Source organism: Schistocerca americana, chromosome 5 (assembly GCF_021461395.2).
Source record: "Schistocerca americana isolate TAMUIC-IGC-003095 chromosome 5, iqSchAmer2.1, whole genome shotgun sequence".
Lineage (NCBI taxonomy): Eukaryota > Metazoa > Arthropoda > Insecta > Orthoptera > Acrididae > Schistocerca > Schistocerca americana.
Genome location: NC_060123.1, coordinates 666,920,336 through 666,992,424, shown reverse-complemented (window position 1 = coordinate 666,992,424; position 72,089 = coordinate 666,920,336). Strand labels below are relative to the sequence as shown.

The window sequence follows — 72,089 nt, the reverse complement described above, 5'->3', positions numbered from 1 at the left end:
CCATCAAACAACTCAGTGCTCAACTTGACATCTCTGTTGGTAGTGCTGTCACAATTGTTCACCAGTTGGGATATTCAAAGGTTTGTTCCCGCTGGGTCCCTCGTTGTCTAACCGAACACCATAAAGAGCAAAGGAGAGCCATCTGTGCGGAATTGCTTGCTCGTCATGTGGCTGAGGGTGACAATTTCTTGTCAAAGATTGTTACAGGCGATGAAACACGGGTTCATCACTTCGAACCTGAAACAAAACGGCAATCAATGGAGTGGCGCCACACCCACTCCCCTACCAAGGAAAAGTTTAAAGCCATACCCTCAGCCGGTAAAGTCATGGTTACAGTCTTCTGGGACGCTGAAGGGGTTATTCTGTTCGATGTCCTTCCCCATGGTCAAACGATCAACTCTGAAGTGTATTGTGCTACTCTTCAGAAATTGAAGAAACGACTTCAGCGTGTTCGTAGGCACAAAAATCTGAACGAACTTCTCCTTCTTCATGACAACGCAAGACCTCACACAAGTCTTCGCACCCGAGAGGAGCTCACAAAACTTCAGTGGACTGTTCTTCCTCATGCACCCTACAGCCCCGATCTCGCACCGTCGGATTTCCATATGTTTGGCCCAATGAAGGACGCAATCCGTGGGAGGCACTACGCGGATGATGAAGAAGTTATTGATGCAGTACGACGTTGGCTCCGACATCGACCAGTGGAATGGTACCGTGCAGGCATACAGGCCCTCATTTCAAGGTGGCGTAAGGCCGTAGCATTTAATGGAGATTACGTTGAAAAATAGTGTTGTGTAGCTAAAAGATTGGGGAATAACCTGGTGTATTTCAATGCTGAATAAAACAACCCCTGTTTCAGAAAAAAAAAAATGTGTTGCATTACTTATTGAACTGCCCTCGTAATTATACCCTTCGGGGTGTTATCATGCTTGTTTCATTCAACAGTCATACTCTGTACATTCTGACACTCATCTTTTGCGTATACTCAATTTTATTATGACAACCCACCAGTGTGGTTTGTCTCTTAACGTGGACAACTTCCCGAAAGCTAGGACTCCGTAATTGTTTATCTACAGTATGAAAATGTAACCATTACAAACCTCAGGTTGTGAAAAAAACAGGTTATACAGCTATGCGTCTTTTGAAAATACCTGATCATTTTTGCTGGAATTTTTAGGATAATTTGAACGGTTATTGAGTGTTGAGTGTTGTTATAATTATTCATGCAGCTGTCGTTGAGTTTCTTTAGGTGGAAAACCACAGCGTCGGTAGATATTCATAGGCGGGTGCAGAATGTCTACGGAGACTTGGCAGTGAACAAAAGCGCGTAGAGTCGTTGGGCGAAGCGTCCGTCGTCATCGCAGTAAGGTCGCGCAAACCTGTCCGATCTACAGCGTGCCGGCCCGCCGCTCACAGCTGTGACTCCAGCAATGCTGGAACTTGCGTACACTCTCATTCGAGGTGATCGAACAACCTCGCTGCTGAACTAGGTGTCTGTTGGTAGCGCCAAGACACTCGTCCACCAGTTGGGTTACTGAAAGGAGTGTTCCTGCTGGGTTCCTATCCCTTCTTCTAGTCAAGTTGTGCCACAAATTTCTCTACTCGCAATTCTATTCAATACCTACTCATTAGTTATGTGATCTACCCATCTAATCTTCAGCATTCTTCTGTAGCACCACATTTCGAAAGCTTCTGTTCTCTTCTTGTCTAAACTATTTATCGTCCACGTTTCACTTCCATTCATGGCTATACTCTATAAATACTTTCACAAACGACTTCCTTACACTTAAATCTACACTCGATGTTAACAAATTTCTCTTCTTCAGAAACGCTTTCCTTGCCATTGCCGGTCTACATTTTATATCCTCTCTACTTCGACTATCATTAGTTATTTTGCTCCCCAAATACCAAAACTCCTTTACTACTTTAAGTGTCTCATTTCCTAATGTAATTCCCTCAGCATCACCCGATTTAATTCGACTACATTCCATTATCTTCGTTTTGCTTTTGTTGATGATCATCTTATATCTTGCTTTCAAGACACTGTCCATTCCGTTCAACTACTCTTCCAAGTCCTTTGCTGTCTCTGACAGAATTACAATGTCATCGGCGAACATCAAAGTTTTTATTTCTTGTCCATGGATTTTAACACCTACTCCGAATTTTTCTTTTGTTACCTTTACTGCTTGCTCAATTTACACATTGAGTAACATCGGGGATAGGCTACGGCCCTGTCTCACTCCCTTCCCAACCACTGCTTCCTTTTCATGCCCCTCGACTCTAACAGGAGACCATAACTTCCACCTGATTGGCCCCATGGAGGATGCATTCCGCGGGAAGCAGCATGCGAATGATAAGAAGATTACTGATGCAGCAAGGTGTTGGTCCGGACGTTCTTCATTTGAGTAGTTCCACGCAGGCATACAGAACCTCCTCGTAAGGCGGTGTAAGGCCGTCGCATTGAACGGAGACTGTAAATTTTGTAGCGAAAAGAGAGGGGAAGAATATGGTGTATTTGAATCCTGAATAAAATCAACCTGCTTTCACAAAAAAAGAAGAGAAAAAAGAATTGTCTTGCATTACGTATTGAATGCCCCTTGTACCTTCTTAGTATCTCATTCAAACGATTCACTAAATTGCTGGAATGCCACACCTCCGCTTCAAAAACTCGGCACGATAGTTGTACGAGAAACCTTCGCACATCAGGAATGTGAAAATTCATGCTCTTGGCCACAAGGTTCACCTGCACCAGACAACTACACTACTGGCCATTAAAATTGCTACACCACGAAGATGACGTGCTACAGACGCGAAATTTAACGGACAGGAAGAAGATGCTGCGATATGCAAATGATTAGCTTTTCAGAGCATTCACACAAGGTAGGCGCCGGTGGTGAAACCTACAACGTGCTGACATGAGGAAAGTTTCCAACCTATAGCGATTGTGGTTTATCGTATCGCGACATTGCTGCTCGCGATGGTCGAGATCCAATGACTGTTAGCAGAATATGAAATCGGTGGGTTCAGGAGGGTAATACGTAACCCGTGCTGAATCCCAACGGCCTCGTATCACTAGCAGTCGAGATGACAGGCATCTTATCCGCATGGCTGTAACGGATCGTGCAGCCACGTCTCGATGCCTGAGTCAACAGATGGGGACGTTTGCAAGACAACAACCATCTGCACGAACAGTTCGACCACGTCTGCAGCAGCATGGACTATCAGCTCGGAGATCATGGATGCGGTTACTCTTGACGCTGCATCGGAGACAGGAGCGCCTGCGATGTTGTACTCAACGACGAACCTGGGTGCACGAATGGCAAAACGTCATTTTTTCGGATGAATCCAGGTTCTGTTTACAGCATCATGATGGTCGCATCCGTGTTTGGCGACATCGCGGTGAACGCACATTGGAAGCGTGTATTCGTCATCGCCATACTGGCGTATCACCCGGTGTGATGGTATGGGGTGCCATTGGTTACACGTCTCGGTCACCTCTTGTTCGCATTGACGGCACTTTGAACAGTGGACGTTACATTTCAGATGTGTTACGACCCGTGGCTCTACCCTTCATTCGATCCCTGCGAAACGCTACATTTCAACAGGATAATGCACGACCGCGTGTTGCAGGTCCTGTACGGGCCTTTCTGGATACAGAAAATGTTCGACTGCTGCCCTGGGCAGCACAATCTCCAGATCTCTCACCAACTGAAAACGTCTGGTCAATGGTGGCAGAGCAACTGGCTCGTCACAATACGCCAGTCACTACTCTTGATGAACTGTGGTATCGTGTTGAAGCTGCATGTGCAGCTGTACCTGTACACGCCATCCGAGCTCTGTTTGACTCAATGCCCAGGCGTATCAAGGCCGTTATTACGGCCAGACGTGGTTGTTCTGGGTACTGATTTCTCAGGATCTATGAACCCAAACTGCGGAAAATGTAAGCACATGTCAGTTCTAGTATAATATATTTGTCCAATGAATACCCGTTTATCATCTGCATTCCTTCTTGGTGTAGCAATTTTAATGGCCAGTAGTGTAAATAGCCCGACCAGTTGCGCACGAAGAACGTGATTGCTCCTCCTCACGATTACGAAATGACGATGACAGCGAGTAACAAGACGTAATGCCCAGCTCATCCGTTACGCCTAATGTCCCGCTGTTATTGCTATGGTTGGACGAATAGTCATCAGCGGTAGGAGCGACACGTGGGGGCCCTCACAGTCGGTTGATCTACTGGTCTACAGAGCACATCTGGGATACCATCACACGAATTGTAGCCAACTCCGGTCAGTACACGCGAAATGACGGTGACGATTCGGCCATCACTGGTATGGATGGCTTCTCACCACTTTCAGTGTCTGGTGGAAACCCATGTTTCCATCAACATGCTGAAGCAATGTTAGCAATTGATTGTGAGCGTGAACGTCGATTTGCTCGCGACCTTGTGGAAATCTTTCTATTGGGCAACCAGTTTATCAACTTGCAGTCAGTTTTGCAACGTGTTTAACGTGTTTACTCGAGAAGCTCTTGTCATTCGCCGGAAGCTGAAGGGATCCAGCCCTTCTGTTATGATGACGAGGCCACGTGACTGAAAACGATAGTAGTCTATAAAGCGGTGCTAACTTTAAAGTAAATTCGTGTTGCTTGATTGGCTGGGAGTTCCCCCAGAGAGATGTTCTGCCTCCCGTTTGCAAGTTCTTTCAGTCGGAGGGCCACTTCGGTGAGTTGACGCACCCTCAGCCGCAGCAGTAATACCGCGGAAAGTAAATCTACAGGTTAACGTGGAATAGTAACACCTATGTTAAAAAATATATCGGCTGTACCACTTGTTTATAGTGTAAAACACTAAGATTGACGCGTTTCGGAAGTCAAGCTTCCATCATCAGAATAATAAAAAGTAAAAGAACCTGTTAAAACTCGCTAAAATGGAACATGCACCAGGCACAATAAAATTGATAATAAAATTAAAACATCGTGGCTACTTCCCTTGTTGCCGCCGTGTCTCCCAAGGTGCATCTCCACGTAGTCGTCAAAATACAAAAAACTCTAAAATGGTGTCGCCTATGGTGTTCAACATCTAACCACATGGCTCTCTCCTCTATCGTCGTAAACCGCCCGTGCGTCTTCGTTGATACCGCACACCACGTAACCAAACACCACACTGAAACGCGAGTTAGCTCACGCGCAAGTAAACAAGGAAGTCACAGAGATGTCTGTACAAACAGATAACGTATACATATTCCAAGGACCTCATGAAATGATTGTATCCTGCTAATTGCTAAAAATGTAGTTACTAAAAGCAACCAGTGAAATGTTTGAAAAAGTTATTTGTATCACCAGTTAGCTGTTCATTCAGTGTGTTCTGATTATCCACGCTATGTATCGTAATCACCAGCTGTTCTAGTAGATCCAGCTTTTTGCCTTTGTCCTGGCTATGTAAAATAACGAGGTCCTGATCTATTCCCTACATGGGGTGTCCTGTTTCCCAAATATGCGTGGCTACAGCTGACTCTTCGAAATTATTAAGCCGGAAAGCATCGCTATGTTCTTTGTAACGTACTTTAAAGGACCTACCAGTTTGGCCTACATAGCTTGCCTTGCACGTGTTACACTGAATTTTATAGACCCCAGCTCTCTCATTTTTATCGCTTTCCTGCTGTAAATTATTTCTTAGTTTAAACCGCAGCGTATTATTGGTCTGAAAAGCGGTATCAACTTTAAAAGGTTTGAAAATGTTAGCCACGTTTTGCGTAATATCACCGAAGTGTGGTATTGTGACTCTCGTAATATTATTTGCGGTATTCTTCCTTCAATTCGCGCGCTGTTTCCGTCGTATTAATTTATTGACAACATTTTGGTGATATCCGTTAGCTCTGGCTAGTTGTTTCACGATGTTCAGCTCAGTCATTCTGTCTTCTTCATTCAACTATGTCTCGTTCCCAGCATATGTTGACATCGTTAAGAGGTCAAGGCTGACATAAACGCAGACTGAAAAATTCTGAGCCGGCCGCTGTGGCCGAGCGATTCTAGGCGCTCCAGTCTGGAGCCGCGCTGCTGCTACGGTCGCAGGTTCGAATCCTTCTTCGGGCCTGGTTGTGTGTGATGTCCTTAGGTTAGTTAGGTTTAAGTAATTCTAAGTTCTAGGGGACTGATGACCTCAGATGTTAAGTCCCATAGTGCTCAGAGCAATTTGAACCATTTTTTGAAAACTCCCGATGTCTGAGCCGGATTCCACGTGGCAACCTTACAGTCTTCAAGCTCGCATTTTCCAATTATAACACGTTGCACGATTTTATCATCAGTGAAGGGTTGCAGCAGAACCAGTTGAAATGTCACGGCAATTCTTTCGCCATACGTATTGTAACTAGTTGCATGACACGACACAAAAATGGCGATGAGGATCTCAAACTCTGCAATATTGTTCACTGAAGTGTCAAAAGCCAAGGGATACCTTCTAATAACGTGTCGGACTTTTGCATGAGGTAGCGCAGCGACTCGAAGTGGCATGTACTAAACAAGTCTTTGGAAGCCCCTGCAGAAATGCTGCCTCTATAGCCGTCCATAACTGCGAAAGTGTTGCCGATGCAGGGTTTTATACACGAACTGACCTCTCGATTATGTCCCACACATGTTCGATGGCATTCATGTATGGCGATCTGGATGACCAAATCGTTCCCTCGCAATGCCCAGAATGTCCTTCAAACCAATCGCGAACAGTTGTCGCCCAGTAACATGGCGCATCGTTGTTTGAAAACACAAAGTCCACGAATGGCTGAAGTTGGTCTCCAAGTAGCCGAACATAACCATTTCCAGTCAATGATAGGTTCAAAAAATGGTTCAAATGGCTCTGAGCACTATGGGACTCAACTGCTGAGGTCATTAGTCCCCTAGAACTTAGAACTACTTAAACCTAACTAACCTAAGGACATCACAAACGTCCATGCCCGAGGCAGGATTCTAGGAGGAGGAGGAGATTACTGTTTAACGTCCCGTCGACAACGAGGTCATTAGAGACGGATCACAAGCTCGGATTAGGGAAGGATGGGGAAGGAAATCGGCTGTGCCCTTTCTAAGGAACCATCCCGGCATTTGCCTGAAGCGATTTAGGGAAATCACGGAAAACCTAAATCAGGATGGCCGGACGCGGGATTGAACCGTCGTCCTCCCGAATGCGAGTCCAGTGTGCTAACCACTGCGCCACCTCGCTCGGTGCAGGATTCTAACCTGCGACCGTAGCGGTCGTGCGGTTCCAGACTGCAGCGCCTTTAACCGCACGGCCACTTCGGCCGGCAATGATAGGTTCAATTGGACTCAGATCATCCCGTGTAAACAAAGGTCACACCACTATGGAGATACCGCCAGCTTGCACAGTGCCTTGTGCATTTGGGTCCATACCTCCGTGAGATTTGCGCCACACCGGAGCCCTACACCAGCTCTTAGCAATTGAAGTCTGGACTCATGTGACAAGGCACGATTTTCCAGTTACCTGGGGTCCAACTGACGTGGTGACGAACTCAGCAGAGGAGCTCCAGGCGATGTCGTGTTGATAGCAAGGACCCATTAACGAGAAATTTCACCGCACTGTCCTAACGAATACGTTCGTCGAACGTCCTGCATTGATTTCTGCATTTATTTCACGCAGTGTTACTTGTCTGTTATCACTGATAACTCTACATAAAAGCCGCTACTCTTGGTCATTAGGTGCAGGCCGTTGGTCACTTAGTTATCCGTGGTGAGAGGTAACGCTTGAAATTTTGTATGCTCCGCACAGTCTTGATAAGGTGGATCTCGGAATATTGAAGTCCCTAATGATTCCCGAAGTGGAATGTCTCATCCCTTTAGCTCTAATTACCATTCCGCGTTCATAGTCTGTTGATTCCCGTCGCGCGGCCGTAATTACATCGCCGGCCGCGGTGGCCGAGCGGTTCTAGGCGCTACAGTCTGGAACCGCGCGACCGCTACGGTCGCAGGTTCGAATCCTGCCTCAGGCATGGATGTCTGTGATGTCTTTAGGTTAGTTAGGTTTAAGTAGTTCTAAGTTCTAGGGGACTGATGACCTCAGAAGTTGAGTCCCATAGTGCTCAGAGCCATAATTACATCGGAAACCTTTTCACATGACTCACCTGAGTGCAAATGATAGCTCCGCCAACGCACTGCCCTTTTAAACCTTGTGTGCGCTACATCACCGCCATCTTGTGTATACGCATCTGTGTCTCTGATTTTTTGTCACATCAGTGTAATATAATGGATTGTCGCAGCAGCAATAGCGAGATACCACACCATTGAAAGACGCTGGGCCCTGGATCACAGAAAGGGGCTACGAAGTAATGAAGACATGAGGGAAGTTTTCTGTAAACTACCAGCTACATGTCGCCACAGAATTCTCGGATAAGAGGGTCGCTCTGAAAGTTTTTAACTGCTAATGAAAATCCCTGTTGGTCCATTACGGCCAGGGGACATCGACTGGTACGTACGTATCAATGTCAACAAACTTTATCAACAGCTGTACACTTTAAGATATTTTAAAATGGCTCTGAGCGCTATGCGACTTAACTTCTGAGGTCATCAGTCGCCTAGAACTTAGAACTAATTAAACCTAACCAACCTAAGGACATCACACACATCCATGCCAGAGGCAGGATTCGAACCTGCGACCGTAGCTGTCTAAGATATTTTATTTTATTCTGAAAGCAACCAGTTTCGGCAATTCATTTTGCCATCTTCAGGCCCCATACGCTTTTTTCAGATCAACGAACTTATCGTATAGCGCCACAGAACTGGATATCGTGAATTCCGATCGTTGTGTAGCTACTTCAGACGAAAGCGTGACAGCAATCGTAAGAAGCAGCTGCACAACGATCGGAATTCACAATATCCAGTTCTATGGCGCTACACGATAAGTTCGTTGATCTGAAAAAAGCGTATGGGGCCTGTAGATGGCAAAATGAATTGCCGAAACTGGTTGCTTTCAGAATAAAATAAAATATCTTGAAGTGTACGTCTGTTGGTAAAGTTTATTGACATTGAAAACTAATTAAAGTTGTTGATTTTTCGATAACTTCCCTTTAAATGCTCACGGAGTACTATCCAGGTTGTACTTATCGGTATTTTAGGATCGCCAGACGGACACTTTCAGGCCCACACTTCTAAACACGAGAATACGTTGAAATTTTCCTCCCCAGTATCTGCAATTAACAAATCATCTAATATTAAATAAAAACCCATCTTATTTTTGCTTGGTACTTATGTTTCACTGCAATTGCGAAAAGCTCTGTTGGGAACCAACATGTCATTATTATACAACTCACCGAAAAAATATTACTTATCTTTTAAAAATAGATCATGTTGACCTGCCCACCGGTGTTTTAACCGATGAGACAGATCTTTTATTTTCAAGTTTCTTGTGGTGACCATTTTCGCAGTAGCTGTAAATAAACTACACTAGTTCTTCTGACCTGTTGTAACTTTTATTTTCACATTCATGGCTTGTCTGATAACATCCGGCCAGTCATCACAATGCTAAAGATCAAATCCAGGCGTGGCCAAAATCAGAACGAGACACCGGGACACTGAATCTGAGCCCTATGATCACAGCCAAGATAAAGTTTGAAAGTTTTTAACAAATATTCCATTTTGTTATGATTTCGGTTACAATTAATTTTATTGTATTCAGTCTTCAAGCGTAAATTATTTAATATTGTCCTCTAAAATCGTTAACATTATAACATTTTTATTAAGTTTCGTTTTTGATTCAAACGTATAATCCATTTCATAAAACTCACATGTAATATTTTTTTAATGAAATTTCGTACACATATATTGTGTTTTGTTAAATTTGCATATATATTCGGTAATTATTCATCAAAGATATTTGTACACAGTTCTCTTTTTTAATACTCACATCTTTTTTCTATCAAAAGCGCGGTTTAATGTCTCTTAAGAATCAGCACTTACGTATTTTTGTTATAATTATTGACTTTTGAAATTACATAAAACAATTTCAAATTAAAGTGAAGAGCTCCCTACTCGAAGCCATATGACACTGCCAAAATACCAGAAAGACATAAGTCTAAAAGCGCGCATGTAACGGCTGCTTCATTAAACAGAGTATCGAACACTTCAGCAGTTTCCCTCTGAGGCAGCTACGTTTCAACATAAAACTCTTTGATCAGCAGTCACCAATGAACCGGTAGCCGACGAATCATTAAACTCCAATCTGGCTTCCTTCTTTGTAATGCCAGATGTACGATGGTAAAATAAGGTCTTCCAAAAAGACCATGCTAGTTAAATATAATCGTCAAATTGACACAATTCTCTGAAATAAATGTAGGCGAATGCCAAAAGAACTAGAATATGGACATTTCCCCTTACCTCCTATTCCAGTTGATCTTTCGTACTATTTAGAATGGCTTAGCGGCCGACAGAAAGTGAAACTTTGAGCGTTGTACTATTTACATTGCATAAATGTTCTTTCTTCGTCTTCAAGAAAAGTGCAGTATTTCATTGCAATGCTTTGAATACAAAATCATTGCTCTGCGTCTCTACTCTACACAATATTTTAGTACTGTAAGTCACATATTTTCATACAGAAGTACATCTTTCATAGGACGCGGCAGTTGGCAATAGGATAGTATCACATCATCATAGGCTATCTAGTAGTAGATCTGTATGACCATAGTGCTTGACATATTATGGTACAGCACCAAAATCAGAGAATACGCGTGTACTTATCCCACTGTGTTTTGATTAGCAACCAATGCCTTGTGTAGTAGTGCTGTAGTCACTCAGCAGATGGCAATGCAATACGCGCTGCAACCGTACGTTACTCAGTGAGTTACGTTTTAGACCGGCAGATGGCACAGCAAACGCCAATATAATGCGAAGTTTCCGGCAGTTCCTGGACATTTTTGACTCTATACTGCAGTACTATTACATCCGATAAATCATTTTTGTTGCTACTATGGACTATCAGTTAATTACATTGACTTTATTTATAGGGACAGCCTGAAGTTAATAATGAAAATTACAACCGATACAGGTTGTAAATATTCCAAGAACATTCGGTACGTAACGCCTCTGTACATTCTCTCGATGTCTCGACAGTAATTCTGAATTACCGGTAGTAACCAAGAGCTGATCCAGAATCTGTGCTAGCTTGGGAAGGGGGCGGGGGGTCGTATTAGCCGCAAGAAACGGGGAACATGGAACAACAGGCTGACTCTATTAATAAATAAAACCGAAAACCAGTGAAAAATTGCTTTTAATAAACATTTCAAATAGTATCAGAATGCACTTACTGAAAAACAAATTTTTATAATTTAGTATTAATTTTCTTGGATTTGCCGCAAATTTGTCAATTACTTTCTTTTTTAACATCTAGCAGTTTTTTTTTTTTTTTTTTTTTTTTTTTTTTTTTAATTTCGATGTAGCTCATCACGTGCACTGAAGCAACGTTCCACAGTTACCGTTGTGCATGGAATAGTGCTGAAAATTCGTATTGCTTTTCTCATACTGAGAGTGGGGGGCGGGGGAGGGGAATATACTGGTTTCGTTAAACAAGTGAACGACTTCTACGTCCCTTAATTTAGCCTCGGGTATTTCTTTTTCTTCTGTAAATTATACCAGGGGTCCAGTCATCCAGCAATATCATCCAAACCATAATTTTTCAAACGGGTTTGCATTTTTATGAAATTCTGTTAAACTAATTTTGCTCATATTCAAGAGATGTAGCTTATTTAGAGAAAAATCTGCAATATTTTCTGATGAAAATCAAATATTTAATGATGACACGAATCATTCGATGTATGACATTACCAGCGAACATCGCTAGTAGTCGGTGTCACTTTCCGATAGCAGATTGCTTCTGACTTTTTGTTTAGAAGCAAAATTTGGAGCGGTAATTTCTATTTCCAGTTCTTCTACAGTGGCTGGTGCTTTTCCAAGTAATTCTTTAGTTGTTCTGTTTGCATCCTTTCGTTCATTATTGAGACCTCAAGGAGTCTCACTACACGCACGTATACAGACTTAGATTGCTGGAGATTAGTTACTGGTTCCAAAGCTGCCTAGTAACTCGGCTACTGCTCGTAAAGATCAGGAATACTGCTTTTGTAATGGCTGAATGCAACTGATATGCAGATTCTGTCTTTGCAAAATTTCCCTCCGTAGCCTGCTTTTCTAGAGTTCTCACAATCTCTGGGGAATGTTGAGAAAATAGTCTCATGGATTTATATTTTATGGACCATCTCGTCTACACATTCGTGATAAACTGGGAGCTTATTTCCAACGTAAAGTCGATTCTCTAAAAAAAGTTTGTAGTGCCTTTTACATACGCAACAGTGTTCCTAATTTCCAGGACTGCATTTGCATCGTTCACCACAAGGCTGACTTTGTGACCTGAGCAATGAACTTATCAGCCTCGATAATACTTCTGCCTTAAAATGCCCTATACATCGCTCTCTCTGTATGCCATTGTAGAATAACTATCGAATCCGAATCCCACACAATCATCTGCTGGATGCCTGTTACTGATCAAGAAACTGTCAATTGCTTCTGCGATAATGTCACATTTTGTCTCTACAAAACCTACAAATTCATACCGGATTTCCACTTTGCTTTTTTCAGCCAAGACTGCGTAAAACATTGCATTTTTGATGTCAACAGCTGTATTCTCCTGATAACATAACCACACAAATTTATCCATACGTTTTGTATTTTCGGCGATGTGTAAACAGCACTGCGGCGACAATTTTCCAGATGACGCCTTAACTTCTCGTCGTCAGAATCGATTCGTCTTGTTGTGTTCTTCAGCCCGAGGATTGGTTTTATGCAGCTCTCCATGCTACTCTATCCTGTGCAAATCTCTTAATCCCAGAGTAACTACTGCAGATTACATCCTTCTGAATCTGCTTACTGTATGCAACTCTCGATCTCTTGGTCTCCCTCTGCGATTTTTACCCCATACGCTTCCCTCCTGTAATAAACTGGTAAATCTTTGATGTCTCAGAATATGTCTTACCAACCTATCCCTTCTTCTAGTCAGGCTGTGCTACAGATTTCTTTTCTCCCCCAGTTCTATTTAGTACCTCCTGATTAGTTACGCGATCTGCCTATTTAATCTTCAGCATTCTTCTGTAGCACCACGTTTCAAAAGCTTCTATTCTATTCTTGTCTAAACTATTTATCGTTCATATCTCACTTCCATACATGGCTACACTCCAGACAAATCTTCTCCGAAAAAACTTCCTGACACTTAAGTCTATTTCGATGTTAATAAATTTCTCTCTTTCAGAAAGGATTTTCTTGCCTTCGCCAGTCTACATTTTATATCCTCTCTATTTCGACCATCAGTAGTTAATTTGCTGCCCACTTAGCAAAACTCATCTACTACTTTAAGTGTCTCATTTCCTAATCTAATTTCCCCAGCATCACCTGATTTTATTCGACTGTATTCCATTATCCTCGTTTTGTTTTTGTTCATGTTCATCTTATATCCTCTTTTCAAGACACTTTCCATTCCGTTCAACTGCTCTTCTAAGTCCTCTGCTGTCTCTGACAGCATTACAATGTTATCGGCAAACCTCAAGGTTTTTATTTCTTCTGCCTGTATTTTAATTCCTACTCCAATTTTTCCTTTTGTTTCCTTTATTGCTTGTTCAGTGTACAGACTGAATAACATCGGGGGTAATATACAACACTGTCTTATGGCCTTCTCAACCGCTGGTTCCCTTTCATGTCCCTCGACTCTTGTAAGTGCCATCTGGTTTCTGTACTAATTGTAAACAGCCTTTCGCTTCCTGTTTTTTACCTCTGCAGCCTTTAGAATTTGAAAGATAATATTGCAGTCAACATTAGCAACAGCTTTCACTAAGTCTACAAATACTATAAACGTAGTTTGGCCTTTCCTTGACCTGTCTTCTATGAGAAGTCGTAGGGTCAGTATTGCCTCGCGTGTTCCTATGTTTCTCCGGAATCCAAATTGATCTTCCCCACGGTCGGCTTCTACCAGTTTTTCCGTTCTTCTGTAAAGGATACGTGCTAGTATTTTGCAACTGTGACTTATTAAACTGATAGTTGGGTAATTTTCACATCTGTCAACAGCTGCTTTCTTTGGGATTGGATTTATTATAATTTTCTTGAAGTCGGAGGGTATTTCACCTGTCTCCTACATCTAGCCCACCAGATGGAAGAGTTTTCTCATGGCTGGCTCTCTCAAGGCTATCAGTATTTCTAACGGAATGTTGGATACTCCCAGGACCTTGTTTCGATTTAGGTCTTTCAGTGCTCTGTTAAATTCTTCTCGTAGTATCATGTCTCCCTTCTCACCTTCCTCTACATCCTCTTTTGTTTCCATAATATTGCCCTCAAGTACATCTCCCTTGTATAGACTCTCTATATACTACTTCCACCTTTCTGCTTTCCCTTCTTTGCTTAGGACCGTTTTTCCTTTTGAACTGTTTATATTCTTACAAGCAGCAGAGGATCAAGTAGGTAAAAAGACGAGGGCTAGTAGAGATCCTTGGGTAACAGAAGAAATATTGAATTTATTTGATGAAAGGAGAAAATATAAAAATGTAGTAAATGAAGCAGGCAAAAAGGAATGCAAACGTCTAAAAAACTAAAGGAACTGCAAATTTAAGGAGATGGAACATGGATAAACTGAAAGAACCAGACGTTGTAGAGGGTTTCAGAGGGAGTATTAGGGAATGACTGACAAGAACAGGGGAAAGGAATACAGTAGAAGAAGAATGTGTATTCCTTTTTGCCGGTCTCTAGTTATTATACTAATGTCAATGATTCAGGTTACCAAAATGTTCGTGTTCACGATCACTATAGGATATCTTTCCTCTACAAGATTTTAATCCTGCATGGAAAAATTCAGACCACCTTCGGTTTAATCCAGGGAATCCTAATAAAAAACGTAGCTCTGCCAATAGGTTTCAACCAGAATATCTCAACACTGGGGGCAGTTCCTGTCACGTAAAAAACTGGGTTACTTCTCGAGGAAAGCCAACATGTAAGAACAGTAATAATAGCAATGTTCATCCGGTACATAACCCAGTGACGAGTAACAATTACAATCACCGCTGGCAACCTCCGAACGCACCCGAGGAAGTAGTTGGAGTAGCTGAGGAGTAACATTCTCAGGCGAATAATTCGACAAATTAAGCTCGGCCATATCGTATACTTGCATGGTGGGCGAGGAGTGGAGCGAGGATGAAGTTCTTAAAGATAGTTAATCTTTTGCGATACAATGACGATAGCGTTATGAGGCGGGAATTATAGGAAGGATATAATAACTGTATAGACAAACCCAAACGTATTGTGCAAACAAAAATCAAAGCAGTGATGGGCAACATCTCTACAGTTGTTGTTCTACATACAAGCGCAACTATCAGTGTGATTTCTCAGGACTTACTTGTCGAGATAAATAATAATAATGAAGTTCGTAAGTATCCAGTATAGTTGTTGGTGCTTTTGGCAGCATGCCTGGATCAAAGTAGAACTTGAAAATGGTTGTAAGAGGTATTATTGAAACATCTTTTACCTCCTTATTGTAGTCCCTTACTGACAGTAGCAAAAAGAGGGTGAAAATTCGGCTGGTCTTGGACGCTTAGAACATCAATAGAATTATAGTATCTGTCAATACTAGGCAAAGACAAAATCTAATTCCTAGGTTGTATCATTTCGCCTGAGGTCACTACACTTTATCCTAAAAAAGCAGAGCTATCAAAAATTTTCTGAGCCCAGCAACTAAAAACCAATTGAAAGCTTTCTTAAGTTTAGCTTCCTTTTTTAGAAGATTTTTGTCTGACCAGCTTCTAAACAGTAATGCTCTGCTGAACCTGTCATAGAAAAATTCTTGTTGGGTATGGAGTAACCAATATCAGGAGGATTATGACAACAACCAGGTGACGTGTCAGCACAGCATGGAATTCAATCATTTACACAACGACACAAGCCGAGCACAACAGGCTGTGGAGTGGTAGGACTGGACCAAGCGACACACCAGGCAACCACCATCGACAGTTGCACTGAACATTTATTTGACGCATTTACACAAGACAAATAACAAATTCAGCCAATAACACATACTTAAAATTACCATACACCTTTAAATTTACCATCATATGAGAGCAAGTTACTTCAAAATTTAAACATTCATAAACCACGGCACTTATAGCCTATTACACATTTAGTGAAATGGGTTAAAAGGTATTTACTCAAAAACTATGGTCAACCTGAAGAACAATTTACTAAAATTTAAAGAGAAAATTTAGTCTTTCGGTACTGCAGTGATTGGTATTACAAAAGGTATTCAGAGTACAGGCAACAACAAATCAGATAGCATGGCACACAGCCACGTTACTTAAATGGCAGGCACCCTACAATGTAGGATAATAAATATAAAATTTCATGTGACCCAGCAACCTCGTGGGATTCAACAAACTACGCCCACAAGCGGACGCCCGCTCACTCAGCTGTTTCCAATACGGGCTCGGCACGGACCCCCAAATGGGAGCAGCAACGGTCACGAATAGGCACGAGAAATCCCAGAACTAGTGGGTATCTACATGAGACTGACATCTGCCTTAAGTAACTTGAAACACAATAATTCATTACAGCACATCAACTGTAGAATTAATCAACCTATTAATGAACATCTTCTAAGCAGTACAAATCAATTATCTTATGTGCATAAGGCCAAATATACAATTATTTATTAAGACGCGAGCGATCTAGATAGACAGCCAACTGGCACGCGCGGGCAAAAAGGGGGGGGGGGGGGAGGGAGGGCGGGGAAATACACAACAGCACAAGCGGGGCACAACCCACGACCCCGCACCCGCTACCAAGACAAACAGCAGAAGTCTCGATAAAACGAAATAAAAATGCAGGCTAAGGGTATATAGAGTTTCACCCCCCGCCCCCGTCGCGAAACACAAAACCACTTACAGCAAATAACCACACTTAAATTTGTAATTAAATCAAAATTAATTACAATATTCACATACTGTTATTGAACGAATTCCTATACTTTAATTAATAGAATCAGTTTCAAAGTATTTTAACACCCAATAGCAGGTGGCCTCTCTGTAATCCATAAGAATTTATGAAACTACTCATTTAGAATTACACACTTGTCTCTCAGACACACTATTACATCAGATAGAAACGTAACAGTAATGTTATTGCAATTCACGGCAAAATATATCCATGGAAAATTTTGTCCGTGTATATCTATAGCAATTGGACAGCTTAACTCCGTCGTGTGATATAAATACAATAACCAGACGGCACTTATACAAGGACCAGCCAAGCTGTTTTCAATGACGGTTAAACACTGACAGTAGAAACCTACAAACAGAATGTATCTGCACTCCAGGTCCTACTAAATGTTAATCATCACATCACATACAGCTCTCATTGGAACCTTGCGTACTAAGCAATTTGAAATTAAACACATTCGCGGACAAACTCAGTAGGAGTAGCAACGGCCGGCCAAGAAAATGAAGTCAATAGCATAGAACACAGTAGTCGATTCCGCCACAATTTACAGCACAAGCAAGGCCCTTACCCTCTTGCTTGTTCGGCGAAGGCAGCCGCCGCACATCTCGGAGCCAGGAGACATGCAGGAAGCGAAATACACCAACGGCATCCCAGTAACGTGACTGCTTCCGCGCTGGCGATATTTGCTTTGGGAAAATCTCCAATACTACATCACCCTTACATGTCCAAGGCATTAGCAAAGCATATACTGTAACCGCCGTACACTGTATAGTCCCGAAGACATAGTACTAAATGAGCAGGTTCAGTTTTAACAGTCGATCGTCGAGGGCGTGAGCGCATCGGTAGCAGTAGCTTTAGTAGTATTCACGATTATAAATATTTCCCTATCACGGTTTATTATTTTGTCAACATAGCAACCCAAAAATATTCACTTTCTGTCAAGTTTCCACAGCAACTGATCTTTGGTCCTAATAACATTTAATGTTGGAACAGTTTATGATTTTTCACGAAAAAAACACAGACTCACGAAGTTTCACTTTTAAAGAATAATTGGCTTGTGGACTAGTTCCAACTAACACCTTTCCACGATTAGTATGACTTTCCTCTTTAAAATTACATTTGACGTAACTTACAATATCCAGCGACTTTAGTATAGTGGTCCGCCGCAGCTGCGCTTCAAGTACAAAGATGATCTTTGTCTGTTGATTTATAACTGTCACTTGAAAACTTATTTCGCCCGTAATTTGATAAACCTTCGTTTCTGCAATGTTATGAAGTTAGATTTAGCTCTTGTATGCCTGCTAAAGAAAATCTCAGCATCCTAATCGTCGTGAGGTGTAGACCATAAAACATCACGTCCGTTGATTCAATATTTCAAAGACGGAATTATCCCGTATATTACGTCCACAAACAAAGTTGACACTCTGCACAGAGGCTGATGGGAGCGACTGTAAGTGAGAAATGCCATTTCGGTCGCTCCCGTCAGCCACTGCGCAGAGTGTCAACTTTGTTTGCGCGTGTAGTGATTTTATCTGACGTTTCATTAAGCTAACTTCAACTTTAAAAAAACAACTTCATTTAACCCAAAATATATTCCACTCAGACTCAATTCATAACAATTACTCTATACAAATTTTTCGACTGAACACTTCAAAATTAATAACTTCACTTTTTATCTCTTTATTACAGTGAAATCATACAGTTATAAATAGCCACGTATCAAACGTTAACAACGCGGATGAATAAGTTTGTACCCATTCATGATTAACGCTGAACATGAACTCTCTCGAACTTTACAGTGTCAATTCCTTACAAAATCTTTTTCTGTATATAACATTCTTCTTTTTTTCCATTATTACGGCAAGGTTGGGCAAGACGCTTCGGGACGTCTTCTTTGTAACTCGAATGTCGTTGTCACGTTTCTGATGGCCGGTAACTCTGACTATGTGACGACGGGAAGACCTTCCCTTCCGCCACTGCCACACTCTCGCTTGTATCATGGAACAGAAATAAACACAAACATTTCTTCCATTATTACAGTTGTAACAACAAAATATAAAATCCATTTTACCGTATCTAAACATTATAACAAACCTACAGCTACTCACATTCCATGTGTCACGTGGCGGGAACAAATCAATGGTACGCCACTCCAAACACTGTATCATCACATAACCCCGCTACCAGCTACGTGACACATGGATTCAGACCAATGTACTTAATACTGAAAACCTTACTTAATACTTGTCAGTTTGTCTTTTTTCTTCTTATAAACTAAAATTATGCGTTTTACATTCCAATATAATTACTCTGCTATATCATATTCACACACACGTTGTGAAATGTCCTCACAACTGTCTTGCATACCACAATACACACCGAAAGTTTATATTCTTCAGCACTTTCTTGTACATTACCACAATAGTCCTCATGGGTATAACCCCTTGATTATGATCACGCCCATGTCTATAAACCAAGTTCCCGTGACCTACGCCCTGGGGTATTGTTTCATTGGTAAATACTTCTTAATCTAAATCAAATACACTCTAAGCCTTGCACATATAGTCTTACTGTTTGGTCGTCTTTAGTATGAATTACTATCATGCTTATTAGCTTGTTGGTCATTCAAGACTATATATTTTTGTTCTCGTAACTGTTAAGCTCAATTACTAATATTATACATTAATAACTACTATCTCATCCTTTGTGCTACTTTATAAATTCTTTTCTATATATGTACATATATTTAAGCAGTTACTTTTGGTATCTTATATTATTTGTAGTGCGGACTCTGGTAAAGAATAACTTTGAGCAGTATATGGTGGTTCCTCGGTTAATACATGAATATCTACATGGTATCCCCATCTCAAGTCATGAGGTTTGCTCTATAATTAATCCATATGTATCGTCTGCAGTGAAATAAAACTTACGTAGCTGTGGTTTGCTTCGTGTTCCATTGATGGTCCTAACACAGTATTTTATCTTTATCCTATGTACCGCTACAGTATTGTACTTACAGATCCTTGTTAATATGTACCACTTCATTACTAATTTTACTGATTAATGATTACTATTACAGTCTAACAGGTACCACCCAACTCTTTCAGTTCTTCATACCTTCACCAATCCGATCATTTATGATCAGTTTATGAAGGTCCAAAGCAATCGCAATTGATATCCTCTCCCGAAACCTGCTTATATCTGGTCAAGTTCGGATAATTTTCTAGCCTCCTCCATATATTCAACTATTTCCCATTACAGGGCTTACTAATTTAAATATTTCAGTTCATTCTCCACAATTACTTTCTACTGTATCACTTCATAACCTGAGATCTTAATATAAATTGTATGGTAAACTAACAGGAATAGCTCATTCACATACTTTACATTTCCTTGCAACCAATCCGTAAGTGTAGCTTTACACCGTGTACAGGAACTTGAACGTCTACTGCTTAAGTCATTCTAAGTTTCTTTCTTTAATTCCACTACCGAATATTCTTCAGGAGGTTATATTCCAAAATAATGATTCTGAGTCCTAGCCAGTGGGTTTCCCTAGTCTCTATTTAAATTAAACTACACTCTTAAATTTCCATTTGTTTTCTTTCTCACGCGGAATACGCTTAACCACGTCGACTCTTTAGCTAATATAGTAGCAAGCATAATCCTGTAAGATTAAATGTGATCTACCTTCGATTTTTCCCGTATTTGGGTCCCTTAATACTGCTGCTTTCGGGTGATGTGTTTCCAGTACTTCCAATGGTCCCTAATTTTTATAATAAAACTTATCTATTCTCTTATTTAACTTACAGCTCTTATGGTGCACTTTCACCATGATTAGGTCTCCGACTCGTAACTTACTCGTGCCTTGGTATTATATCTCTATAACCTTTTTCCGCTCTGGCGTTTAATCTTTCCTTCGGAAGTTGATTGGTTGGTATTTTTCCCTTATCATGCAAAGATCGCCACTTTACCATAGCTAGGAGTGGCTCCCCTACGATCCTTATTCCTACTACTTCCACAGGCACCAGTCCTGTACTTAAATGTGGCAACTCATTCAATATTGTCTCAAATTCTCTTACTTGATCTACCAAAATACTGTGCTATTTAACACAGTGTGTTCTACACAGTCTTCCCTATCAGAAATATTTCCATGTGAATGAAATTCCTAACATGTTTTATACTATGATTCTCTAAGAACTGCTTAAATACTGTGCTCACAAATTGACTGCAATTATCTAATAGATTTCTTTTGGGAGCTACATAGTTAGCAAAATAATCGTTTTTTAAAAATCTGATTACGGAATGTGAGGTAGCAGCCTTTAAGCGGAGTTGGAACGCCCTATCCCGACAATGTTAAATTTAGTGACTTGGCTTCCCTGTATTTCAGAAACCACTATGGTCATTGACATGAAACTTTTACGGGACATTAAACTGTATGTCCTGAGTCTACTGAACAACAATAATTGCATTTGAGTCACTGCTTTCGAAAATATATTTTTTTAATTACACAGTTAAAATTTTGTGTACTTTTTTGTACATTATCCTTAATAATTTTAATTATACATGATATTATGTTTTTCTTTTAGTTCAGTAGACTCAGGATATGTATGTTACTACTCCCCGAAAATTTTAGTACTCTACTTGAAGTTGTTTCTGAGATTTAGGACAAAAAGGCAAACGCAACAGAAAATGTAAATTTCAGAAGATTGTAACTCACTCAATATACGCTTAATTTTTTTATTTTTTTATTTTTGGTCACCCAGAAGCATTCTTCACCATACTGTGCATCATCCTCTTGATCTTTTTCCAAGTTTTCTCTTCTTTCATCCGTTCTGGACTTCTTAGTGACCAAATGTACTACATACTAGTTCTAGTTCTAGTTCTCTGATGCAGTTTGCTCCAGGATTAATTCCCATATACTGTAGCACTTTCACACTACCAATGTTGCCATCATTAAAAGCAATAACATATTTTGGTAAACGAGTCCATATAAGATTATTGAACGACTCATTGGGATTTTGAGTCTGACCACGCAGACACTTCTTCAGTAATTCAGGATTTGCCAGGTCTCTGTAAATAGGTTTTATGATATCCATGACTGCTGCTGGGATGGAATGTTTATGGCTGTATGAAGTGTTTGAGTATTGGGCATTGCGGTAATTGCACCATGAAGAAGTCCAGGAGGGCAAAGGTGGTGCACTGGTTTTTCATCAGCTGTTGACAGTCTGTGGAAGAAGGTAGCCCATACCGCCTGCTTCATTTTCAACAAATCCTCAGTATTATTTCTAATGGCCATCCCATAATACTGCTGTAGTTCATCAATCATTTTGTCTATCAGCCTGCCTCTTATGATTTTACCATCAGAAAGTTTCTTGTCTCTCAAACTTCGTTTCAAATTCCTCAACCTGGTGCCCACCCTCTTCTGGACATGACCAATACAAACACGTAATTTAACCTTTATAACACAGCAATCCATAGCACTCTATATAACAAATTACAGATTTTATTAGATTTTGAAGTAATGCACGTAAAAATTTTAACACTTTTAACCAGTGTAGATTATATTTAAAAAGAATAAAATGAGTTTATGTCCACCCCGATAGCTGAGTGGTCAGCGCGACTGATTACCGTCCTACGGGCCAGGGTTCTATTCCCGGCTGGGACGGGGATTTTCTCCGCTCAGGGACTGGGTGTTGTGCTGTCTTCATCATTTCATCCCCATTCGGCGCGCAGGTCGCCCAATGTGGCGTCGAGTGTAATAAGACCTGCACCAGGGCGGCCGGACCTGCCCCGCAAGGGGCCTCCCGGCCAATGACGCCGAACGCTTGCATTCATGTGAGTCTATAAGTGATATGTATACCATTTTATTCGAAAAATTGCACATTTTATAATGAGATAAAAATTCGAAAATGTGAAAAAAGAATTTCTGTTCTAACCCCCCCCCCCCCCCTCCCCTTAAAGGATACAATCGATCGTACTTGGACTAACATTCTATCACTACCAACACATACTTGCAACCACCTTTTCCTGAGGATAAAGAATCGAAAAGATCCAATGCAAGTAAATCCCATAATCCTTTTGGTATTACAGGAAACATTTTTAATCTACACGGTACTTTCAAATCTTCCGCCTTCTGACAAATTGAGCAACCTCTTATCTTGTTCCTCACTAACTTGGCCATGTCCTTACAATAATAAAGCCTATTTAGATGCAACAGACATTTCTTTATTCCAAAATGACTGTATCCATTATGACAATAATGAATGAGTTTGGCTACTACATGTTTAGGTACACAAATCTCCACTGCTATTTCTTCACGTTTTCCCTTGAGTATGGTACTCCCCCGTACCATTTCCAATTATCTGACTTCTCCTTGGGCCATAGGTTATTTTTCCAACAAGTTTATCACATCAATTAAATGACTGTCTTTATCCTTTTCCTTCATAATTGATAGTGGCAAAGCCGTTTCTTTTGTGGTGGTAGTTTTTGAGAGCATAATATGAATGTGAAATTCCTTTCCTACACCTTCTACTTCGGTTTGCTCATTCATACCTACTGCGAGCAGTGGTAAAGCATCCGGTACTATATTTTTATCCCCTTCAAAATATTGTGCCTCAAAGCTATATTGCTGTAAAAATTACATCCACCTCATTAGTCCAGGGTGTAACAATTTGCTATCCATCAAGAAGGATAGGGCTTTATTATCAGCATATACAATTATTTTTCTACCTAACAATAAGTATCAAAAATGCTTAAAACCCCACGCAATAGCAAGCGCTTCCTTTTCTGTAACCGAATAATTCATTTCGTGCTTGCTTAGCACTCGACTAGCAAAAGCTATACTTCTTATGATTTCCATCAGTGTTCTCGCAATCTCCCTGAAAAATCTCACATGCTATTCCATATGAGGATGCGTCTGTGCATGTTTTACATGTCTCGCCCATTTTCGGATGGTGCAGCAACTTAGCATTTAATACTTCTAGTCTGATAGCATCAGATACTTCTCTCTCCTTATCGCCTCACTGCCATGTCGAGTTTTTCTTCAATAAACGTAAAATATCTGGATGTACAATGTTCAGTCCCTTCAAATATCGTCTATAAAAATCTACCATTCCTAGGAAAGCCTTTTGATGTTTCTGGGTTCTTGGTTATGGACACTTAGCAATGGCTGCTAATTTATCAGGATTGGGTTTGATTCCCTCTGTATTAACCCTATGTCCTAAATATTTCACTACATTTGTTCCAAAGATTAACTTACTCAATTTTACAGCAATGTCGTTTTCCAGAAATTTCTGTAATACCTCCTTCAGAGTTTCTTGGTGTTCCTTCCATGTCTTGCCCATAATCATTACATCATTCACATAAAGTATTACTTTGCGTACTTGTTCTGGACCCAAAGCTTGATCTAATGCCTGCATAAATTCGCTTACTGACAAATTAGAACCAAAAGGGGGAACTTTAAACTGATGGGATCGTTCCTCAAAAATGAAAGCTGTGACTGGTCTGGAATCTAAATGTAATTTAATCTGCCAATATCTAGAGTCAGATCCATACAGCTAATATATTTAATTCCTTCTAGTTTAACTAGTATTTCTTCAATGGGTATAGGTCTATCTCATTCTGTCTCAATTATTTGGTTTAATATGCGAGCGTCCAAAACGACTCTCACATTCCCACATGGTTTCCTTACTATTTAAATCAGACTGTTGTAGGGACTCAAAAATCTTTCATTTATACCTTGACTAATCATCCTATTTATTTCTTTACTAGCAGCTTCTTTCCATGCCAAAGGGATGGGATATGGTTTTTTGAAAAAAAGGTTTCTCACACTTTTTATTTTAAGCCTACATTCGTAACCCTGTATCATTCCCAGTTCGTCACAAAATATTGTGTTTTACTGGTGTAATAATTCAGCCAATTCCGCCTTTTCTGTCTCACTCAAAATATTACTATCCTTTACCATTTCTTCTATCGTTTGGTCAATTATTTTAACCGTTTATGGATTGTCTTTGTATCCTGGTCAACTCCAGAATCCTCATATTTGACACTGATACAAATTCTTAACTCTTCAAACTCAGTTTCATCTTTGATAAATAGTCCATAAAAGGTATTATCGCTAACTTGCCTTGAATATGCAAGCACAAATTTTCTGTTTCAAAATCTAAAATGTCTTCTTGCTCACTTATCCAATCTAAGCTGAACATCCAAATTTGGTACTACAAAAGAGGTATGGCTACATGCATAATTTCCTAGATTAAACGTTAACATCGCCTCCTCCCTCACTGGTTTACCTCTGTTAATGTGTACTCTAGTATATTGGATAGGATCTCTGTTGCATGAGTTTCGCAAACCATTCTTTACTTATTACACATACATCGTTTCCTGAATCCAAAACAATAGCTACTGGCTGGCCGTCGGTGTGTCCCCCTACTACAGGTTTGAGAACTGTGTTTGATTGTTTATCCCTCCCTTCTTCTAATATTTGTTGTCCTATTACATGTCCCTGACAGTTAGTTCGCAATCTTAACATTTTGGGTCGGTATTTGTCTCTTATTGGTCTCGCAGTCCGGTCCCTCCTACGGAACTATCGTCGTTTCCCGCATTTTCTATTATTACCGTACCTATCGGAGATTCGTCCAGGTTCCTATTTCCATTCCTCTGGACGGATCTTTGGTGTGAATTTTGATTTCTATTCCCTTTATTGTAAACATTGCTTACTTTTACTTCACAATACTGACTATTCCTAACCGCAGACTCTCTTCTCATTCTTCCTCCACCATTAGTAAACCCGTTTTCCTGTTTACATGCCGACTCATCTTCACGATCCTTCTCGAGGATATCTAGCTGTTCTAAATAACTCAAAATTGCACTTACTTGAGTCCATTCTCTACCTAGCATCTTTTCTTTTACATGAGTGAGTAGTCGACTAATAAGTACTTTAATGAAATGTCTTTCGCTTATTGGTTCATCCAATAACTTGACCTTATTTAAGTTCCACTCAAAGTATTTACGAAATCCACCCCATTCGCGATCATATGGTTCAGGGTCTAACAATTCTAAAATGAGTAGTTTCTGTTGCTCTCTCCTTCTGACCAGTATTTCTCCTTCAATAAATTACAAAACCTTTCCCAATTTTTAAATTCATTTCGATGGAGCAGTCCCCATTCTATAGACTCACCAGCTAAATGTCCTCTGACTGATTGTATTAACTTCTAATTGTTCCATGAAATTGGGAATGCGCCTTCAAATGTTCTTAAGAAAATAATGGGATGTAATCCATTTCCTGGTTTGAATACTGGGAACTTATTTGAGTGTCCTACGCCGCTTTCGAAACGAAATTCCTCCCAACAATCTTTAGCTGAACTCGAAGACTCTGTATTGTCAATTCCTTCTACTCTTACACTCAAACTTTTCTTAGCATGATTCCCTTTGCTCTCATCTCTGAAACTGGTAGTACTACTATTATTGGACATTCGACCAGATGTTCTACCATTAATTACAGATACAGCCTCTACTCCAAATTTTGGTGATTCGCCAACTTGCTTCAGGTTATACTGCTCGCCCTGAAGCTTGTTGATCCTACTATAATCACTTACTTTTAACTTCACATTTTCTAACGTTTTCTAACGATTTCTACCTTCTCATCTATTTCTTGACTTGTATTAACTTGCATTCTTCTACGTTCGTTAGTTAACGTGTCTGTCTGCAGTTTCAGTTGCACCTATTCAAGCTTTGATTCTTCAGTATGAGCATCTATCTTTTGGTCTAGTTCGTCAATTTTGGCATGTAGCATTCCCATAATCTCGGCAGATCATCTCTCACCTGTAGTGTCTCGGCATTTAATCCTCTATAACTACTATCTATTTTATTGGACAACTCAAGATAGTTACTATTTATTAACTGTAACATTTTATCTAATTTAACGCTTAACGCTTCCATATAGCCTACAATAGTTGAGTCTCTTTCTACAAAATTAATATTATTATATGCACTGACTTAACAAAACTTTTCCAGTAACACGTACTTGCCTCTAACACCCCAATTAGTCTTAATGTTAACATCCCTTTCCTCTACAGACCATTCACTCGATTAATATTCAATTCTATCTTACCATAACAGTCATTAGATTCTGTTCACACACGTTTATTATTATTATTATTATTATTATTAAATACTACGCTGACTGCGATTCCTGTGATCGTCCTCTGCACCGCGTCGTCGGAGCTGTGTTGCCCGCCAACTGCACCTCAGCTGCGTGGTTGTGCTGCAAGCATCGTCTGCGACTGCCCGCCCGACGGTGGTTTACCGCGAGCCGCCGAATGCGTCTGTGATACGAAGCCGCCGAACTGCAAGAACTGACTGTGACTGCTATGCGAAGCCGGTGTACAGCACCCACGGACCACGACTGGGATGCGAAGAGGATGAACTGCAAACACCGACTGCAACTGCTATGTGAAGCCAGTGTACTGCATCCACCGAGTGCGACTACGATGCAAAGCCGATGATTTCATCACCTGGACGCAGTAAAACACCGAGCCCTTGCCCCAAATGGCTTCTTCTTCGTCTTTTTTGTTTCTTGTACTGCCGTCGCACCTGGATCGAGTCCTGCCACGTCTATGTCACATGAAGTGACACAATATATATACAATGACCTAGTAGATAGTGTCGGAAGTTCCATGCGGCGTTTCGCGGATGATGCTGTGATATACAGAGAAGTTGCAGCATTAGAAAATTGTAGCGAAATGCAGGAAGATCTGCAGCGGATAGGCACTTGGTGCAGGGAGTGGCAACTGTCCCTTAACATAGACAAATGTAATGTATTGCGAATACATAGAAAGAAGGATCCTTTATTGTATGATTATATGATAGCGGAACAAATACTGGTAGCAGTTACTTCTGTAAAATATCTGGGAGTATGCGTGCGGAACGATTTGAAGTGGAATGATCATATAAAATTAATTGTTGGTAAGGCGGGTACCAGGTTGAGACTCATTGGGAGAGTCCTTAGAGAATGTAGTCCATCAACAAGGGAGGTGGCTTACAAAACACTCGTTCGACCTATACTTGAGTATTGCTCATCAGTGTGGGATCCGTACCAGATCGGGTTGACGGAGGAGATAGAGAAGATCCAAAGAAGAGCGGCGCGTTTCGTCACAGGGTTATTTGGTAACCGTGATAGCGTTGCGGAGATGTTTAACAAACTTAAGTGGCAGACTCTGCAAGAGAGGCGCTCTGCATCGCGGTGTATCTTGCTCGCCAGGTTTCGAGAGGGAGCGTTTCTGGATGAGGTATCGAATATATTGCTTCCCCCTACTTATACCTCCCGAGGAGATCACGAATGTAAAATTAGAGAGATTAGAGCGCGCACGGAGGCTTTCAGACAGTCGTTTTCCCCGCGAACCATACGCGACTGGAACAGGAAAGGGAGGTAATGACAGTGGCACGTAAAGTGCCCTCCGCCACACACCGTTGGGTGGCTTTCGGAGTATAAATGTAGATGTAGATGTAGAAGTGGCACGGCAACTTGGCCTGGTGACGAAAAGGTGCTATCTGTCAGTTACGATATGCTACTGCAGTCAAACAAAGCACATATTGTAGCTGACGTACACTGTATAGTTCCGAAGATATAATCAATATGCAGGTTCAGTTTTAACGGTCGATTGTCGAGGGCGTAAGCGCATTGGTAACAGTAGCTTTAGTAGTACTGATGATTATAAAAATTTCCTTATCATGGTCTTGTTTATTATTTTGTCGACATAGCAACCCAAAGGTGTTCACTTTCTGTCAAGTTTCCACAGCAATTGATCTTTCGTCCTTACAACATTTACTGTTGGAACAGTTTATGATTTTTCACTAAAAAAACACAGACTCAGTTTCACTTTTAAAGAATAATTGGCTTTTGGACTAGTTACAACTAACATTTTACATGATTAGTATGACTTTCCTCTTTAAAATTACATGTAACATAACTTACAATATCCAGCGACATTAGTATATTGGTCCGCTGCAGCTGCGCTTCAAGTACAAAGATAATCTTTGTCTGTTGATTTATAACTGTCACTTGAAAACTTATTTCGCCCGTAATTTGATAAACCTTCGTTTCTGCAATGTTATGAAATTATATTTACGTTTTGTATGTCTGCTAAAGAAAATCTCAGAATCCTAATCGCCGTGAGATGTAGTCATAAAATATAACGTCTGTGGATCCAATATTCCAAAGATCCCTGAGACACAATCACCCCGGAACTGTTCCAGCGTGACTGTGTCTCAGCGATCGCTCCCGAAGATGGCGGCCAGACGGATCGCCGAAATATCGTGTATTGAAGACGATCATATCCGGCAGCATACCCGTGAAGAATATAATCAGCTTGTATTGTTGTTTCTTAAACGTGAGAATGTACACACAAAACTATTGAAAACTGTCGGTTGTGTCAAAAGACTAAACCCACCAACCCACCAGTGCCAACAGGCAGACTGAACTGTACTCTATTCTTCCAACAAAACCAATAAATATAGTACCAGTAGATCCTGCAGGACCTCTCCCCCTGGGTAGGGGTAGTGTCAAACATATCATAGCTATTTACGATATTTTCTGCACTTATGTTAAACTTTATATGCTGCCAAGTCCTCTTCAGCAGTTCCCATTATTAGACGCCTGATAGACAACTACATTGTAGCTGTCAGGAAACCCGACATACTACTGTCAGACAATGCTGCGAACTTCACTCGTCAAAAATGGAAGGAATTTTTAAAAGAACAAGGAATCAAGCATGTGCTAATCTCAAAATTTCATCCTTTAGCGAACCTGGTTTCCAGGTTTTTGAGGAGTTTAAACGTTTTATTACAACTTATGTGGCCAATCAATAGACAGAATGGGTTAACTATCTTGGCCTTTTTGAAGAAATTGTAAATTAACTACAGTTTAGCTTGACTACATAGGCTCCAGAAAAAGTCGAAGAAAAGGTAAAAGAGAGCAACGAGTGGGTAGACTCACTTCTGAAGTTTCTTAGGAGGGGGCGTACTTTGGGAAGATAAGGTAAGGAAAATTCTAGTTACACTCACAGATGCAGCAAATTTGTGCAAGGAATATGATGATAAGTGTGTTGGTCAATCTCAAAAATGTATCACAGACGACCTATTGATCTTAAAGGCACATATTAAGTCTTCCTTATGGCATGAGATAAATCAGCTGTGGCAATTATTTTATACAGGTCTATGTGAAATCATATGAATATCACATGGTAACAGCTACTTACTGGCTTTATCGAAAACAAAGAAAATAAAGGGACTATATCCCTTCTAGGATCTTGAGAGACATTACTCATAATTTAGTGTTAAGCAATCAATGCTTTTTATTGTTTTGTGTTATGCATGTATTTTTTCAGTGATTTACATTATTCCATGTGAACTGTTTACCTAGTCCAGTAAGGAATGGTGTAGCACAAAATATGCCTTAATATGTGAATATTTCTTGGAGAAGAGGTTTTGTTTTTTTTTTTTTTTTTTTTTTTTTTTTTTTTTTTTTTTTTTTTTTGCTATACGTATAATAGCTTTCTCTCTAGAAGAATGAGAGGAATCATGGTCCTCACTGGACGCTGTATATAGTATTTTTAAAACGAGGTCATAGATTTGACCATAATTTAAACTACATAGCAGAAATTAATGCTCGATGAAAAGTAGGAAATAATAGTTTGTAGTGTTTGCGTGGTCTTAACTCTTAGGTAGTCAGTAAAAGTTACACTTAGAGAAAGAACACTGTAATATTACTGAGATGAAATATATATACAGGGTAATTCTAATTAAAGTTAAACTTTCAAACCGCTGTAGAAATAACACAACTGGTCAGAATGACGTCAAGTTGCAACGAAATATTGTCGGAGAACGGGGAAAACGTATGGCAGAAGAAAAATAAATAGTTATATAATGTAGCAATAGATGGCGCTTTAAGCATTATAATTTAATAGTGGTCGACTACAAATGACAAATGAATCATGCAGCATTGCCTAGGGTACACGTTTGACGTTAAACAAACTGTACCACTCAGTGTGCATGAGTGTACAGGTGTGATACTGTTAGTTACGTAAGCCCATCCACCACGGCAAGGTCATATTACTGGATAGGAAAAATCGGTTTTTAATTGTCCTGAGGCCATAAACTGCATTAAAAGCAACGATCATACCGATTTTTAATTGTCCTGAGGCTAAAAACTGCATAAAAATATCAATCAAATTCAAATCGGATTATTAATTTTCGTGTGATTGGCGCAAAACATGTTCAATATGCTGTCCACCGTTTTCTGCAACAAGTTGAAATCGAGAAGCAGCATGTTTCACAACTAATCGAAATGTTTCCGGGGTCATATTCAGAATGTGTTGCGCTATACGTGCCTTCTATGCAGCTAAGTTTTCAGTCGGAACACTGAACACAACATCTTTCAGATAGCCCCCAAGCCAGAAGTCACACGGATTAAGATCAGGTGATCGGGACGGCCAGGCTGTAGGGAATTGGCGGCTGATAATTCTAGCATTTCCGAAATGGCCCTTCAGCAGCTGCTTAATTGTATTCAATGTGCAGAGGTGCGTCATCTTGCAGAAAAATTATCCCATCCACACACCCATGCTGTTGGAGAGCTGGAATGTCGTGGTTGCGCAAAAGACACTCATAGCGCTTACCAGTGACAGTACAGGTAACAGGACGGGAAGTACCTGCCTCTTCGAAAAAATGTGGCCCTATGATAAATGGTGCCGTGAACCACACCACACAGTGACCTTTTCAGGGTGAAGTGGTACTGGTTGATTTGCGTGTGGATTTTTCGTTGTCCATATTCGACGATTCTATGTATTGACATATCCTGTCAAATGGGAGTGGGCCTCGTCTGTCCACAAAATCTTCCACAGCCAATAATTGTCCACTTCCATGCGAGCAAGACATTCTGAAGCGAAGGTCTCTCTTGCTGGCAGGTAAACAGAAATCAATTCGTGCACATGGGTAATTTTGATTGGATAGGAAAGAAATATGTCTCGTGGGATTTTACGCACTGTGCTCACGGGTATGTCCAATGTTCGGGCAATTCTCCGCGCACACCACCACGCGTCTCCTCCTGCACTGGTGTGGCCACTGCTTCCACTGACGTCGAATCAATTCGTTTCCTCCCTCTATCAGGTTGCACACCAAAAGAACCCGTCTTTTCGAATTTTCTCCAGACCTACGGCAGTCATCGGACCAACGATTTTTTCAAACCCTTCAGTATCGGGAACTTCTGCAGAGCGACGTGTGCACGGTCATCATTCTTGTAACACAGCTTTACAAGCAGAGCGCGATCCTGCATTGAGAACGTCGCAGACGCGAAAGGAGGAAAAGCCGTGTATCTGGCGTGTTTATACCAACTTTAATGAGTCGTGCGCATGACAGGTGTTTTCATTTACGTATTTTGACACTTACAGCGCCATTCGTTGGTCAATTTTCAAACTATTTTGTTTCTTCTGCCATACGGTTTTCCCCTTCATCGATAATATTCCGTTGCAATTTGGTGTCATTTTGACAAGCGTTTTGAAAATTTAATTATAATAACCCTGTGGATACATGTATATATATAATGCTGTCTGCATAGCTTTGCTGTTATTTCCCTAACTGAAATTGACAGAGGGGACAGCCTTTTGGACACCGATGAATTTAGCTATCCATGGTCCATGCTTAGCACAATTGTGATTAGAAGAATTACATTATGCTGCAGTGCCTTTGCTCATGGTAGGCAGCTGTGTTTATAAGTAAACATTGTGGATAAAAACTTGTCAGGCGAATACCAAAACTAAGTTGTTGTTGCCTTCCGCCAGCACATCTTGTAATTAATACTGCATAAATCATACCTGGTGTAAAATGTACCGTTTGAACTGATGAGTTTGATGATTAATAATGTCCTTTGTGAAGCAAATGTAATGGAGAAAAATAAATAAGCACTGACCGCTATGTGTAGCGCGAAATAATATGTAAATATTGTTAATATGTATGAGTTTGCTTACTTGTTGGTCATAAGTACGTGAGTGACGTGAGACACTGTAAACGTGCCAAATAGAAAGTAATAAATGAGTAGTGGACACACACTGTTAGTCAAACACGAGTTAAAGTTATTAGTGTTTATGTGAGAATTGCTGGAACGATATTTTTCGTCCTGATACGTCCGTGAGAGTGTTATCTATGGTGGTGATTAAGATGCGCTACACATTTGACACATAGTGCGATCGACGGTGGCGAAGGAAAGCAAAGTTAAAGTGATTGCTGACAGACTGTTTTTGGAGAGCGCCAGCAAGAATAATTCAAACCTCATGGCCCGCCCACTGGGAGCCGACTCACAATATGTCGTATAAACCTGGCCTATGTACATGTCGTAATGAGCATGCATGTTAACATGCAAAGAACTTTTCTTAATGCAATAATTATGTGTACGACGCCATATAAAACATAGATTACGCGAGGTATTACATAAATTAACGATTTCATGTGTTGTGTCTGTATGACTTAATGTGATAGCACATGCTCCATTTCAGACAATAATATGTTGTGAAAGTGCTGTATATACATTAATGCCCTTGTTTAATCTTACATGTGCTCTACGGCTGATGGCTAGTGACAAATCTGCCACTGACAATATAAACTATCAGCAAGATGAAAAACCTATCATAACCCATGGTATGGCAGATTGCTGAGCCATTACCATGCATGACTTCTGAAGCCAGTTCCCATGACCATCCACCTGCTCCTTCTGTTTACCTGACAGGCCTTCCGTCAAATGCAACCTATCTGATAAATGTAAACTGTTAAACTTAATTATGTACTCATAACTGTATATATCTGAACATAAATTATTAGAGGATCGTTAAAATCACTCGAATTTTAGCGTAAGCTTTGTCAACCCTTTACTGTAATTTAAATTTGATCTATTCATTGACCGAAAATTTTTAACATCTGTGGTAAATGTGGTCTTGCCGAATTGTGTCATTAAAATAAATTATTTAACATCGAATTTCAGACAGTTCTGATCAAAACAGACCAGTGAGATAAATTAACATGACTTTATCTTTACCAAGGTACATTGATGAATATGTAACGACTGGAATTAGTACTATCATATCTAGAAGAAACTTCATTGCTCTATAAAAAGTATGTAAGTCTACCTATCTTAATTGGTAAAAGCCTAAACTGTAAAATATTCTTGCAAAGTACAAGCATAATTACTGTGTAAAACCAGGCCAAAATTCTCTGATTTCTGTATGTAGTGGTTTTTATAAACGCACAAACTTATCCTAGGTAATCTAATAATTGGCGATGCATAATTTCTGATTGTAGATAGGAACAAGCTCACACAATAAAACCATTGAATATTTTGTAAATAATTTTGGATAATGAAGATACTAGCTTATAAAACTGAGTTACAGTTATGTATGCAGTATGTATATACACGACTTTTAATTCAGTTGTAAGGGACTATACCGATATTTGTATACGGTTTTGAACAAAATTCCCGGAAATTAGAGTTACTGCGCCTTGTAAAAGTATACTAAGTGTTACGGAAACACTAAAAAAGTGATGGTATGTGTACGGGTGTACTCAATTAGTGTTTCACACTGTGATTATGAAGCAGCTATCAAATTTTAACTTGTACCACAATAATACAGCCTGATACAGGTGAATGGCAGCACCAAAAACTCTAAGATCGTGCCGCTGCCATTCAGAGGGATGTGTAACGCCTTCAGATAAATTTAGAAATTTCTCTACAAAGTCATGGTTTATGAATACTGTATTGGACATTGTTAATAATTAGATTTATCATTTTTCCGAAACATAAATTCTCTGAGTTCTATGAAAATCTAAGGAAAGACAACAATACGACTGCATATCGAAAAATATGTATAGCGTATAATGTGATTGATCTAGCATCAGTGAACTCTATAATAACTTTAATCGACGATAAGACCTCCTACCGACTATTGTTCTCTTCCCTTCAGTATCTTGAACCAGGCATGTAAGCAACTGCTTTCGTCCACTAGCGAATTTTGTTAGTTCAACAATAATTAATTCAGATAATAGCTCGTTTTGTTTCAAGGGATTTGACTCTGTATCCTATTGACAGATGTTAACAAGAATCTCCTTGTTGCTCGTCAGGATTTGGTAACGTTATGTTGACTAGAACATTCGATCACATACCAGCAGGCACAAAAAATGGCTCTGAGCACTATGGGACTCAACTGCTGAGGTCATTAGTCCCCTAGAACTTAGAACTAGTTAAACCTAACTAACCTATGGACATCACAAACATCCATGCCCGAGGCAGGATTCGAACCTGCGACCGTAGCGGTCTTGCGGTTCCAGACTGCAGCGCCTTTAACCGCACGGCCACTTCGGCCGGCTCCAGCAGGCACAAATCGAGTCTTCTTAAAGTACAAATCTTGTTATGAAAGTAAATTTACTATTAATGCAGCGGATAACAATTACATTCTTTCTAAACCAATGTTAATTTAGGGCGGCAGTTTCAATTTCTAGCGCGTAATCAATTATTGACATACCACTAACGATATACTTTACGCCCTGGCAGGGATAGCTGGATAAAAATTATACAGAGTTCTCATTGTAACTTTCAATGAAGATGATCAGTTGAGGAATCATTTTACTTTTTAGCAGTTCTGTGTGTAACTGAAGCCAAATTACCTACTTTCGACTTACGTCATGGGACTGCTAATTGTAACGTTTCTGCCCTCCCATATCTTAAATACAAATTTAACTTTAATTAGAGATAATTTTGTTTCCCTATTCTCCTTTCACGGGAACGCTATAATTTCCAGCTTACACTTTATGACCTAATTTTTATTCTTTGGCGTTGTCAATTCTCAATTTTTTTTGTGTCATAGTGAAAGGTTTGAAACTGCTTTAGTAGGAAGAAAACTAGTGATATACACTCCTGGAAATTGAAATAAGAACACCGTGAATTCATTGTCCTAGGAAGGGGAAACTTTATTGACACATTCCTGGGGTCAGATACATCACATGATCACACTGACAGAACCACAGGCACATGGACACAGGGAACAGAGCATGCACAATGTCGGCACTAGTACAGTCTATATCCACCTTTCGCAGCAATGCAGGCTGCTATTCTCCCATGAAGACGATCGTAGAGATGCTGGATGTAGTCCTGTGGAACGGCTTGCCATGCCATTTCCACCTGGCGCCTCAGTTGGACCAGCGTTCGTGCTGGACGTGCAGACCGCGTGAGACGACGCTTCATCCAGTCCCAAACATGCTCAATGGGGGACAGATCCGGAGATCTTGCTGGCCAGGGTAGTTGACTTACACCTTCTAGAGCACGTTGGGTGACACGGGATACATGCGGACGTGCATTGTCCTGTTGGAACAGCAAGTTCCCTTGCCGGTCTAGGAATGGTAGAACGATGGGTTCGATGACGGTTTGGATGTACCGTGCACTATTCAGTGTCCCCTCGACGATCACCAGTGGTGTACGGCCAGTGTAGGAGATCGCTCCCCACACCATGATGCCGGGTGTTGGCCCTGTGTGCCTCGGTCGTATGCAGTTCTGATTGTGGCGCTCACCTGCACGGCGCCAAACACGCATACGACCATCATTGGCACCAAGGCAGAAGCGACTCTCATCGCTGAAGACGAAACGTCTCCATTCGTCCCTCCATTCACGCCTGTCGCGACACCACTGGAGGCGGGCTGCACGATGTTGGGGCGTGAGCGGAAGACGGCCTAACGGTGTGCGGGACCGTAGCCCAGCTTCATGGAGACGGTTGCGAATGGTCCTCGCCGATACCCCAGGAGCAACAGTGTCCCTAATTTGCTGGGAAGTGGCGGTGCGGTCCCCTACGGCACTGCGTAGGATCCTACGGTCTTGGCGTGCATCCGTGTGTCGCTGCAGTCCGGTCCCAGGTCGACGGGCACGTGAACCTTCCGCCGACCACTGGCGACAACATCTATGTACTGTGGAGACCTCACGCCCCACGTGTTGAGCAATTCGGCGGTACGTCCACCCGGCCTCCCGCATGCCCACTATACGCCCTCGCTCAAAGTCCGTCAACTGCACATACGGTTCACGTCCACGCTGTCGCGGCATGCTACCAGTGTTAAAGACTGCGATGGAGCTCCGTATGCCACGGCAAACTGGCTGACACTGACGGCGGCGGTGCACAAATGCTGCGCAGCTAGCGCCATTCGACGGCCAACACCGCGGTTCCTGGTGTGTCCGCTGTGCCGTGCGTGTGATCATTGCTTGTACAGCCCTTCCGCAGTGTCCGGAGCAAGTATGGTGGGTCTGACACACCGGTGTCAATGTGTTCTTTTTTCCATTTCCAGGAGTGTATATTTTTGGCCTTTTATTTCACTTTTTTTTTTTTAAAAAAAAAGAGACTTCAGAATCTCGTCAGGTCATAATGGTCCAGTCACGACAGATATTACTTCCTGAGAACTGATTCTCATAAAAACGATTTTCTCTCTCACTGGCATCTTACGATGGGAACATTTTGAACGTGTTCTTGGTTCTATATTGTAAATAGAGTAATCTTACATTTTCCATGGCTTCCAATAAAATATAGTCTTGAGCTCCAGGATTTTTGGTGCAAATTTCATTTGAAAGTGAAAAACCCTGCTTTCTTCTTTCGTTCTGAAAATAATAGGGAGATATTTCTTGTTATCCACTGCCATTTTCAGACTGAATTTCTTCAGCTTCTGGAGAATAAGAGGAAATATTTTGTTGGAGATAACGTATGTTCTGCTGATATTTTTTGTTTGTTTTGCCTGTAAATTTATGAGTTTAAATTATTCAAGAAATTATTTTGTTTCAGAATCATCACTTTCCTAAATTGATGTATCAATATCAGATTTGGAAAACTTCTAGAGTAACTGCATTATCTCCTTATCTTCCAGTTTTCTTGCCATGGCCTGTCATGCAAAATCTTGAAGCTAGAGACTACGGAATTGGGGAAAAATTTGAAAATTAATTTATCACAGTATATACCCAAAACCAAGCACAAAATTACCCACATCCCATTACACACAACTGAATAGCGTAAGGACCACAGAACACCAAAAGGTCAACAGTGCAGGGCCATTGTTAAGCTGTGAAAACAAGAAGATAGCAGCGCTCCTACAGGCCTGGCAGTGAACTTAGAATACTTGAAAATATGGTGAGAGATTCCGTACTTTTACTCTAAATATGTCGTTTAGATGGCGATGTTTTTCATTTATACTCTGTGGCTTGGCCTCGTAGTCGAGCAATAAAGCGCGCGTGGAAACCGAAACGAGTAGAAATATGATCTACTGATTTCCTTATTAAAAACTCCACCAACATTAAAGGTTCTGTAAGTAATGACGTCACGGTTATTAATACTTTTGAGGCCACCAATACCCTCAATAGCCACGATAAGCCATCCAGTGCCATGACTAAATTTATCATCCTTTATAACGGAGAAATTCAAAATGCCACCTGCAAAAATACAAGGACTATCAATGATAGCATGGGAAGCAGTGCCTTTCACCTGAACTTTATTTTTCTCCTTGGTCCCAGCAGCGATTTCAGTATTATCAATGGTCTTGTAAACAGTAGCGTGTACTCCTTAGCGCAGATAAAAAGGAAAAATGTTATGTGATATGACATGACATGGCAGCTGGTTCCACTGCATTGCATTCTTGATTACATTTTCTTGTATGTATTGTAATCTTGCAGTTGCATTGTGAATATGTTGTCCGTGTTGTGCTTTATTCTTGCAAGCATCCATAATATTGGGTGGAGTAAATGATTTCATTTTGTTTTTGTTTCATACAGAAAAGAAGCTTGTTTTGTCGCATAGTTTTCTGTGGACATTTGTTCCTGCCTACGAATACATCTGTGATCTGCTCGATGTAAATGCGTTGTAAGTATACCGCTCCTCTCTCTTTTACTTTAGTTAGTATCCGTTTTTCGTTCTTTCTCGTATTTAATGGAGAATCCCATAATTAACAGCTTTTGACGGTCTTGTTATTTAACTAAATTACATCTTGTCATGGAATGAATAGGGGCCAATGCGTTTCTGCTTTGAATCGTGTTGCTTCCTGCAAAAGAGAACGCCTTGTAGTCTTGGTGAATGAGGGCTTCTGCCTTGGAAATGCTAAAGCTACAACAGTAATTACCAAAATAGTGTGTTCACACGTTATTAACAGGTACTAAAAGCAATATATTTTGACAAAAATCAATTTACTACTACCATTTCCCCTCTCCAACGAAAATTTGAAAGCAAATAATACACGTCGTCATGGTTTCATCATCGTGTCAACTAGAGAATACAGTAGCATTCAGTGGGGTGGAAGTACGTTCACGCTATACCACACAATGTTATGTGTAAATATGCACTTCGATGTAAAATATTTTTTCTGTTTGATCGTATCTGGCACTGTAACTACATACTCCGTCACTAATACTACAAAGCATACTCAGTTACAAGAAGCGACAACTTGCAAAGCAGAAAACACACTATTTCCACGACACGAGGCAATGTAGTTGAATATCAATACTGTCAATAGCTGCTTATGAAAAACTTACCCGAACTAAAATAAGTAGAATAGGAACAATGTACTACACTTCTAATGCTTCTAAATCGAGCAGCTCACACATGGGTAAGTAGGCAAGAATAAATGTCACAGAACGGTGTCTGACGAAACCAGATTCAGTTATATATGAAATAAAAAATGGCATCATTCACTCCACTAAGTAAATGGTTGAAAATCAAGCAGAATACAAGCAACGTATTTATGATGCAGTGGCAAGCGAAATACACACATTAGTTCGTAGTCATGAACGAAACAAAAACCAATATGGACGACTTTAAATCGCCCAGCTAGAAACCGAGATGTTGAATTGATAAACGTGCAGTACTTAGAGTGGGATATCAGCGAAGCGTGTTACCCGAAGTCCCTACATAAGTTTCACCCCCGTATTAAGGACTGCAAGTGCTGGGATTCAAACCGCTCTGGAGTCACAGACAGGATAGACTAGGATATCTTAGGAATGTACCAACCTAAGAATAAACGGGGGTAAGGAGACCTGCCTCACTCCTAACGAAAGAGAATATATATATATATATTTTTTTTAAAGGTCGCCTCAGAAGCCCCGTCAGATCATAAGGGGTAAGAAGTCACTAGTGGTTTCTTTGCGGAAGATCGCGAAATTACGTTTGCCATGAATGTTTATCTTAATGTCTAAGAAAATAGTAGATTTATTAACTTCTGTTTGCACCGTGAAAATAGTGATGTACTCTTAAGCTGCAATTGCATTAAGTTACATGTGTCGTCAAAAGGGAGCATGACATCAGTCAACTACAAATCTATGGTAGTAAATAAATTTTATACGAAGTTCATTTGCCAATCTAAGGACCCATCTGAAGAACTGAAAATGAAATTCATATTCACGCGACTCATAGTGAGTAGCAAAAAATTAGAAAATGCTTTTCGGTGTGTGAAGACTCATTAAATTTCCATATATAAAATGAACTATACATCCATGCTTTAGCGGAAGGTGCACGTCTCTCTACTGGCCATTTGAACAAATGTAACAAAACGTGATTTCTTGACAATTCGTACAGTGGACAGTTTTTAAATACACGTGTTAAAACTATTGAAATGAAACTGAATGAAATGTCCAGTGCTCCGCTATAGCTGTATTTGTTTGTGAGAGTTTACAAGTGACTTGGAGAAATACAGCTATAGCGGACCATTGGAGATTTCATTCAGTTTCATTATCACATTTTTAAAATCTGTGTTTAAAAAACTGTTCACCGTATGAATTGTCAAGCAATCATGTATAACTATTTTGCTGCGGTTGCCCCAGTTTTAAAATTATCTGAAACAAAACGTCGTAATGGCTTTACAACGATCCACAAAAGACGTTTAAGACTTTTTAGAAATTAGTTACAACAATTTTTACAATATAGCGTTTATTGAACAAAATTATTGAAATATGGTTATACAATAAATAAATCCATGCATATGACACATGCAAAACAGCTGCGTCCATAAAACGTTAAATTCATAGCTCCGGGTTGTCATGGTATTGTAAGTTGCTATACATATAAAAAATAAACTATCTCTTAACTCCAATACATACATCATTCATCTTGAGCACCATGCTACTTCCTCTCAAACAGGATTTTGTTGTGTTAATTTCTAGCATTATCATTTTCGTGTAACTTACATTTTTCAAATCCCAACATGTGAGATTCGATTAGGATATATACGAGTATGAAGGGTAGCTACGGTTTTATTTTTTTACAGTCTTCAGCTGCGACATAACTCCAGTAACGAAGAGGAAGATGATGGAAATAAGGTAAGACGTGCATTTATACAGTAAGTACGATATACCAGCTGCATTAATGTATTGCATATTAAGTGCACGTTCTTTGAATCACTGCTCATCCCCAGACCGATACTTTTGATCGTTTATATAATTCACAGCAATTTTGACATCTACTGTGTGTTCTGTTTCTTATTCGCCGAATTAGTCGTCTTAAGCAGCCGTTGAGTTTTTATATATGATTTCTAATGATACTGACACAGCACGATGTACCTAAACCATGGGAATTTATATGATAAATGTGTTGTTGCAGTAATCTTCTTTACAGGATTTCTAAGTGTAGTTGCTCTACAGAAGGTATACTGAAACTTCTCTGAGAGACTGTATACATTTTTCAGCGTCTTCACTGTATCTTTAAGGTCGTAGTAGTAACGCTGGTTTGACAGGAAGAAGCACAAGTGCCCGTGTGTCCTAAAAGTTTATACGTGGATCAGTAATCAGGAACTCTTCAGTGGATGAGGTAACGTACAGGTACATAAAATACAATACGGCAAGGTCTAAAGTGTCCGCACGTTCATCGCTCGAATGCCGTGCCGCTGACTGCCGCGATGAAAGTGCGCGTCCTCTTTTTTTTCTTTTTAACTTTTTTCTCGCAGTCCCGCACGGGACCGGTTTGTAGTAATTTCCCCCAGTGGCTGGCTGGGTGACTGCCGCGGCCAGCGAGCCTCAGCAGTGTGAGAGGTCTGGCAGAGGTTTGTCCTTGCAGCGCTTGGTCCATCCGTGCCATGCGTTGAAGCCCTGCCGCGAGTAGATGAGGTGCGCGCACTCGCAGTCGTCGGCGATGTCGTCGTCCAGCAGGTCTGCGGGCACAGCGAGATTGGTTATTAAACGAGACATCAAGAAATATGGCAACGTGTGAGGAAATACTGACCCTGTGACTCACTTTGGAAGTCGGCTTAAAGAAAGGCAAACCTACGTTTGTGGCGTTTGTAGATTTAAATCATACCTAACTGGAAGAGTGCAGAAAGTTGAAATAAACAGTTCACATAATATGCAAAAAACAGGTGATTTCTCAAACTGGGGAACAATCAAGAATGGGGTGCCGCAAGGTTCGGTCTTGGGTTCTCTGCTGTTCTTAATACACTCCTGGAAATGGAAAAAAAAACACATTGACACCGGTGTGTCAGACCCACCATACTTGCTCCGGACACTGCGAGAGGGCTGTACAAGCAATGATCACACGCACGGCACAGCGGACACACCAGGAACCGCGGTGTTGGCCGTCGAATGGCGCTAGCTGCGCAGCATTTGTGCACCGCCACCGTCAGTGTCAGCCAGTTTGCCGTGGCATACGGAGCTCCATCGCAGTCTTTAACACTGGTAGCATGCCGCGACAGCGTGGACGTGAACCGTATGTGCAGTTGACGGACTTTGAGCGAGGGCGTATAGTGGGCATGCGGGAGGCCGGGTGGACGTACCGCCGAATTGCTCAACACGTGGGGCGTGAGGTCTCCACAGTACATCGATGTTGTCGCCAGTGGTCGGCGGAAGGTGCACGTGCCCGTCGACCTGGGACCGGACCGCAGCGACGCACGGATGCACGCCAAGACCGTAGGATCCTACGCAGTGCCGTAGGGGACCGCACCGCCACTTCCCAGCAAATTAGGGACACTGTTGCTCCTGGGGTATCGGCGAGGACCATTCGCAACCGCCTCCATGAAGCTGGGCTACGGTCCCGCACACCGTTAGGCCGTCTTCCGCTCACGCCCCAACATCGTGCAGCCCGCCTCCAGTGGTGTCGCGACAGGCGTGAATGGAGGGACGAATGGAGACGTGTCGTCTTCAGCGATGAGAGTCGCTTCTGCCTTGGTGCCAATGATGGTCGTATGCGTGTTTGGCGCCGTGCAGGTGAGCGCCACAATCAGGACTGCATACGACCGAGGCACACAGGGCCAACACCCGGCATCATGGTGTGGGGAGCGATCTCCTACAGTGGCCGTACACCACTGGTGATCGTCGAGGGGACACTGAATAGTGCACGGTACATCCAAACCGTCATCGAACCCATCGTTCTACCATTCCTAGACCGGCAAGGGAACTTGCTGTTCCAACAGGACAATGCACGTCCGCATGTATCCCGTGCCACCCAACGTGCTCTAGAAGGTGTAAGTCAACTACCCTGGCCAGCAAGATCTCCGGATCTGTCCCCCATTGAGCATGTTTGGGACTGGATGAAGCGTCGTCTCACGCGGTCTGCACGTCCAGCACGAACGCTGGTCCAACTGAGGCGCCAGGTGGAAATGGCATGGCAAGCCGTTCCACAGGACTACATCCAGCATCTCTACGATCGTCTCCATGGGAGAATAGCAGTCTGCATTGCTGCGAAAGGTGGATATACACTGTACTAGTGCCGACATTGTGCATGCTCTGTTGCCTGTGTCTATGTGCCTGTGGTTCTGTCAGTGTGATCATGTGATGTATCTGACCCCAGGAATGTGTCAATAAAGTTTCCCCTTCCTGGGACAATGAATTCACGGTGTTCTTATTTCAATTTCCAGGAGTGTATATATTAATGACTTGCCATTCTATATTCACGAAGATGCAAAGCTGGTACTTTTTGCCGATGATACCAGTATAGCCATCACACCCGACAGACGAGAATTAACTGGTGAAATTGTAAACGATGTTTTTCAGAAAATCACCAAGTGGTTCTCTGCAAATGGGCTCTTTGACAAAACACAGTATATACAGTTCCACCCAGTAAATGGAATGACCCCATTAATAAATATAGACTTCGATCAGAAATCGGTAGCTAAGGTAGAATATTCAAAATTTCTAGGTGTATGCATTGATGATGGGTTGAACAGGAGAAAAACACGCTGAGGATCTGCTGAAACGTTTGAGTTCAGCTACTTATGCTATTAGAGTCGTTGCAAATTTTGGCGATATACATCTCAGTAAATTAGCTTACCACGCCAATTTTCATTCTCTGCTTTCGTATGGCATTATATTCTGGGGTAACTCATCATTGAGTAAAAGAGTGTTTATTGTACAAAAGCAAGTAATCGCAATAATTCTGGAGCTCATCCAAGATCATCCTGCAGACACTTATTTAAAGAGCTAGAGATCTTCACTGTAACCTCAGAATATATATATATTCACTTATGAAATTTGTTATTAACAATCAGAACGAATTCAATAGTAATAGCAGTGTACACGGCAACAACACTAGGAGAAAGGAAGAGCTTCACTACTCAAGGTTAAATCTAACTTTGGCTCAGAAGGGGGTAAATTATGCTGCCACAAGAGTCTTTGGTCACTTACCTAATAGCATCAAAAGTCTGACAGATAGCGATATAGCATTTAAAGGGAAATTAAACGAATTTCTTAATGGCAACTCCTACTCATTAGATGGATTTTTGGATATAGTAAGTGGGTAATTTACCAAACCCACAAAAAAAATTAAAAATATTGAGTGTCATGTAATATTTTGTCTAATGAAATATCTTGTGTGGACACCTTTCATTAACCTGATACGTTCCACATCATTTCGAAGTGTCGTATTCATGATCTAGGAACAAGTACTAATCTAATCTAATCTCTAATCTAAACAGTGTTAGCTCGAATACACTCTGGTATTCTGACTATATCAACAATAAAACATAGAGAGCGAAAGGTTATCTTCGTCTTTTACAGAAACCGGACACCATTTACGATGGACGTTCAATACGTAATTCAAAACTTTTTTTTATTTTTGGTCGGCCAATTACGGTTGCAGAAAAGCGTAATTTGTTGTTGTTTCATGAAGTTCCAATATGTGGCGGCGCCTTACGTAGCCTTGGAAATGGCGTCTGCAACGAAGCTCCTGGCAGAGAGGTGTCATTGCGTTTCTTTTGGTGGAAAACCAGGGCATTGCAGATATTCACGGACTGATTGTTATTTACATTAAGGTCTTGAAACTTGTTATATCTTTATTGTTCAATGGATTTAATCAGACACCTCGGTGCACAACTGGACGTCCTTGTTGGTCGTGCTCACACCCTAGTCCACCAGTTGGCCTAACAAAGGTGTGTGCTCACTGAATTCGTCGTCGTCTTAGAGAAGCCCATAAAGAGAAACGAAGGACACTCTGTGCGGAATTGTTTGCGTATTACGAGGCTAACTGTGACAATTTTTTGTCGAACGTCGGCACACGTAATGAAACAAGGGTTCATCACTTCGAACCGGAAACAAAACGGCAATATCCTCTGAAGAAGAAGTTCAAAGCCGCACCCTTAACCGGATTTTGAAGAGGTTATACTGTTTGATGTCCTTCATATGGTGCAACGATCAACTCAGACGTGTATTGCGTTATGCTCAGCAAATTGAAGAAAGGAGTTCAGCGTGTTAGTCGGCACAATAATGCAAACCAACCCCTCCTTCTCCATGGCAACGCAAGGCATCTCCCAAGTCTGCGCACTCGGGAGAAACTCACAGAACTTCATTGGACTGTTCCTCCTCATCCACCCTATAGCCCGGATCTCGCACCTTCAGAATTTCATCTGTTTGGCCCACATACACATCGTGGGACACAGTACATGGACGATGGGGAGGTTATTGATCCAGCAAGACGTTGGCTGCGCCGTCGACCAGTAGAATGGCACCATGGGGGTCATATAGGCCCCCCCAAGTAATGTGGCGTAATGCCGTCGCATTGAACGGATATTACGCTGAGAAATAGGGTTTTGTAGTAAAAAGAGCGCGGAATAATATGCTGCATTGGAATCCTGAATAAAACTAACCAACCTGCTTTCAGAAAAAAATTTGTTGCATTACTTACTGAACGCGCATCATATAAAAGTCGAATGGCATTAAAGAGAAGCAGTTGTTGGGAAGGGAGTGAGACTCGTTTGTAGCCTATCCCGATGTTACTCAATGTGTACATTGAGCAACCAGTGAAGGAAACCAAGGATAAATTTGGGAAAGGAATTACTGTTCAGAGACAAGAAATAGAGAATGGTTGAACGGAATAGATAGTGTGTTTTAAAGAGGTTACGTGATGAATAGCTAAAATTAAAAAAATAGGCCTGTGGAATGCAGCAGAATGAATTCTCGCGATGCTGTGGTAATTAGATTAGAAACTCAGACACTAAAAGGAACAGATAAACGTTCTGCTATTTTGGCAGTAAAAGAACTGATGATCGAAAACGTAGAGAGCCTATAAAATGCAGACTGGCGGTAGGAAGAAAGGCACTTCTGCAAAAGAGGAATTTATTAATATCTAATATAAATTGAAGTGTTACGAATTCTTTTCTGAAGGTGTTTGTCTTGAGTGCAGCCTTGTCCGAAAGTGAGGAATGGACGATGTAAAGTACAGAAAAATGAGTATAGAATCCTTTGAAATGCAGTGTTACAGAAGACTGCTTAAATTAGATGAACAGAGCGAGTCATTAATTGGGGCGGTACTGAATCTAATTGTGGGAAAAGAAATTTATGGCTCAGTTTGACCTAAAGAAAGGATGGTTGACAGGACACATCCAAAGGCATCAAGGATACGTCGAATTGGCAATAGAAGGAAGTTTCTTCTGTTGGGGGTTGGAGAGAGGGAGGAATGGAGACAGAGACCTAAACTTGGAAATAGTAAGCAGGTTCAGATGGATGTAGGTTGTAGTAGTTATTCAGAGATGAAAATCCTTGCGCAGTTTAGGTTACCGTGGAGGGCTGAATTAAGCCAGTCTTAGGACTGAGAACCACAACAACGTGGCCTGTATAGTCAGCAGAGGAAAATGGGAGAAAAAAATGGTTCAAATGGCTCTGAGCACTATGGGACTTGACTGCTGAGGTCATCAGTCCCCTAGAACTTAGAACTACTTAAACCTAACTAACCTAACGGCAACACACACATCCATGCCCGAGGCGGGATTCGAACCTACGACCGTAGCGGTCGCGCGGTTCCAGACTGTAGCGCCTGGAAAATGGGAGAAGTGTGGCTCAGAAAGTTGAGTTGTTCTTGCGTCAGCAGTGGTACTGTCTGTTCTCGACACTGGGGCAGGCACAAGTCATCTCATAAACATGTCGGTAGCTTCCCTCATAGGAAGCTGTAGACCAGTAGCGCATAGCATGGAGGCTGCTCCAACTTAACGACTGTTGTCCAGCCGGCATAGTGCCATCCTCTGTGTGCAGACAACTGGCCACAAGTATCGAAAGGCATTGAGTAAAACTGGATATTAGCTTTGGTCTGCATATTTCTTTCCTCTAAGAGGTATCCTGTATCACTACTTTTCAAGAAAGACTTCATATCCTGTGTAATTGTGGCCAACTCTCCACCTTTTAACATTATATGATTTGATAAGCGCTTGAACTATCCAAAATATGTCCATTTTGATGGGAAACAGTACGTAATCATTTGCAAATGCGCAGTACTAAAAAAAGTAAAGAGCTGTATTAATCCATCCACTGACAGCTAGGGTGGCAGAACGTTATCATACGGCAAATCTTCGAGATTCGACAGAAGATGCAGAATACAGAGGCGTAAGTGTTTACCTTTGCAAGCGACGTGACAGGATCCTTCAGTACCATTCCAACTGTCGCACCAATAGCGGTTGTTGATCTGTGAACAAAACGAAAGTTCCACATTTCAGAATAATGAATAGTACTCCTGTAAAGAACGTTTGACATAGTTTAGAAACAAAGAACACATACGAGAAATAAATGTATCATCGCCATCCACCTGGGAGTAATAAATCGTAATTATTGCAGATACTTGACTGCATTATTGACTACCTCTAGTGTTGTAGAGGATCGTTATTACAATCACAATTTAGCATTTGTACTTGGCTAAGTCAATAGGTGCAGTAATTCTATTTCTGCTGCTGTACGTGATGTCAGTTTGTGGCTGACAAGCTAAAGACATTTCCAGTTACTCTGGAATTCAGTATACTGTGTTGATAATATGAGTCTAGTAATTATTCATATACTAGTTTCGCGCCAGATTAATATGTTGATCTAGGACGTTTCTGAAGAGAGTAGTGTGTGCTGGAATTTTTCTATAGTTTTGCGTTTCTTGACAAGCAGTTGGGATCGTATCGTGCTCTGCGTCGTAGTACTTTTCCTCCTACCTCCACCAATACGTCATTACCATGGTAGACTACACAAACGGCGGTTCCACAGCTGAAGTCTGTGTGCATACAGTGACTTTGGCGCATCTTACACAGATGCCGCCAGTCTCCTGTACTGACCCGACAGTGCACTCTTCCTAGCACGACCCCTTTTTCTACCTCTTGTAGGTTGTCACTCCTTCATTATCCTTTCCGGAGCTCAAAAGCCTTCTAGCTTCCAGTGACTGCCAACCCAGTTATCGCTGCATGAATCGAGAAAGAGAGCACGACTTTGCTAACAACATCAACACTGCTAAGGCAAACTTTTCCAATAACTGTTGAAACGAAACCTGAAATTTTTTTATTTAATGATTTCTCCTTACATTCTGCATAAAAAGTGTACCTATCTAATAGTCATGATACGGTGAAACTTTGGGCCAGGAAAATTGAGATGGCTGTGCTTTCAATGGCCAGAATCCTAGCCATCATCCCGTCTAAACCTCTGCTTCAAACGTGTGTGTGTGTGTGTGTGTGTGTGTGTGTGTGTGTGTGTGGTGAGAGAGCTGACCATAGATACTCTCCCAACAACATAACATTATAAGACGAGCTCCTGGTTGCACGATTTGAACGGGATAACAAACTATGATCTACATCTTTGTTATTTTCGGACACTGTTCCCTCCGATGTCAATAAATAGTGACTTTTTAGAGTTCCGAACCTCAATTGGGAAAAACGGAACCCTCGTAGGATGGCTTTGTTGTCCGTGTGTCTGTCTGCCTGTCTTTCTGACAGTCAAGAACCCTTTTTCTCAGGAACGCTAGACAAATTACGTAGAAATTTCTGTCACGTATTAAGTTCTACGGTCTCTTGGCTGCGTAAAATAGTTAAGCTCCTAAGTCCATGCAGTCTTTGACGGCTATGTATGTCAAATATTTTGATACTTGCAAACTCATAAGAAACTGTCGGGCCCTTCCCTTTGACCTAAAATCAGGCATCTGGCTGGCAAGAATGTAGGTTTTGTAGTACCAGTAAATGAAAAAAATCAGGAAATTTTTAATTTCTAGATATGTCACGCAAAATATTTTCTGTCATTTTTTATCCGTCTGTCTGTCCTTCTGTTAAGACCCTTTTTTCTCAGTAAACTTATTAGTTAAAATTTATGGCACATACCAAGTTCTACTGTCCCTTGACGGTGTAAAAGATTTAAGCTTCTAAGTCAATGCAATTTATGGCACATACCAAGATCTATGGTCCATTGACGGTGTAAAAAATTTAAGCTTCTAAGTCAATGCAATTAAACCATACGACCACTTATATCACATATTTTGATACTCACCATCTCACTCATCAAAACATGTGGGGCACTTCCTTGACTTACAATCATGAAATTTGGCAGGAAGCAAGGGTTCACAGTAAAAGTATAGGGAAAACTCCTAAAATTGTAGGTTGTCATTCCTTCATTATCCTTTTCGGAGCTCATAAGCCTTCTAGCTTCAAGCGACTGCCCATCCATCGCATAAAAATATCTTTTAGAGATTAGAACTTACATTGCGTTAATTACCCGTGAAAAACATGATAGAAAAATTTATGGCGTAGAAACATAAGATGTAAGTTGTAGCCTGTTTTAGTAAGTAAAAAAAAATATTTTATTAAACCTCTTGTCTCTCAATATATAAACTGGATTCCCCTGCACGCTTTTTTTTGTATGTCTTGGCTAGTCTCAGGTACTACTGCAGAGATTTTGATAAGGTCTTTAAATTCCCCGGACCAACATCTTTCCAGTGTCGATATCGATGACACGCAAAAATCCTTCATTCACGGGGTGTATGAGTTATCTATAAACATAATGAAGTTGCTATGAAACCCTCAATGCGCAAATCCTACTCGCACTTGGGCATTTTCATAATCCCTACAGCTATTTCATTAGTTATTTAATAGTCACGCTATATAGCGCCAGCCGCTCATGATTCGCAAAACTAACCAAACCTGTCTCTCTTTTCTTTTTACTGAGACAAACATCAATCACTAGTGGAATCGTTCCAGATAAACAAGTGAGTTTCTTTGTAAATTCAACAGATTCAAGATGGTCTTAAAAATGGATCCGAGGGCATGACGTGGTTACTAAGTTAGTTGCTGCAATCTTGATTCATAAACATAGGAAATACTCTACCAAAATATGTAAGCGTATTTCGTGTACAAATATTAAAAGGCCACTATCCATCGGGAACATTAAATTGTTTCTTCTTCGTAAAATGTATTGTTACATCTGTGGTACGTTGTATGTGGGGTGTGTTCTCACTTTACCCTTGAATACTGTAACTGAGGCACTGAAATCCATAAGGGCCTAAGAACACTCTCGTCGATTTTGAGATTCAAGCAGGCATGCATGTTCATAACATCTGTTGATCTTATGGTGAACCAGCTTTATCTCTTCTGTACCCTTACACTGTGTATTATAAAAATTTACGAAAATCTGCCTCACTGACTTTTCTCATATTCACTTCCTTATGGGCCAAAGCACAAATTTTCATTGCAGAAGGAATACTTACTGACTACAATGACATCCATTTGTTCATAAAAAAGGCAGAAGCTCTTGACACCTAAGATTCTATGCTCTCAGCATTCTGGTATGCAAAATTGGCGACGAGGATTTCAGGACCTTTAAGGGTATTACAAGCCCTCACTATCAAACCAAAAGTAGATGCTCATGATAATGTACATTTCTGATGTTTGACAATGAAGTTTCCAACAGATTGCCATGGACTGTTGTTTAAAGTAACCTACTCTTCATTGGAGTCGCGGGAGGCCACCATTGTCGTCAAATCACGTCGAGGGAGACCACAATTTCTCCTTTCCCCCTAGTCTCTACATGCCTTGCCAAATCTAGTTCCAAAATAAACAACTGGAAGGCAAATATCAACCTTGAAAAACAAAGACATAAAGCTATTAGATCAAAATTGAAACACGTAGAGCTAACAGAACTACTAGATTTCATGCCCGAAGTGAAGACAGTTTTATCTCAACCTCACACCAGAGAACGTGCTTGATGAAAATAATAACGAGGACCATGAAGTGGTGCATTTATTATCTTTTCTTTATGGTCCAATTCTAGTTTCGCATTAATTACAACGTACACAACAGTCAAAAAGATACTGTTTCCACTTGCTGTATATAACAGTTTTCTGAATTAACATTAATAATAGTAATTCTAAATATTAATTAAAATTTCATGACAAAGTGGGAACATTATTTTTGTAAGGAATAACGATACTGAGACATGTTAAAAAACAAGCCAAACTCATGAGACTGGTGGTTTGCCTTCAAGTTTGATTTTTGGAAACTTTTTCTCAAAACTTTGTTGCTGTGCTTTGGGCCATTGTGGTTCCCAGTGCCTCAGTTGCGTTTTCGGGTGGCTATGGAACTTAGCGATCTGTGGGCTGTTACGTTGATTGTACTTCATACTGTATCAAACGAAAATACCTGCTTACTGAAAAAAAATCTGTTTCATCAGTCTGTCTGTACTAATAAACACATAGAACTATTCTTCAATAATGTCATAGATTTGTAGGAACCTACTATTTTAAAATGATTCTTCTTATAATGTACTATAATTTACAGGCATAGCTGCATCTAAACACTCATTATCGATTCCTATGAATGCTAATCTGTTGTATTCATGTCAGAACCAGATTTCTTTATTGGCGGGTGGGGGAGTGGTGGCTGGGGGCCAGATTTTTTCTTATCATTTTTTTAATTTTACGACCTTTTTTTTTGCAGAATGGGTCAGGCAGAAATTGTTTTGAGTTTCGCGGTAAATGATGACAGCCAAAACAGTTGCAGGATAAAGATTTATTAAAATTTTGACCAAGGTTTCGGTATATATAAATATACCTTCATCAGAAGTAAAATATCTAAAATCACATCTTGCAGTGGAGATCAATAAAACAATTGTGTCAAAGGTTTGTGCTTAACTGTGTTCAAATTGACCCTGTGCCCATAATCACGTTGTATAAATGGAGATGTTGTCTTAACTGCTGACGACGCCATTGGCACAATTGTCTTATTAATCTCCATTGCAAGATGTAATTTTAGATATTTTACTTCTGATGAAGGTATATTTATACATACCGAAACCTTGGTCAAGAATTTTAATAAATCTTTATCCTGCAACTGTTTTGGCTGTCATCATTTACCGTGAAGAATTTCAACAGTTGCTGTTTCAGCCATGTTTAAAATCTTGCTTTGAGTTTAATATTGTATTGTAGCATGCTACAGATGCGTCCATTTGGAGTCAGTAATTCTGCTGTTGTTTTCCATAGCGCCGAAGCCCAGAAGCGACTATATTCCGCCCTCTTACCTGGAAAAGTCCGAAGTCCTGGCTGCCATTGGTGTTGATGGGACTCAGCGCTGACGTGTTGCGGGCACTCTCGTTCTCCACCAGGCACACCCCTGCAAACAAACGCTTTTGTCACACAGAGAAACGTGGCATCCACCTGTCACCTGTACTCTGGTTGCAACTTAAGGTTTGTACCTATTCTCCATACTGGTAGGAGCCTCTAGGCTAAATGTTCACATGGACTTGAAAAATGGTCAGAAACCTTTTGTTCACAAAGTTTAAACTGTTTAGGTCGTAATACACTGAAAAATCCCATTATAAATCAGTTTACACAAACTGAGCATATCATCTTAGGTGAACACAATGAATGTCTTGTAATTTTTTTTTTTAGTGCTGTATGTTTCAGCCTATGGAGACAAGTTGCATCGTTAATGGTTTTGACTCATTGCACACGCCAGTCTGTGCTTCTACAGCTTACAAGTTTCTATGTAACGTATTCAGACAATGCTGTCATGATCTGGTAATGAGTCAAAACCAGTAACGATACCACATGTGTGACCTCTAGCTGAAATACATAACTGTAAAAGAAGATCTGTTTCTTCATAATGGGTAGACAGGGTTCGATACTGTAGTTCACCTATCATTCTGGACAAAATAAATCCTGTGTCATGTCGCCAACTACTGTTCGTCAGTTTATGAAGTGTGAAATCGAAATTCTAAAAACTACATTAGCCATTAAATGTCAAGGCGTACCAGGTTACATAAAAGTGAAAACTAACCACCATAATAAATCATCTTTAGCGCAGACGCGAAAAATAATACAGTTGATGTGGAATCTAAAGCGTGACAGAATAAAAATAAATTTTTAATCGAGAAGTAGGTAAAACTAATGTAAATTCATCTGAAATTGAGCTCCGTGGCTCTAAATACTTCATTGGTATTCAGTTGTCAACGATTTCTGACTGAAAGTGTGGGAGGTGGCACGCCACTCTTTCAGTCAGATTAACGTTCATATTTTAGTTCATGATCACGGTGTTCCCCATTACTACATTTGGTATGTGCGGTTTATGACTTTTTCGCATTAGGAAATCATGGACAGAATGTTTTTATAACTGCGTTTGTAGCCCATAGAAAACTTGTACCCGAGGGACCGTAGTCGAGGTGTTGGAGAACAGGGAGAGAGAGATGGGCTGCTGGCCGTAAATACTAGGAAGCAGCACTCAGTGGGTCGTACCTGCAGACTAACTTCTGGCCGTTTCATCCTTCTCCTTCCGCTTAGGTTGGACAAGAGGGCGCCGATTCACGAAACAGTTTACCTGGGCCAGGTGGCAGTCTCTCACAAAGGTGGCCAGCTGGCGGAAAGTGGGTGACGAAGCCATTTTAGAAAGACTCCTGAAAAATGCCATTGTGCAAATGGTGGGAAGGTCATAAGACTCCATGCATTATTAGCAGCTGGAACAATACAGACACAGAGGTTGGTGCACGTTTTTAATGGAGGCAAGACTGTAACTCTCCTGACGCCAGGAAGTCGCCAGGTTCTTTTAGCGAGCTGCGAAAACATATGCATTTCACAGGCCTGACTGTCTGGGAAGCGTGACAGCCTTCTTTCAGAAATTGGAAATGCTTGGTCTCGAAAGATGAGATCTCTCCTGTCTTGGTGGATTTCTTTTTCTTGGCCAAACATAGACAGCTTGCCATGAGAGCGACGCCTCCCAAGTCTAAAATCCCCTTTTTTCAGACAACAGAGTTTTGGAGTCACTGATTTGCTCCTCTCAGGATAAGCAAAATGGAGGCTTACTGCCCTGGAGTGCAGACCCCAGCACTGTGTCTGGATTCACTATCAGGTCAACAGAACAGTCAAGAGGGTGTAAGGTGGCGTGGTCTCCTGACCTTCATTTCTTACTTATTCCGTCCTCACAATCGTATTCTGCACATCAAGACGCTTCATTCGAACCGAAACTCTATAAGGTAGAGTCAATTTTGTATGAATTCATGTAAGCGATATGCAAATCTAATAAGTAAATCGCAAGTGCGCACCGTGGTTGAAAAAGTCGAGGCTGGCGTACACAACATGACGGCCACAGGAATTTCCGTTCTAAAGAGGCAACCAGCCCACTGGGAGGCCCATCCCTTCAGAGGGATGAGTCAACACACATCTACGTCGGCCGGAGCGACCGCCCAGAGATACGACAGCTTTTGCCAGAGCGAAGGGATAACGACCCCCGTGTTAGAATTAAAAGCAAATTCCGCTACATTCTGTGGGAGCGCCCAGAAGACGCATTTTTTCACAGGCCGACTGTGTAGTTATGGAGTTCTCACAGGAGGACAGTATACGCCTAACGGAGATGCTACACATTTCCGCATTAGTCGACTTAAACGAAACTTCATTCTCCCGTTTAAAAGAGCAACGCTGATTGGCGGAATATTTCTGACACAAAGAGCCGAAGGAGTGAGGGAAGACAGAGAATGATATACCTTGCACTTTTTCTAGAAAAAGGGGCCATTCCATTGTCGTTCTTGGAGCGGGAATACGTAACGAGAGCGAGTGCACTCGTACGTGTACGCAAAGAGCGAGGAACGAAGTCTCTCCTCAGTACTTCACTGGGACAGCACCTCTGTCGCTAGCGAACTGGAGTGATACTCTATATTGAGTCACTTGCGATTAAGTGTTGTTCACTGTCCGGCTGCGGTGGCCGTGCGGTTAAAGGCGCTGCAGTCCGGAACCGCGGGACTGCTACGGTCGCATGTTCGAACACTACCTCGGGCATGGATGTGTGTGATGTCCTTAGGTTAGTTAGGTTTAAGTAGTTCTAAGTTCTAGGGGACTGATGACCTCAGATGTTAAGTCCCATAGTGCTCAGAGCCATTTGAACCATTTTGTTCATTGTGTTGGCTGCCACACTTATTGTGTGGTGTGAACGCGGACAGAGTACTAGTTAAACACGTGGGAGTGAATAGTGAGTGGCATCGTGGTGGACTGGTTATCTGACCGGTGTACGATGCCAATAGTTACACTAGGGGTGGATAGGAGTCCTTGACTTCATCAAGGTGTAGGGAGAGTTTGATTGGCGAACGTCAATCCAGATAGACAGAGATAGTTGTGCTATTTGTCAGCAACGAGCGACGCAGGCGGCAGTCGTCGCAGCTCATGGTATTGTGTGCTACAGCGTATGCAAGCCCCATCTTTCCTCCCTAAAAGTACACTTCATTACATTTCTCACGCGACAGCCTTGACCGTACCTAGAAAAGTTATTCAAGTTGTGCAGGCGCGGCTCTCAGACATCCTGCCGAGTAAATAACATTCTTAAAGAAAAGGAAGAAAAGAACCTTTCCATACTTTGTAAAATAATAGCATTCCTATGCATAAGAGGCAATCTACTGCTCCCAAAAGAACCCGGAAATTTATTATTTTATAAGAAAAAGTTTCACTTGATTTCTCAGAATTTTTTGCAATAAATAATATTTTTCGTTCGTTTAATGTTTTTCTTACAGTAACTAGCAATACTCCAGTACCCAAGTATTCAACTAGTTACATAAGAATATAGAATATTTTTGTGTCCTTTCCTTACAGCGGACGACTCCAGAAGATATTTGTTGCTGAATGTTTCTCAAGCAGTTCTTGTTGGTACATCAGGAGCATCTGTCTGACTTATGTAGTAGTGTGAGGTGGAAATTTTTTCTTGCAGGAGCCAAAGGGTACTTGTTGGATCAATCCATTGCCCAGCTTGACAAAATAAAACACACACACTCACAAGGTTCAAATGGCTCTGAGGACTATGGGACTTAACTTCTAAGGTCATCAGTCCCCTAGAACTTAGAACTACTTAAACCTAACTAACCTAAGGACATCACACACATCCATGCCCGAGGCAGGATTCGAACCTGCTACCGTTGCGGTCACGCGGTTCCAGACTGTAGAGCCTAGAACCGCTCGGCCAGACTCACAAGGGGAGGTACAATGAGTACATGATAGTTTGATCGGTTTGTGCAATGTGGCCACAGTTTCGTTTTTGGTAATTCGGCTTGGCTTTGTGGAGATTGGTTGTGATTCTTTGCTTCCTTAGTCTTCTGGTTCTCCCCTGATGGAGAACTTCAAGTCTTTCTCTAGTGGGTGACACTTCTGATCTGTACCTCATGCGGACTGAGAGCCAGTGGCAGTATCCAACTGTTCCAACAGTGGAACTGCATATCATCTCAGACATATCATGTGTCACGGGGATGAACTTATTCGTCCTGAGTTGGCTGCCTGACATTTGACAATTCCACAATGCACTGTTGCGCCTGTGAGTCAAATTGGTTTGAGCAGACCAGAGAACGGGTGCCCCTCAAATTTAAATCTGCCGGAATTTCAGGGCTCTGGTAGGGAGGTTTCCCTCATCCCGATAGTTAGAACGCCAGACCACATAATTTTCAAATTTTCGTGGACGCGTCAGAACATTACAGCTGGTGCAGTGCGCGGGTCCTCGCCATTGCCCGCCGTTTTATGCTGCCGCCTGAATCATGGTGAAAAGGTGAAATATTGTTGCACTGGTGTAGGGTTATTAAATGATGTTCATAGGCCCCTGTTCTCAGGCGGACTATAGTTTGTGGTATACTTGGTCTTAGTTGATTCCATTTGAATAGAGTAAGGACTCACAGTGGATTCATGTAAACGAAGTCAGATGGCGTTTTAAAGAGATTAATTTAGGGAAGAACTGGTATAGCCTCCACCCCAATGTATGCTTTTCCAATCAGACACCATCGCTTTTCGGATTTGTGTTTATAATTTTTATGTAACATTTATCAGCTCGTTGTAGTTTAAAAAAAAGGATTAATAAAACTTGTCATTATTTTGTAAACTTAAATATACCACTGTTCTCATTCAATGTCCAAAAACTATTCACAGTTTTTATTTTATTGTGGTGGTACATGGGTACACCATTAATTTAAAGTTCAATCTTATTAAATTAATTAATATAGTTATTAATTTGAGTTCTGAAACTAACTGCAGGCATAGGCAACAGAAGTGCCTTGAGTAAATTCACTAATTTCACATACAAAAATTAAGGGTGCACCTGTCGATTCGAAGGTATTTCAGAGTATAATATTTTCCTTTATGTAAAGATAATAACATTTAGCATCACTCAAGCATATATTTATGATTAAAGCAAGCGGCGGCTTGCAAGTGGATTCCTTGAAAGTTTTGCATTGTGATATGTTATTGCGTCTTAAGGATCGTGATTATATCTGTACCATTGTACCCAGTCGCAAAGAAGTATGTCTTTCCAGCGACTTGGGCTGAGCCCCAAGTTATAGCTGTAAGGCCCACTCACCGATTCCACTTTGGGGAAAATACTTTTCCGCAACAATACGACAAATAAAGCATTGTAACTGTGCAATAGTGATTCGAAAGGCTAGTTTGGACGCCTCTGAGCCGTTGGATGGAGTACATTTTACATCTGTGCAAGTAGCATCCAGTTCCTACAAGACCCGCAGATATCTCATTCATATGAAGTTGTATGCGTCAGGTACTGCTTTAATGTGACTGTGCACAACACCATATTCACTTAATGACTCTCAGATTCTTAGCTACTCAATTCACTGACGCTGTTATTGGAACACATTTATGTACGCTGCTTTCAATCGAAGGAATCTTAAGCATCGCCCGTCGTTGGCACTAATTTTACGAACCCATAACATCGAGTATCAAACCTTGCCAAATTACGACAGAACAGGTTCATAAGTCTATAAAACTACACTGGCTTTATTTTCGAGAGCAGCGCCTCAAACGATGGCTTGAGTGTGTGAGGGAAACAGTAGATAAGACGCTACTGCAACTATTTCTAGAGTACTGTTGCAGTGCTTGGAGTCCTTATCGGGTAGCCGTAACGACAGACATGGAACAGAGAGGAACAACTAGGATCGTAATTGGCCGTTATAGCCCATAGGAAAGTGTAACAAAGATACTACATTAAACATCATACCAAGCTTTCGTAGAAGCACTCGAGAAACTTAATTGGGAACCCTTGGAAAGAAGTGGTGTAGTTCTCCTAAGACCCTATTAAGTAAACTTAGAGCATCATTATTGGAAGAACACAATACGACCGATTTACTACCAATATCTAGTATTTTGCGTAAGTATTATAATAATAGAATAAGATATTGGCGCACATGCAGATGCATGTACGTGGTCATTTATCCCTCGGTCAATACGCGAATGGCATACGAAAGAAAATCGATGATATTTCTACGATGTACCTGCGCCATGTACTGTACGGTGACTTGTGGAGTATATATGTAAATTCAGGTTATATGAGAAGAAGTACCAGCACAGCTGTATCTTCAGAATGTCTTTATTCTATCACACGACTGGTTTCGGCGCCACTTTAGCGCCATCCTCAGGCGTCACCATTGCCAAAAGAATATTTGATTTCCTTGGCGCATTTACTGTGGGATCCTTGTTACTAGGAGTCGTGGGCTAGCTTTAATCAGGAGTCAATACTCGACACCGTGTTGTTTCCAACGTTCCTACCGCGGACTGACTTCCCAGGTTTGATTCGCGAGATAATCGCAAAACTGAAAACATTCATCTGCTTAGAAAGAAGTGTAATCTGTCGTCGCAGTCTTGTCTGGAGCAATGACGTTTCAGGTTAACAGATCTGCCCAATGATGCCGAGGTGTTGGGGGTAAAGGAAAACAGACGCTTTCTGTTGCAAAGGCTGGCCTCATTTCAGGCGCTACTTGCCAACAGCGCACCGCTAAATACATTAGACAAAAGCGATTCCTTTATCTTAATCCAGGACTGTGGGAATTTTATTGTAACACCATCTGTTACACACCAGAAAAGTTAACATGACGGTCGTGACTAGCACATGAAGATTTACCATATTTTGTTCACATTTTTAATGGCAAAAACTATGTCAGCTTTTGTACGACTAACTACACTTTGACAGTTCGCAGGGGCTTAGAGAGCGTACTTTTGAACCGGTATATTATAATAAATTACTAGTTGTCACGCTGAGTCAGCGATACAGCGGGGACCGTTTAGGTACTTCCCCGGAAACAAACTTGTTACGTTCCAGCTGTGAATTACGGCGGCGAGTAGTTAACATTGAAGGGCTCTCGTAAGCTATGCGGGGGAAAAACTGAGGGGAAAACCGATGAAAATAGAAAACTGGCTGAAGAGTTGGAGCGAGCTGGTCAAGCGAGTACTTGCAATCCGCGAAGAGATGTTTCATTGCAAATGGCCACGTTGGTTTTCGACAATACACCAACCGCACGCAATACGAAATTGAACACTTTTTTGAAAAGGCTCAGTTAATGCGTAATGCGCGAACGGGGTTAGAATCAAGGCTTTGTAAAGCTGAATTAGTGAAGGACATCATTGTTCCGCAGAGATATTTCTGTACTACACCACAACCTTTGCCTGATAATTAACTCCTTTAACCCATAGATAGTCAATCTTTTTTGCCTACCGCCCGCTTTTGTATGTGTGTTAGCACTAAAAGTATCTAACTGCCCACCAGTTCCACAAAAATGGCTCCAAGCACTATGGGACTTAACATCTGAGGTCATCAGTCCCATAGACTTAGAACTACTTAAACCTAACTAACCTAAGGACATCACACACATCCATGCCCGAGGCAGGATTTGAACCTGCGACCGTAGCAGCAGCTCGGTTCCGGACTGAAGCTCCTAGAACCGCTCGGCCACAACGCCCGGAGGGTTCCACAGTAATGGTAATCTATAAAGTAGAGAAAAGCTATACCTAAAAAAAATTATAAAGCAGAGTTACAGCAAGTCAAAGCATATAATAATAATTACTTACCATATACTTTATGTCAAAATTTTACGAGAACCTAATGAAACTGTTTTTAAAACCTCTATCGTCCACCAAATGGCCAACAGGAACCAGGTTGACTAGCAATGCCTTAACCTATTTACGAGCACTGTGAAACCCAGCACGAAGAAAACTTTCGAGGGACACATGATCACGTCAGTAGTCCAAAAGATTATTAACATACCATTAATGACGAGGTCGTTAGAGTCAGAAGGTCTCAGTAATGTCAATTGGTCCTTCCCCCCCCCCCCTCCCCCCCTCCGCCCCCCACTGCCAACCCTTCGCTCATCGCCATTCTGTCCCTATGACGAGGCGTTCAAAATTAAGAGGAAAAAATCAACAAACTTCTTCAAAAACACTGTAAATCGCATGGTTGCTGCCCCCTTCTCCACCCTAGTTGTCAGCTGTTTAGGACAACCCATCTTAACGATGGAAGACTCAAATTTTTGCAGACGATCGCGAATAAGAGGCACTTTGAGAGACATTTTCGTTATGGACGTTATGCTAATGCTCGTGTCAGCAAGATGACAGGAAAAACAAAAACTTTTTGGAAAATTCTCTTGCTCTAACCGTGAGGCAGGGTGCCACAATTATTCTGTATGAACCGAAAAACAAGTTAAATACCATACAGGAATGGTGAGAGTTCAGCTACATCTTCATTGATGAAATTCTTTGGAATTAGTGCCTCTGATTAGCGGCAGACTGTTTCGATGTCAAAAGCAGCCTAGCATACATCTCCCTACGTTAGGAACGTCTGTTCGAAATGTAGTGTTTAATAAGTTTTAACTGCGTTTGCCATTATTAAAATAATGCCCGCGTGTGAAACAATCGTGTTTGTGAACATTCACACCACAAATCAACATCATGTTCAGATGCAGTATACGGGTGATGAGGTTGGCTAATGGGGGGGGGGGGGGGGGGGGGAGGGACTTACCGCGTCACTGGGTCTTATTCGCTAATTACAGGGACGACTTTCTTCGGCTTGTATCTGCGCACTGCAGTATGATGTTCTCTTAGGGGTCACAATTATTTACGATATTAGGCGGACTGAATATGTCATGTCAGGGGATCCTTTCACTCTCGCTTTAACTGATTAGGTCATCCCAGTACGTCTCGAAGACCTAATCAAACTTTCAGTGACACTAATAGGTAATCATTTCATCTGTGCTGAACCTCCAAGGCAATGAAGATGGGAAATCTTTAATGCCACTCTATGGTCTGGACAGTATTGGTGGCCTAGTCGGATGACAAGGCAACTGCGATCAATAGGTAGGAGATTAAAGTTCGAAACTCCGACCCAACAAATTCTCGTTTATCACAACTGCAGAATTTTAGTATGGAGATATCTAGAACGGTCTTATATTCAGGGACAAGAAAAAGAAATTTCGAGGTTTGCCAATGACGTAATTCTCACACCGGCAAAATCAAGGAACCTATTTCCGAAAAAGATAAATTTCTTCCCCATGCGAAAGTGAAACATGAACGATAAGCAGTTCTGACAAGAAGACAATATTAACATTCGAGATGTGGTGCTAGATAAGAATGCAGAGGATTAGATGAGTAGATATAGTAACTAATGAGGTGATACCACAGTGGTGAAAGTAAATAGGGGTAAAATTAAATTCACGGCCAGCTTGTCTAAAAGAAGGAATCGGTTGACAAGACACATTCTGAGGAATGGAGAAACTGTCAATTTTCTAATGAAGGGAAATGTGGGGCGGTAAAATTATAGTGGGAGACCAAACTTTGAATACAGTAAGCACATTCAAATGGTTGTAGGTTGAAGTAGCGTGGAGAGCTGTATCAATTTTTCATTTAGCGCAGCTGCAGTCTAAATATTGTGAAGAAGTAACTAAAATTAGAATGAATATTTGAGTAAATCCTTGAAGCGTTTTCAGGAAAGCATTTCATAGCGCTCTGCTTCGCTAAACGCAGAGGTTTGGGTTCAAATTTCACTCCGGTAGCATTTTCAGCTTCACACAATTGTTGAAAAATTGTTTAATCCGTTTGAAGTTACGCATGGGCGAGTAATGTCCTTCGTTCCCAATGTATAAAATAACTGTTTACTTCGCCAATCTATACACTGAGAGATATACTATGTGCATACTGTCTCATTCCCTTTGCCAGAAGGGGTCACAGAACTCCTACGTAGCCTAACGGAAAGCCCCCAATAGCAGGAGGAACGAATTCAGGAGTTTACAGCCTCATACTAGTATCCCACGTTAAAAACTGCCCAGCAAATATTGAACGTGTATGATAAATACACAAACTGCAGCATTAATCTCATTGCTTTTACTTCTTTATTCTCAAGTATTTTTCGCTTGATTTGTGAGACAGATCTGTAGCAAAACGTGTTATCTAGTAGCAATGTGTTCATCGTTTTGGTGAAACTTTTCGCAGCTTGAGGACACAGTGCAAATTCGAGAAACAGCCGCAACCTCCTTCACCAAGACGAACAAGTTCTTAATAATGCGATCAATGCCTTGTGTAGAGGTAGTATGGTGCAATAGGGGTAACGCATTTCCACCTGCCATGGTCTTAAATATGATCATGCATACGTATATGCACCGAAGAAGAGAGAGAGAGAGAGAGAGAGAGAGAGAGAGAGAGATGGACGACGACGAATAGCTGTTTTATACATCTACATCTACATGGATACTTTCCAAATCACACTTCAGTACCTCTCAGAGGGTTCATCGAACCACCTTCCCAATAATTTTCTATCATTCTACTCTCTAACAGTGCGCAGAAACAACGAACACCTATATATATCTGTGAGTGCTCTGATATCGCTTATTTTATTATGATGATCGTTTCTGCCTATGTAGGTAGGCGTCAACAAAATATTTTCGCATTCGGAGGAGGAAGTTGGTGATAGAAATCTCGTAAGAAGATTCCGCTGCAACGAAACACGCCTTTGTATTAATGGTGTCCATCCCAAATCCTGTATCATGTCCGTGATACATCATGTCCCCCCTGTTTCGTAATAATACAAAATATGCAGTCCTTCTTGGAACGTTGTCGATGTATTCCGTCAGTCCTACCTGGTAAGGATCCCAGACCGCGCAGCAGTATTCTAAAAGAGGACGGACAAGCGTAGTGTAGGCAGTCTCCTTAAGAGGTCTGGTACATTTTCTAAGTGTTCTGGTAAAACGCAGTCTTTGGTTAGCCTTCCCCACAACATTTCCTATGTGTTCTTTCCAATTTAAGTTGTTTGTAATATTAATTCCTTCGTATTTAGTAGAATTTGCGGCCTTTAGATTTGACTGATTTATTGTGTGATCGAAGTTTAACTGATTCATTTTAGCTCTCATGAGGATGACCTCACACTTTTCACTATTAAGGGTCAATTGCCAATTTTCTCACCCTTCAGATATCTTTTCTAAATCGTTTTGCAATTTGTTTTGATCTTCAGATGACTTTAGTAGACGATAAATGACAGCAACATTTGCAAAGAACCTAAGACGGCTGCTCAGATTATCCCCTAAATCGTTTATAAAGATAAGGAACAGGAGAGGGCCTATAACTCTACCTTGGGAAACCCCAGAAATCACTCCTGTTTTACTTGATGACTTTCCGTCAATTACTACGAACTATGACATCTCTGACAGGAAATCACGAATCTAGGCACATAGCTAAGACGATATTACATAAGACCGCAATTTCACTAGAAGCCGCTTCTGTGGTAGTGTGTCAAAAGCCTTTTGAAAATCTAGAAACACAGAATCAACTTGTAATGAATGTCTATAGCACCCAACACTTCGTGTGTGTAAAGAGCTAGTTGTGTTTCACAAGAAAGATGTTTTCCAAAGCCTTGTTGACTCCGTCTTAATAGACCGTTTTCTTCGAGGTAATTCATAATGTTCGAACACAATATATGTCTCAAAATCGTACTGCATATCGACGTTAACGATATGGGCCTGTAATTTAGTAGACTACACCTACTACCTTTCTTGAATATTCGTGTGACCTGTGCAACTTCCCAGTGTTTGGGAACGGATCTTTCGTCGAGCGAGCGGTTGCATATTTCAGTATGAAGCTATTGCATCAGCATACTTTTATGGAAGCTGTTACCTTGCCACCGACAACGGACTGCATATGTTACAGAATCTACTGCACGCGGCACGTGGCTTTTGTCACAGAAAACAGGAAGCACTGAAACGGAGAGACAAAAAAAGCACCGGAGGCGAATGTGGTATTATGTGCGGAAAATTCCACCACATCTGCGTATCCACAATACAGTCTCTCCGTGGCAGGATCGTCCTCAAGCAAACAAGCGTGAATCAACATCACCAAATTGAACAATACCGTATTGCAGTCTTCTTTTGAAAACCAATTTATGTGCCAATATCGGTATGTAAACACAATTACTGGATTAATAGTTTCGCCATTATGCGTATCCACAGAATAGTCTCTCAGTGCCAGGTTGGCCGTTAAGCCCAAAAGTGTGAATCGACAGTAGCAAACTGAACAGTACCGTATTGGTCTTCTTTTGAAAACCAATTTACGTGCCAATATGGCTATCTAAACACTATTACTGGATTACTAATTTCGGTAATGTGCATTTCTTGCCGGCCGCGGTGGCCGTGCGGTTCTAGGTAGGTAGGTTGTAGTAGGGCATATCACAACAGTTCGATGACAAAAATTACGTACTTATAAAACCGAACAGTGGTATTTACGAGCACATCATTCCTTGCTTACACCACTCTGTCACAAGAGAACTATGCAATATAACAATTCTCCTAAAATTCTGTTCATATGGACGGATATAATCCAAAGTAAACATGTAACAGTGAATATTTGTACAAAAATGCAAATGTGTGTCAAATCTTATGGGACTTAACTGCTAAGGTCATCAGTCCCTAAGCTTACACACTACTCAACCTAAATTATCCTAAGTACAAACACACACACCCATGCCCGAGGGAGGACTCGAACCTCCGCCGGGACCAGCCGCACAGTCCCCGACTGCAGCGCCCAAGACCACTCGGCTAATCCCGCGCGGCAGTGAATATTTCAAATAAGTAAAAATTTCTAAATAAAAACATAGGTATTGCGAGTACAATGCCGTGCCAGGTATCCCAAGATAAAGTATGTCCTACTTTGAGTACACAAGGCAAGGCAAGACAGATACATGCTATATCTTGCCTCTTCGTGGTATAAAGCCATGCTGGCTGCGACGGGGTAACTGACAATTGGATTTGGGTTATAATGGAAGATAGTGCTGAGAGGCAACACCAGATGGCAGTCTGCACTGCCATACGTCAATTACAACTAATGTAATAGGGTCACACATTTATTAAACATTGTAATTACCAGAAGAAATGTAACATCAATGTAGTATACACCAAGCAATCAAAACGTCAAATTTCCACAAATTGTAGATAAAAGAAACAGTATGCTGTAAACTGCCGACTGTCTACACCATCAAGTAAATACTGGACAATTTGTGACGTAACGATGTTATACTATATTACATACATAAGCAGTTCATGGCATACAATATATGTAATAGAATTAGTTTCAGGGGAAAGCTACACAGTCGACATTTACAGAATTATGAAACAGGATTTGACCTTAATGGTCGGTTTCGCTGCAAGTGAAGGACGTCAGTTAACAATAATGTTATAGGGAATTGTAAAACAAGCCCCCACATAATGTAGGACGGTAGTATAAAATACGATTAACGTACAAAGTATTTGTTATTACAAGCAGAGTGGTCTAAGTATTGTATGATGTAATTCAACTGACCCGTTTTATTGATACGTAACTTTGTCATCGAGCTGCTACGAGGGTGAGTCAAATGAAAACCTTAAATTTGTAATAACAAATCGAAATTTCGCGCCGTTATCCTGTAAGTTGGTGAGCGTGCTACAAACAGCCTGCAGAATGGCCTGCAGGTGGCAGCATAGTGCAGATGCACACATACCGTCACAGTATCAGTATAAATATGGCCGCCCCACTTGCGACTTGCACCAAGGAAGAACAGCGTTCTGTTATTCGATTTTTGCGTAGTGAAGGTGTGAAACCTATTGAAATTCGTCGACGAGTGAAGGCTCAGTACGGTGACGCATCTTTGTCACAGCAGTAAGTCTACGAATGGAGTAGGAAGTTCGCAAATGGTGTGACTTCAGTGGAAGATGCTCCTCGTCCTGGTCATGCACAACGATTTGTGACTCCACAGAACATTGCAGCAGTTGCCATAGCGAAGGAAAACCGCCGAGTGACACTGAATGACATTGCAGCATGTTTACATATAAGTCATGGGTCAGCACACCACATTGTGCATGATGTGCTCCAGTTTCACAAAGTGTCTGCAAGATGGGTGCCACGGCAGCTGACTCCTGAAATGGGAGATCGACGTGTTGATGCTTGTGAAGAACTTCTTCGGCGCTTTGAACGAGAAGATGATGGTTTCCTTGTAAGAATCGTTACTGGAGACGAAACCTGGGTTCACTACCACCAACCGGAAACGAAGAGAGCGAGCAGCCCAGACCTTGCCCCAAGTGATTTCCATATATTTGGACCACACAAAGATGCAATGAGAGGAAAGAAGTTCCGTTTTGATGAAGAGGTATGCCACGCGGTGCATGAGTGGTTGCGCGGACTACCAAAAGAATTTTTTTCTAAAGGAATTTATGCACTTTGTAAGCGCTGGAGGACTTGCATTGAGCGTGGGGGAGATTATGTTGAAAAGTGATACAGCTTTGCACCACTTCTGCACAATAAGTAATATTTAAAAAAATATTTAAGGTTTTTATTTCACTCACCCTGGTATGTATGCCCTACTACATTCTTTTTTTTTATTGTAAGTCCGTAACCTCGACATATTTTCTTCTCTTATAGATCAGAGGATAGCAATACACACTGCCGAAACTAGTAATGCAGTAAGTATGTTTACATAGCGAACTCAACAAATAAATTGGTTTTCAAAAGAAGACTACAATACAAAATTACTGTATAATCGCCTCCTGCAATGACTGATCGTGTCAAGTAACAACTGAACAACGGTGCCGGAATCTGTTACAGTTTCATGTCCCGCATGTTAGACTGCAGCCGGGACGAGACTCACAGTCCGGCAGCTGCTCCTCGGGGAAGTCCCTCTGCAGCAGCTCGTGGTACAGCTCGCACCTCGTGAAGACGACCGCCCGGGCACAAGACGTCAGCGTCATGAGCGCCAGCAAGCTGCAGTACAAGCTCCGCATCTCTGCTAGCTGTGCTCGGCCGTTTACCAATCTGCAGGAAAAAATGTATTGTGCCCAACATCTTCACCAATTACGTAGTCAAAGTCATCAAGGACGAGGAACTAACACAAAAAATATATGTACTAATCTATATTACCAAACTGCTGAAACGGTCACCTGATCTCAGTTTCGGGTTGCAACAAAAATTTGATTTTCAGGTTCGAATACTGCCCAGGGCATGAATGTGTGTGATGTCCTTAGGTTAGTTAGGTTTAAGTAGTTCTAAGTTCTAGGGGACTGATGACCTCAGAAGTTAAGTCCCATAGTGCTCAGAGCCGTTTGAATCATTCTGAACCAAGGAAGTATTACAGACCCTCTGGTGTTCCCAATCTACACATATTATTTAGGAGACAATCTGGGCAGACCTCTTGCATTGTTTACAGGTGATGCTGTCATTTAAGGTCTACTAAAGTCATCGGGGGATCAAAACGAGTTGCAAAATGATGTAGACACGGCATCTGTATTGTGCGAAAAGTGGCAATTGACGCTAAGCAATCAAATATGTGAGGTCCTCCACATGGATACTAAAGGGAATCCGTTACATTTCGATTACTCGATAAATCACACACATTTGAATGTCGTCGATTCAGCTAAATACCTAGGGATTTCAAATGTAGTGCGGAAGCCGAACCAAAGACTGCGTTTTCTTCGCAAAACACTCAGAAGATGCAACAAATCCATTAAAAATGTTGCTAATCTGACTTCTTCTGACTGTTATGCCATTTTTACGACATTGTGTTGGTGGAGTAATTCGAAAATGCTCAAAGGAGGGCAACTAGTTTTGCATTATCGCGAATTAAGAGACAGAGTATCACTTATATGATACGCGAGTTGAGGTGTCGCTGTCATTAAAACAAGGTCACTTTTCTTTGCGGCGATATGGTTTGACGAAATTTCAACCACCACCTTTCTCACTTGAATGCAAAAATATTTCGTTGGTCACCATCTACGTAGAGAGGTACGACCATCGTAATAAAATAAGAGGAATCAGAGCGCTCACGGAAACTTTTATGTGTTCCTTTTCCCACGAGGTATTCAAGAGCGCAGCGGTAGAAAAATAGTCTGATGGAGGCTCTGTGTACTCTCGCCAAGCACTTAAGACGGAGCTACAGAGTAACTATGCAGATGCGTAGATGCACATTACGCACTGGGGTCCTTTAAATATAATTCGGCTTTTACAAATTTTTAGGACAAAGTGTATTGTTATAGATGAACCGGTCTTTAAGCAAATTTTCGATGTTATACGTGTCACTTGGAAATGGCACAACTGCTCAAATTGCGATCTTTAATAAATACTCTTGAAGACTGGAAATGGGAATTTCACAAAATTCGTCTTTCACAAAACGCGGTTTCAGTTTTTTGGTTTTCTTGGTACTCTGCTGCATGTCACTAGACTTGTTCCGAGTGTCAAATCCCGAAGAAAATATTTCAGAGGTTCGTTACTAGATGGCGCATGGTCTATGTCCCTCCCGATCTCCAAGTGACCTGCATCAAGGTCGCATCCATTTAGCCTAAGATGGTTTGAAGATATAGCACACAGGTTTTTGGTGAGTGGGTACATCTTTTTGAGCTGTGATAGAGATTTTGCAATTACTGAGAAAAGAAGTAAGGTAAACAAGCCTTTGTTTCGCAAAATTTACAAAAGACTGCTGAGTCAACTAGAGCTATGCACCCAATCAAAAAAAAAAAAAAAAAAAAAAAAAATGGTTCAAATGGCTCTGAGCACTATGGGACTTAACATCTGTGGTCATCAGTCCCCTAGAACTTAGAACTACTTAAACCCAACTAACCTAACGTCATCACACACATCCATGTCCGAGGCAGGATTCGAACCTGCGACCGTAGCGGTCACGCGGTTCCAGACTGAGGCGCCTAGAACCGCAGTGCCACACCGGCCGGCGTACCCAATCCATGTGATTCCAAAGTAAGGATCTGACTTCTTTGGTTTTACACATGCTGATGAAATACTGTTGTCAATGCAGGCTCTCTAAATGTAGTACGATTAAAGTGTCTTATTCTCATCCATGCCATATAGCTACTAAAAACTCTTAGTGTGCAACCGAAGAACGGAAAAATGCCCTTGTATTCAAAAGCCAGATATAAGGCATGCTGTACTTTATCTGAAAGATCAGCCATGTTTTATCAGTTGCTAAACAAAAAGACTACTTGAAGTCTGATCCCAAGAATGCAGTTATGGAACAAACAGAAGTCAATATTGAGAGATTTTTTTCCTTGAAATACATTTCGGTGTTCACTTGCAAAAATTAGAGCAATGAGGTACGTTTTTTGTTGATTATAGTTCTACTAATTAAAGACTACACTTGGTTTATCACAAATGAAACGTAGTGGCTCTTCATTAATAGCACTTGGAACAAAAATTTTCTTAGTCACAATTAGAACCAGTCAGTTTCCAAGTGTGGAACTTAACAGTGCTATTAATAAACTATTTATTTTCTAATTTGTCTCATTTTTGCAGTGTGAGAGGGTAAGTATAACTCTGTGTTATCAGAATACATTCTCAATTTTATGGGTGCAATTAACTTGTATCGGAGACACATTATTTTTTGATTCTCCTAACAAACGTGAGAGATGACAGTTTGAAGGTTTTCCATTTCCACTGGTCATTTAATGGCAGAGCAGGCGGAAAATGTACCCACTTCTAGGAAACGTTTCAGAACACTATAGAGATTATCAGAGACACTGAGGTTTATAGCAGTACATATGCTGAGATAACGCTGTTAGACAGCAGGTGTTCCGCAACATCTGATCACACTCACAGATAAAGACTGGTAAAACTTGTCCAGACTTTTCTTTGTCTCTGAGAGATTCTTAGTCCGTGGCTTCCGGGAGCAGCAAATTTCCTTCGCCTTATCTATGCTCTGTGGACCTTTCGGCTGAGCCTCTGGTGCGGGCTCCACTAACGGATATTTTGCGATGGCAAGCAAAAATAGCAGTTGAGAGCAGTTTTCAAATTGAAAGCCTATAACGCATTAGTTAAGGTTTATTATTCAGTTGTATTGAATTCCACTGTACCGTTTATCATTTGAGGAACTTATGAGATGAAAAATCGTAAACTGACTTGAAATCAATACAGAATTCAACACGATTTATTAACACTGCTATGAACAGTTATCTTTTCATAGAAAAAAACAAATCCTTGAGGTTGATGTCCACGCGCCGGCCGATGTGGCCGTGCGGTTAAAGGCCCTGCAGTCTGGAACCGCAAGACCGCTACGGTCGCAGGTTCGAATCCTGCCTCGGGCATGGATGTTTGTGATGTCCTTAGGCTAGTTAGGTGTAACTAGTTCTAAGTTCTAGGGGACTAATGACCTCAGCAGTTGAGTCCCATAGTGCTCAGAACCATTTGAACCATTTGATGTCCACGCAAAAACCTGAATTTCAATTTTAAATATACAGTAATATAATTACACTACTGGCTATCCAAAATGCAACAACAAGAAGGACAGGTAATATCACAGCCGAATTGATTTGGAGGCGGCCGCTGTGGTCGAGCGGTTCTAGGCGCTTCAGTCCGAAACCGTGCTGCTGCTACGGTCGCAGGTTCGAATCCTGCCTCGGGCACGGATGTGTGTGATGTCCTTAGGTTAGTTAGGTTTAAGTAGTTCTAAGTCTAGGGGACTGATGACCTCAGATGTTAAGTCCCATATTGCTCAGAGCCATTTGAACCATTTGAATTGATTTGTGAGATAACACGTTGTACAAAGATCACATGACTGAAAACACAGCCCTATGTAATGCGATGAAGATGATGAAATGAGCGTTGAGTGTTGGCGCCATTGCTGACAAAAATGGTTCAAATGGCTCTGAGCACTATGGGACTTAACTTCTGAGGTCATCAGTCGCCTAGAACTTAGAACTAATTAAACCTAACTAACCTAAGGACATCACACACATCCATGCCCGAGGCAGGATTCGAACCTGCGACCGTAGCGGTCGCTCGGCTCTAGACTGCAGCACCTAGAATCGCACGGCCACTCCGGCCGGCTCAATGCTGACGATAACCGCTGTTACACCCCTCGGCGCAGAATCAAAGAGGCTCTGGATGTGTTGCTGGGGTACAGCAGTCCATGCTGCGTCCACATATTGCCAAAGTTCATCCGGCGTATCTTGCGTCAGTTGTTCGCAGTCATCAACCAGACGTTTTCGATAGGCGAGAGATCGGGAGAACAGGGAGGCCAAAGCAGCTATGCGGTCCAATGGGTGCCGAAGAAGTCTTTAACACTGCGTACCACATCAGGTCACCCATTATCCT

The 72,089-nt window shown here is 41.3% G+C and overlaps 1 protein-coding gene across 1 annotated transcript; it reads right to left on the bottom strand.

Annotated features, from left to right (window-relative positions):
• Positions 1-40,968: 40,968 nt before the first annotated feature.
• Positions 40,969-67,802, bottom strand: LOC124615679 (lysozyme-like). The gene is made up of 4 exons (XM_047143708.1): positions 67,645-67,802; positions 52,775-52,866; positions 47,864-47,930; positions 40,969-42,201 (listed from the first exon to the last, which is right to left on the bottom strand). Exons 1-4 carry the CDS (start codon positions 67,775-67,777, stop codon positions 42,068-42,070), a joined length of 426 nt encoding a protein of 141 aa, XP_046999664.1. The 5' UTR covers positions 67,778-67,802; the 3' UTR covers positions 40,969-42,067.
• Between the last annotated feature and the right edge of the window lie 4,287 nt (positions 67,803-72,089).

Excerpts from the sequence above, each read along its gene's own strand:
- LOC124615679 (XM_047143708.1), bottom strand. The coding sequence starts at position 67,777 with ATGCGGAGCTTGTACTGCAGCTTGCTGGCGCTCATGACGCTGACGTCT. Across the intron at positions 52,867-67,644 it reads CGAGGAGCAGCTGCCGGACT|GGGTGTGCCTGGTGGAGAAC; the intron begins GTGAGTCTCGTC and ends GTTTGTTTGCAG. Across the intron at positions 42,202-47,863 it reads CTGTCACGTCGCTTGCAAAG|ACCTGCTGGACGACGACATC; the intron begins GTAAACACTTAC and ends CTGTGCCCGCAG.